The sequence below is a fragment of the Ischnura elegans genome, chromosome 7, assembly GCF_921293095.1.
Source record: "Ischnura elegans chromosome 7, ioIscEleg1.1, whole genome shotgun sequence".
Taxonomy (NCBI): domain Eukaryota; kingdom Metazoa; phylum Arthropoda; class Insecta; order Odonata; family Coenagrionidae; genus Ischnura; species Ischnura elegans.
The window spans coordinates 43,160,931-43,233,019 of NC_060252.1; the positions used below are offsets into that span (position 1 = coordinate 43,160,931).

At 38.2% G+C, this 72,089-nt stretch overlaps 2 protein-coding genes across 4 annotated transcripts; both read right to left on the reverse strand.

The window, feature by feature from the left end:
* Positions 1–874: 874 nt before the first annotated feature.
* On the reverse strand, positions 875–34,761 carry LOC124162887 (putative leucine-rich repeat-containing protein DDB_G0290503). 3 transcript variants are annotated; one of them, XM_046539582.1, is made up of 14 exons: positions 34,316–34,761; positions 34,009–34,238; positions 33,065–33,263; positions 31,583–31,702; positions 29,835–30,052; positions 27,290–27,521; positions 25,455–25,521; positions 19,580–19,708; positions 14,876–18,942; positions 14,268–14,593; positions 10,023–10,264; positions 7,719–7,773; positions 5,508–5,570; positions 875–1,556 (listed from the first exon to the last, which is right to left on the reverse strand). In XM_046539582.1, exons 1-13 carry the CDS (start codon positions 34,319–34,321, stop codon positions 5,546–5,548), a joined length of 5,916 nt encoding a protein of 1,971 aa, XP_046395538.1. In that variant the 5' UTR covers positions 34,322–34,761; the 3' UTR covers positions 875–1,556; positions 5,508–5,545. The 3 variants fall into 3 exon arrangements, with proteins under 3 accessions (XP_046395538.1, XP_046395537.1, XP_046395539.1); XM_046539581.1 differs by having other exon boundaries at positions 25,413–25,521; XM_046539583.1 differs by lacking the exon at positions 7,719–7,773 and having other exon boundaries at positions 25,413–25,521.
* An 8,008-nt stretch (positions 34,762–42,769) lies between these two features.
* Positions 42,770–60,809, reverse strand: LOC124162387. Its single transcript, XM_046538906.1, has 5 exons — positions 60,722–60,809; positions 48,593–48,667; positions 48,187–48,346; positions 47,249–47,356; positions 42,770–43,182 (listed from the first exon to the last, which is right to left on the reverse strand). The coding sequence occupies exons 2-5, from the start codon at positions 48,640–48,642 to the stop codon at positions 43,078–43,080; spliced, it is 423 nt and encodes a 140-aa protein (XP_046394862.1). The 5' UTR covers positions 48,643–48,667; positions 60,722–60,809; the 3' UTR covers positions 42,770–43,077.
* Positions 60,810–72,089: the final 11,280 nt, after the last annotated feature.

Sequence of the window (72,089 nt, forward strand, 5' to 3'; positions counted from 1 at the left end):
ATACTGATGCGTGGAATGACTCAACCAAAAGGTTGGGTTGGACAGATGTTGGTAGAGCTCACCCTGGACTAAGCCATAGGAGTGAGAATTTAGCATTTACAGGGTAGAAGGCCAATTCTTTTCCCAGGGTCACCTAGGACTTAGAATATTTTTATTTTGGCTTTGTACCTAAAGGCTTAATCCCTTATGTGATCCCTAGCACCCTCGATCAACTGCTGAATGCTATGCCTTACAGGCTACCATACTCAGAGTTAAGAAGGATTTTTATTGCTCCTTGCATATGTTGGGGATCTTGGTTCAAGTCCAGAGCAAGGTTGGTAAGCTGAGATCATACAAAGGCAACAGCACTTGTGATCATACAGTTAGTAACATTAAGATGACAATAGGCAGTATGTATGCATTTAACTCCAGAAAGTTGGCATTACAACCTGCTTAACGATAGACACAAATAGGGAAAGTGAGAAAATAAAGTAAGAGGGAGTTTGCAATAATAGGAGGGGAGTCATGTAAAACATAATGGGAGACAAAATGGAGAAACAAGTACGAGAATAAAAGAGTGCAGTCTTGCAACTTCAACCTGAAGATGTCAGCTGCGATGCCTATCCTGCATTAATCCAAGAATAAAAGTGGTTTTTATAGAGGTAAGTATTACTAAGTCATACATTTTATAGCGGCATAAGTTACAGAAATGTAATTAAATCTGTAACACCTGAAAAAGTCAATACATAATAGAACTAAGGTTTTCCTTTCAGCTACAACCTTGTCAATATGGAAAACCTAGTTCAACCAGCGACTCCAAGAACTAGGTCAAAAATATGGGACTATGACAGTAACTTTTAATTACTGAATAATAAAATTTCCTTTGAAGCGACAATTAAATGAAGAGATGGAATTTTATTGTTTTTAAAATTTATACATCATTAACAACAATACTTGTCCGCACCTGAGTTTCTCCCAAGAAATAACATCTTGTCAAAGAGGCGCTTCATCAACAATTAAGGGTCAGCCAAATGGGACCATTCTGCGTGTATTTTCAACAATACAAGTTAGTTTTTTAGCATCAAATGCTTTCTCTGTACAAACCACATCAGGCACTAAAACCAGTTATCACATGCAGCTATGGAAATCCATAACAACTCGATTCACATGGCTCAAGTAGATGCAAAAATGCCAACCACATCACTTCCGTAGGTGAATTATACATGGAGTTCATCTCCGCAAAATATTACACAATAGTCTACATAATAATGTACATAAAAACAACAAAAAAGAGTATGTGGTCATTGTTGTGCACACAGCCAAGTATAAAAATAGACTTTTCTCAAACTACCACCAGGTAATATTAATGGGCCCATAGAAACACCTAAAAGCTCAACTGCTTCACGGATGAGGGGAAAGATGCATGATGACAAGAGATGGTAAAATGAAGACAAAGACTTTCTCCCTTATAGGAAACCAAGAGAAATCCTCTACAAAGAGGACAAGGGTAAACATGACGACAACAGAAAAATGGACTGCACTGAAACTTGAAGGCCATGAAGCCATCATGGATGTACCTGGAAAGAAAGTTAGGAGATAATTAGTTTTCAGGCAAGATATGGGAGAATTTTTTTAATTATAATTTTATTATCCCTTAAAAAATTTTTACTGACCACAACCTTGAGCCTGAGACCATATTCATGTACCAAATTTGGCTGAATGAGAGGAAGGTATTGCTCCCGTGAGCAATTCTTTCCTCTCAATGAGCAGAAATCCCTCTTTGAGTTAATGAACTGGAACTCTCACGATATCATCAACTCATGAAAAGTGGGTGGAAACTTCAACCTTTTTTAATTTGTGAGAAAATGTGAGGATGAGGAAGATATATTTTTTACATTCCAACTTATCTTCCCCTTCCATACACTAAATCCTTTAAGAATTGTGATTTCATTCCTGAGTGAATGACCCCATTCTAATGGCGTGAGTGAGCCAAGATTTGGCAGTGTTCATGCCCACATGCCAGTTTGAACATGAAATCATAGTAAATGATTAAATAATTCCTGGAGTATAGGTCATGTTGAATAATGCAAAAAGTAAATTAATTATGAAATTATAGTTGAGATGTGAAAGGTCTAGCCGGCAGGGTAGATAGGGGCATTAGCGAACGCTCCAACATCGCATAGAAATCGCATAATGAATGCTTCACCCTGGCCTTTAGGACTGCTATAAACATAATTTTTTGGGATAGGCATCTTGCTATGCGAGTTTTCTAAATTTATTGATAAACACGTACAAATATATATTATGCACCAATTTGTGATTGGATGGATCAGGCATAGTCAAAATTCCAACTTCTTCACTTTCATGATATGGATCTGAAATGTACTTGTTTGCAATCCACTTCAATTGATGCAAGTTAGTCCATTTATGCACTTCCATGAGTTGGACTGAGCAGGTGTTGAGACGGACAGGAAATAGAGGCAAGGTAGTTCAAGAAATCTGCATCAAAGTTATCATCAATCTTTCTTGTACAGAATCAGTGGTATAAACAAATCATGGTCATGGGGCCTGTTCAGTCCTCTCAAGGGGACTACCATGAGGACCTACAAATGGAGTTTTGACCTTGGTGCAGAGCTTAATCGAGGCTACAAGAGGTGATCATGCCTGTCACAACACTAGGGGAATATGTATTCGTCAAATTCATTAAAGCAATATTGCTCTTCAGCTTTCCACCTCTCTATCTCTTGTGCGTGATTCAGCTGATAGTGGTTGGCAATAACTTAAGATGATGGATTGATAATAGTAAGCAAGCCAAGATCAATACAATGCTGGGTCAACTCATTTCATACAAGGAAACCCACTGATATTTAAAATTTAAATATTCATAAACAATAATATTGAGTAATACCACAGCATTCTATTGCTATGATGTGCATGATTCATCAAATTAGTTCAGATAACTGGTACTTCACTTTTTCTTTAATTTCCTTGTTTAGGGTGGAGGCACTATGGGCACCCAACTTATAAATGTCCCTTGTCAGAATGGTCATAGTTTTAGGTGAAGGAATATAATTTAGGATGAATATTGACATTAAAACCACAAATTACCAGCTGTCTAACCATAATCTCATTCTTATCTGTAAGTAGATATGCAAAGGGAGTAGTACATCTGTTTAACATTGTAACGTTTCAATTAATTTCACTTCGTTTTCACGTTACTTTCAAACATTTTATTTCACTTTAAAATAATACAAACTCGGGAGCGAGGGAACACCCGTCCGCCATAACTATCACAATCCGAGTCCCCTCTTTTCATCTCCTCCCGCGCCGTCAACAATCCCAACAATTACCTCACTCCACCTCTGCTGCTTATTATTGCTTTTATTTCGTCACACCAACAACCAAAACAAACCACTCAAAATTACGTGTTACATTTGCCCCATTGGAAAAGAAAATGGAATGACATGCAATTTTCTTTTTCAAAGCCTTCAAAAACAAAGTATTATGGGTTACGGGCGTGGCCCCAACGCCTTCAGTTTTGAACTTCCCCCTTTCCATCACACAAACACAGTTCACTCCACTTCACACACCGGCATTTCATTATTCCATCTGTCACACTTCTCTTACTTATCACTCCCCTTCTCCGTTCACTTTACTCATTCATTCATCACTGTCATCATTCATTCCAAGCATATAAATACCAACCATGCACTTAATAAACAATCAACAAACACTCCTGCAATCACCCATATCAAATTATTACACATGTATTTACCCTCACTTTTCTCCTGTCATATCACCCTTCCACCGTCTCTCCAGGGTGTAACCACTCTCGCCACCTATCTAATTGCCCCATTTTAAATTTTACTCTCCTCCTTTTCTCCTTCCTCCTTCTTCTCTTCACCCGACCTTCGTCCCTTCTTACGTTACCTTCACGTATCCTAAATATTCTCGCGATCCTCTCAGAGTCACCTTCTCCTGCCGATCCAAGCTCGGTTATGTGACTGCTTCTTTCCGCCATCATGGAATTGACAAGGTGCTGTCGCTCCGGTTGGCGCTCCTCCGCTACATTGTTTAGTGCAGGCCGCTGATCAGCTGATATCTCGCCCGGCCGGTGAACGTATCCATCGCCGCGAAAGTTTTTGTCTCGTCGTCCCTTTCTCTGCTGGCTCGACGCCTGCCACTCCTGCTGCTGCGACTTCCTCGAGTCCCATCCGTGCTGCTGGTTGTGCTGGAACGCGCCTCCCGACGTCCTCCACGCACTCTCCTCACGGGGTCCTGATGTATGCCTCCCATCGAACGTCGGTACCTTCAACTGTACCGCGGATGTCATTGTGACGCTGGGTCTCGCGTCCCTCTCACGCACGATGTGTTGGACCGCCTCCTCATCCAGCCCAGCTGCCTTTGAGGTGGATTCTTGTCCTATCTCGTCCACCATCTTCCCGGGCACTTCCTCCGCTTGTTTTTCCTTTCTCCCCTCACATTCTCGCCGAAACGCCGCTAGCCCTTCGTTGATGCTTTTCATTGTCTCCTCCAACTTTTTGTCTCTTTCTTCTTGTTTACTATCTCGCCTCTCCCGTTCTGCTTTCCATTTTTTATCTCGACTCTCCCGTTCTTCTTCCCATTTTCTATTTCGACTCTTCTGTTCTTCTAGCATCTGTCTTAGTAGCACCCGTAGGTCACTGTATCCTTGGTCCTGCGTCTCCATTTCAAACTCATGTGTCTCTATATCTACCCCTTCTTTTATTAAAAGTGGCTTTAAACGCTCCAGCAGCTCAAATTTCGCCCCTTGGGTCGTCGATCCCCGATCCCTCAACAAACTTTGTAAATCTACCTTTTTCAGTTCGTAAAATTTTTTCACTCCCGCCATCTTGAATTCCCGCTCTCTACGACGCGACTCGTTCCTCAGGCGTTCCGTGGTCTCGATCCTTTCGAGAAGTCGTGCCCTACACGTTGCGGCGCCAAAATGTAACGTTTCAATTAATTTCACTTCGTTTTCACGTTACTTTCAAACATTTTATTTCACTTTAAAATAATACAAACTCGGGAGCGAGGGAACACCCGTCCGCCATAACTATCACAATCCGAGTCCCCTCTTTTCATCTCCTCCCGCGCCGTCAACAATCCCAACAATTACCTCACTCCACCTCTGCTGCTTATTATTGCTTTTATTTCGTCACACCAACAACCAAAACAAACCACTCAAAATTACGTGTTACAACATGAATTACTGAAAAAGGCCATTTAAACTAGATCAAAAGTCATAATAAAACGTAGTTGCTCAGCCTGCCAAACTAAACCCCAATTTTGACAATAATAACTTTCAAGGATCAATTATAAGCTTTGGAAAAAATAATAAGCTTACACACAGTAACTTGATAAGAATTGGTAATTCCATCTTTTTAAATTGATTTTTAATACCATTCATATACTTCTCCACCTAAACCAACAACGACTCTCACTGAATTTTCCTCAGAGGAACCAAAGCAAAACCCAAAGAAATTATAAAATACCAATGTTTGACATACCTATGGACTCAAACAACCAAATGCCACCGCATTCTCACTCATATGTGCATCACTTTGGGAGTGCTGTAAAAAAAATGAACATTCAATAAGAATACGCCTATCAGAATACATATATAATGAGGTTTACACTATCTTGTTAATTAAAAAATTAGGTAACACCCTATTTCCATTGCTAAAGCAACATTATTATACACCATCCTCTCATTTTCATTACAAGTTACACATATATCCTGGTTAGAGAAAATAATGGAAAGGAAACCAAGACATGACTCAAAGTAATCAATACCTCCAATGGCGAAGGTATTTTGGAATAGCATTACATGAATTCTCAGTATATTACATTACTAATAACAGTTAATAATGATAGGTATATATGAATAAAGAAACACCCACTCTAATTCAAATATGTACTGAATTAAAAAAGGCATTAACTATTCTTTTCTATTTTGAAGTCAACTGGAAATTTTAATCAAATGTGAATCAGTGCCAATGATTTTTGAGACTTCAACCATGCTGTTTGAAGAAAATAACACAATGAATGACATAGATTACATAAAAGATAGAGATAAAGCTGAGGATATATTAAAAATTTATAAAAATATATTTAAAAAATAATATACTTGGGCTGACAGTGATAAAAAATAAACTTTGGCAGACAATATGAAAATTTAATCAGCCACACCATGAGACACAAGTATCTAATTAAAGTTATTATTAAAGGACAGGTGGAAGGAAAGAACAGCCTAGGTGCACCACAAATGATATTCATAAAGCACGTGATGAATGATGAAAAGCAGAAAACTTATGTAGGTTTAAACAGGGCTGGACTTACCCAAAGTTACACTATAGGCACCTCTCCATTGAGTGCCCCTCCTCACTTGAGCCCCCCCCCCCCCTTTTCCCAATTTTTATGGAAAGGCAAAGCCACTCTCAAGAGGTAAGGTTCGGAAAAAAAGGAATAAACAGATACATATATGGCTGACAGCATAAGTTTATGCTTGAATTTTTATGCAGGAAAAACATAGACAATTCAATTTAAAAAAACAGCTTGGAGTAAACTGCATGAAACAATTTAGATTAGCACATTTAAAGCCCTAGTAAAGAGGGCACCTGCAGGCAGATGGAACCCACACAATAAGCCGACAGCGGTGCCCATTGGGGTGCCTCTAGTACAGATCATTGCTAGTTGCCTAACAGAAGGCACCCCTTGACCTGTGATGCCCCTAGGCACATGCCTATTTTGCTTTACGGTAAATCCGGCCCTAGGTGTAAAAATATTACCTGATAGGAGAACTGACTGGAGATCTATGTCAAACCAATCTTAGGATTTAAGACTGTTGATAATGATGATAAAAAAATATCCAAATAGAAAATCATCAAGCAGCCATGCAGCCAGAAATTTGGTAAGCAAGCATGTCTACAGCAAGTTGTAACAACTCAGCATTTTCCTCGGAATGCCAAAAGTGAACAAATCCTATGGGAGCATGGGCGTGACCATTGTTATGATTACAAATATTTTTATCTAAATAGATTTAGTTTTTAGGTAAATGAAATTTGTTAATGAATACACCCAGAATAACTTTTAGAAATAAAGTAGATCATGCTTTATGATATTAATTACATACATCCGGAGGACTATTCATGAAAGTAATTGTATTGTACGTTGAATCGGCATTATTTCCGGACAAGTAATCAGAATAAAGGGCATCAGCGATTGCAGATGTTGCTTCATATGTTAAAAATGTGTTTGTTAACAAATGAGGCATAGAAGTACATCATTGATGACATACTGAGAGAGTGATAAATAGAATCAGAAAAATTTTGAAGTTTAAAAAGTGAGTGCACACCAGATCATTGAAAGCTAAACCTCACTTAAAGCAGGGGTCTATTGCAAACAATAAATTTAAGGAATATGTAGGTATTTTGGGAGTTGCTGATGCCCATTTAGCCATGTACCTGATTACAAATGGGGAAGCTGAATGCTTCAATCCATTATTTGGCTTTCATGTATATTATTCAAGAATAGATATTATTAGTTAGCTATTTGAGTGCCGTTCTAGTTATTCAAACTCCATATTTGTATTTCACAAAAAAGCATTCAAGACAGAATATTATTTTGATAATAAAAATGTGGAGTAAAAAAATAAGGAGATACTAATTTTTTTTGATACCTTATCAAGTGATAATAGGCATTTAACTGATAAGTCTTACCTTCTTCCCCATATCCAGTTCATAAGCACCGAAGATGGACTTTGTGTGTCTCGAGCTAAAACAAATTAAAAAAAAAAATACATCTCAAATGGATAGTACCTCAAGCAGCCTCCAAAATTCCCTTGTCCATAAAACTTACATATACATACATACTTTCAAAGAGTTAATTAGAATTTCAATTTTTTTCATGGAAATACACATCCAAATTCTAATGCCATTTTATAAATACACAACTGAGCACTCTGAATCTGCAATTCCTTAATCCAGGAACATTTAAAATTTGGCAATATTTCCACAGTGAGCTTTGCAAGGAAACAATTATTTGCTGAATAATTGCATTCATCTTCACCAGCTGAGACTGTTCCCCATTCTTTCACAAATATTCAACCTGTTGAAGCTCTCGATAATAGGACACACAGTTGCTCTTTTAATACTTATCGCAAAGTCAGAAATGCTGCATGAGCTGATGACTCGACTGAAATGAAATTAGGTACTCCACTCGCCCAGACTTGGCTCCAACTTAGAGCAGACAGAAGATTGACATGAGTAACAGATGACTTTTTAAATAAGTTCTCCACTTAACATTAGGTAGAAAATGATTGTAGGTAAAAAATGACTTAATTTTTGAGAGGAGAAAAAGTACCCAAGTTTTTAGCTAATCTTATGAAAAAACTAAACTGAGGTTTTAATCCTTCCGTGACTATGCCTAGAAAACTTACACGAACGATTGTGTGGGATATCTCATGTACCCCATTTATAATTCTTAAATTATATCCTGTATTTTAGTCTTTTCTGTAATTCAACACAATTGACTCTTCTTTAAATGGTATAATATATTGTTTTGTATCATTAATAAATACTTTGTAGGCTACAATTATGTTTTTACATTGATTTTGTGCGAAATGGCAGGAATCTTTTGTATTTCGCTATTACTAACTGTCGGTACATTGACTAACATGCTATGAAAAAAACAAGTAAAAAGTTGCCATCACGTGGTTGGCATTATTAAAGTTATAATGTAATAAAATTTATTGCATTCAACTCGTATGCTTGCACTCATTTAACATGCAAGTTTTTTTTCTTGCTGCCAACAGCTGTGCTGGGTAATACTCCACCAATAACAATTAAAGTTTTCAAAAACAATTTAAATGCAAAAAAAATCATTCCTTGCATGAATAATGACAAAGTAGCTGAGCTCAAATACAAAAACTATCAAGGAGACGAAATAAAAAAAAATATCAGGGACCAAAGTGGAATTTATAGGCTAAAGTGAGGGGATTGTATGGCGTCATACATTGTGGACAGACGGGGAGAAGTCTGAAGGTCAGAGCAGAAGAGCATAAGAGGGACTTTGAAAACAGGGAAGGAAAATCCCAGTTTGCGGCTCACCTCCTAGAAGATGGATACCGGGCTGATTTCATCCCAGAAATGCTGCAACGGGTTAATAAAGGGACATTTGGGAACAGTTGTACATCGTTTCTGCCATTAGTAGGAAGGATGTTATTACTAACGTCCATGTTTTTCCCTTCCATTCTCCGATCCTTGACCTCCCTCAGCTAATCGGGGAAAAAACCCTCCGAGCACCTGAAAACAGTCACCATCTCTCCCCTACCTCACCCCAGACCAACGGTCAGTTTAAAATTCCCGACCCTCCTTTCCACCCCACCTTCCACTCCCATTTCTCAAATGTTTGCGAGTGTGCAATTTGTGTATATATATTGGTATGGTTAATTTCTTGGTTTAGTCTTGATAATGCTGCAGTGCAGCGAAACATGTCGACTCTAGTGTAATAAATTTTTATGTGGAAAGTGCAAAGTGTTTCACTTCATATCTCATAATGGATCTCCACAAAGTATCTGCCTCATCCATCCAATTAAAAAAAAATATACAACATTAACGTAATTTGGGCACATAGTCACAGAAGGGTTAGAACCAATTATTTTCTATTTCAAAAGGTTTAATTTAGAAGACGCATATTTTTAATGGGATTTTTAGTCTGATTTAATCCCACGTTTCATAATGTTCTTATAAATTCACTTTGTTGTTTCAGGAACAGTCACTCTCATTAAACAAGGACCCAGTACACAATGTATCAAAATCCAAATATAATTAGAATAACCTTAAGACATGAAGATACGTCTCTTTCGGGTAATACACCGCGTGGGTCCATTGTTCTAGTCCGAGAACAATGGACCCACGCGGTGTATTACCCGAAAGAGACGTATCTTCATACTCATCGACCCGCGGAAGCCTGCATAAGGAACCTTAAGACATATTTATGTGTGTGAAGACCATGCTACTCACAGAGTGTATGTGTAGCATCCACTAATTGTGGCACCATCTCTTCACTCTCGGGCCTTCCTCCATGAGATGCTGATCGCTGACGTTTCTGAAGACCAGCAGCAAGCTGCTTTTTCTGAGCACCAAACTGCTTGTAAGCCTGCCTTCGCATTTCCAAGAGCTGCATTTGCTCCCCTTGGCGTTGCTCTCTATCATTCAGCAACCGCACATCGAGATGATGGCCGACAGAATGTAGCTGAGAGATCCTTAATAATTAAGAGAACTCTTTTAACAAACCCAAAGCCATTAAATGTTTTAGTAACTGCTTTAACTGCATTTCTTTCCCTCACTTACTCACTCAGTGATTCAACCCGAAAGTTGCTTAGGGTAAGTGAGCGTAAAGGTACGTTTACACTGTGCAGCATGTCGTACAAACAAGTTATGTACATGTAACATGTTTTACGAAAAAGTTACAAATCTGTGTAACATGTTACATGTAAATTTGTGATACAAAACAAAAATTTGCGTTATACAACAAGTTAACATAATTATGTTAACTCATGTTACAGAAAAGAGTTGAAGTGCATGGTGGGGATAGCCAGTTGATGGGTGGGCTAGTTGTCGTGTGCCAAGCTGTTTAGTGAGTGCCATATGAAATGAAGACAACAATGGTCGCGTGGCAACAGGCAGAAATGATCGGGCTCATCGAGTCATACAGAGAGCAACGGCTACTGCGGGATCCCTGAGCAGAAGATTACAAGAACAAACATGATGTGAGGGTATAAATGAACGAAACTTTCAGCGTAGCGACTGAATCTGTAACATGTTATTTATACATTTATGGATCTGCTGGACTCTTGTTATAAAACAAATGTTACAAGTACAGTAAAATCTCTTTATATCGTAATGGAGGGGACCAAAATTTGGGCGATTTGATGTATGGGGGTTCACGAAAGAGAGGTTTTAGTGATATGCACCATTTTTTCCAAATCTTTTGGAAATGAAAGGCACTAACTGTCTTTTAAACCGTTATATTTTTGTGTTTAAACAAAAATGCATGCGCTAGTGAACATATATTCATTATCTAATGATAACAGAAAGCGAGTGCTATCACATGATTTTTACTATGATTTGAGAGAAAACGATGTGATCTCTCTTAATTCAACAGTTATTTGAAATGATGAGGATGGTTAGATACCTTTTTTCTCATTTACTGTTTTTTATGCTCTCACATGGAACAAAATGACCACAGCTAATGATTAACGTGAAAATTACAGCACATTAAAGGTGTATAAGAAAAAAAATAAGCGTGAAACATTTATCACTGAAAATGTCATTACATGTACGTAATCGTGTCTTGGTCTCTAGTTGTCTCGGTACGATTTGCTGAGGTAGTTAGGCCGTCTCGGGGGTGTCTCCTTGGTATGATAAGTGGAGGTTTTATGATATAAAGAGGTTCACTACAAAGAGGTTTGCCAATAAATTTACATGTAAATGTGACGGGACCGTAGGGGTGGTACAAGTATGGAGGTTTTCGATGTAAAGAGGTTCACTACATAGAGGTTTTACTGTAACTTGTTACAATTATCATGTTTAGATAACATGTTACACAGAGTAAATTCACCTTATAGCTCGCCCCAGACATGCAAATACAAAACATTCAGGGTAAGGGGGCCAGTTCCTTTCCCTGGGCCACCTCACACTGCGAGTCAGATTGATTGTCGACGAGTTCACTTTGTGGAAATTCACTAATAGTAAAAATACAACAGCTATGGCTATTTTCCACACTTTTTTAATTGCTCAACCACTTTCAATGTTTTCACCACGGGTGGTCTGGCCAGGTCGGCTGGTCGGCGATCGCCGAGGGCCCCGAGCTTAGGGGGCTCCCACAACGCTCGTGTCTATCATGAAGAGAATATAAAAAGGTGCAATAAAAAGACTCAGATTGCTCAAACCAAGGTTATTTTTTTGCAATCATAAAAATCTGATTTTTCTTTCATTTGCTTCATTTGCAAGGTACTTAGAGTAAAAAGGTCATACAGAAAAAAATAAAGGAGTCGGAAAATAAAAGGTACCTGATTCATTTTTGAATGGGCTATTCGAAAAGCTTATTTTACAGGTTTTTTTTTTTATTTGTATGATAAAAATTTACAAGCTGTGAAATTCTCACTTTTTACAGTATTTTTTCTGATGAAATAGCTATTTTTATTCACTTTTATGTAGTTTTTAAGAGCCAGAATAGCGTCAAAATCCATTTCCGGGCATGCAATATGCTAAAATTTTCCGGGGCAGGGGCCCATCAGGAGCCCCAGCCAAGGGCCCCCATCCACCCTAGACCACCCCTGGTTTTCACATAATTATGTGACAGCTTGATAATGATGTGAAAACACTTACAACGGTTGAGCAAATTAAAAAAGATTGGAAAATTACTGCAGCCGTTGTATTATTGCTATAATTCTGTGAGGATTTTATGTATTTAGGGGTGTCCAAAGGCTTCACCCTGGATTTGAACCCAGGACTGTTTGGTAAACAGCCAAGTGTTTCACCCACTAGGCTACCAAACCCATTCTTTCTCTCACATATTTAACATCTCTGGGTAAACTGGGGTAATTATAAAAAAAAGGAAGGCCTTCAAAGATGCTAAGTTTTGAGAGAGTAATATCAATGAAGATCATCTTTCATTAGATTTAATACGTACACATCAACACATATGCATTCATTCCTATGGTTGATTGAACATGAAAGGAAAAGAACTTTTTAGCATTCATAAAACTAATTACCCAAGGACACTGGGGGGAAATGTGGTAAAAAAAAGCCTCAATAAGCAAATCACTACCTCCTAAAAAAAGTGGGAGGATACATTTGGGTGAGAATGAATATTTTTCACTCACAACAAAGTTTACAGAGAGCAGCATCACAGTTGCTATGTAGTCTTGGTTTCTCATTCAAAGTTTTTAAGCGCTCAAACCATAGTGTTAAAATGTGAGAAGTAAACCAGAGTGGGATGGGGCCCCCATTGCCAAGGTCAGTGATGCAGTGAGGGGGGTTTTGGGGGGTAAAACCCCCACCAGAGCTCAGAGAAATTTTTAAGTTCAATCCATTTTACTTAATTGGATTGATATTACAAATAGAATAGTTTAAGGATTAATAAAATATCCCCCAGAAAGCCGCAAAACTCACCATTTTGAACCATTTATCTTAAAATTCCGCAATTTATCAGTCTCGCACCTACCGCTTATCCTGGTGGGTATTCCATACCCCCACATTACCCCGGTATTACTTGCACCTAAACCTCCCCCAGCCTAAATTCCTAGCTGTGCCCCTGGCCAAGATATCTTGATAATTACACTGTTAGAGTGTTGACAAGGGCAAGAGGGAAGATTGACAGGTAGCCACAGCAGGGGTCTAGCATTATACTAGCTCTTTAATTATACAGTTCACACAGTTGCCAGGCCCAATGACAATGGAAGATGCTAAAAGAGCCTAAGGCCTCCTGAGGACGTCCAGACTAGGGGCCCTAGCAGAGATTACCTCCCATCTGCTCCGGTTGCCATTTTTATCAACTGGGAAAATTATTTACAAACTGTATTGCTGATTCTAATGCTCTTACATCGGCACCATTGTTATACAACACCTTGATTAATAAACAATGTACTCAACCAGACTGGAAAATCATGATTTTATATATAAACAGAAAATTTCTAAGTTTAAGGATCGTGAATCATAGGTCTTCTATAGTCCAGATTTCAATACATACTCAACAACTTACTTCTCAGCATCATACCTACAGTCATATGTAAATTAAAATTTACAATTTTACCATTTCTATTCAATGTGAGAAAAAACCAAAAACCAATTCTTCTATTTATACCCACTACATACCATTCCTTGTAGCACAAGCGCGAGTTCGCCAGTGTCCGTAGCTTGTTTCCAAAATTCAATTATTTTAGCATAATTTATAATAACATTACTATGCAATCATTACGATTCTCTTCCATTCTTATTTTTTCAAAAGTAATTTGATAGCTCATGGAGACGAAGGGACATTGCCCATATTAAAAGAAATACAGTAAATACTATAACAACAAACCAAAATTATGGTATAGGGTAAGTTACATGAAAAAACACAAAACTTCACTCATAATTCCCATAAAGCAATAGGGCATATGCATACAATTAGACACATATGTACTTAAGTTTCCAATTGTAATACATCTTTTGTCTTCTAATTATGTATTTCAATCTACATATTTATTGAATGAAACTTACTTGGCACTCAGTGCAGAGATGTCTTCTGGAGGAGGAATGCTGGAAACAAGAGCTCGGGATGTGGGAGAAGACCTTTGTGAGCCATGTTTCGTAGGGGAAGACTCGGAGGATTCAGTCTTAAGTCTTTGGTTAGGAGAATTGGCAGTGGTAAGAGTGCTGGCAAGATTGGGGGACAACAACATGGGGGAAGATGCAGAGGAAGTAATTGCATCGACTGATGCATTTTGCGATGGTCCTTCTGGATTCATTGCCCTTTGACGAATTTCTTCATTCAAACGTAGAGCATTGGACAAACGCAGCTGTAAGACATCCCTCTCCTCCATCAACTAGAGATAGGGGATATTACAAACAAATAAATTATGCAGTAAAAACAAACATAATGCTATTGGCCTTAGCTGTATTACATATTTGTTTTTGAAACTCAATCGCCTAAGGAATAAAATGTAAGTAAAACAACTGCTAAATGCTTTCTCACTTAGTTCTTAGCCACACGAGTGTTATAATATTTTTGAATTTTATTTAAAATGAGTGTAAACTGAATTTCTTCTTCAAACACTACATCAACTCTAGAGAGAAAAAGAGGAGAGAAAAATTACGGATTTGCTCACCTGTTTCACCTCTAATGTCAGTTCATCGCACTGGACATCCCTCTGGTGTAGTGTGTACAGAGCTATATCCAGCTCCTCCTGTAGGGCACTCTCCTCTTCCTCTTCCCCTCCTCCCACATTCTCCACCCTCTCTTCCTCCTCCTCCCCAACAGACGTCCGCCTTCTACGATACTCCTCCTCCAACTGCCTCACAACCATCCTCAGCCTTGCCATCTCGTTGTCCTGCTCCTCTTTCATCTCCACTAACCTTGAGTTTGCTGCCTCGAGGACGTCTGCTCTCTCCCGGATCACCTCCCCTTCCCTCAGCCTCTCCTCGAGCTCAGCGACCCGCGCCTCCAGCTCCTTGACCCCTGACCTTGCAGCATTCTCGTCCTCCTCCTCGCTCCACTCCCACTCGTCTCGAGCCGTCTTACCGTCAACGCCCACGTGTTTCACGTTCGCCCTCGCCTCGTCTCGTTCTGCCTCGGCCACCCTCACTGCCTCTGCCATCCGGTCACCCTCCAGCTCCATCTGCTCCAGGTTCGACGAAAGTCTCTCGCATTCCTCCTCCGCATACTTGAGCCTCGACAGAACCCTGTTCAGCTCCTCCCCTAGTCCCTCGGCTTTCTCCGACAGGGTCTCATTCTCCCTCTTCAACTCCTCCATCTTCGAGTTCGTTTCAATGTGCTTTCGGTGCACGTCGTTCGCTGCTTGGTTCTTTCGTTCCACCTCCTCCCCGTGTCTCGCTTTCAGTTCTTCCAATTCCCTCTGGTGGCCATCTCGATCCCTCATCAGCTCCTCGTCAAGCTGCTGAAGTTTCTCCTGGAGGCTTGATATGGCCGCATCCTTCTGGGTCAGCATGGAATCCAAAATGAGAAGTTTTTCCTGAGACTGCTTAAGGGCCTCGACATGTTGGCTACTTGAGTCTTCCTGTTTGCTTAAAAGCTGCATGAGTTGGGCTTCCTTATCACTTAACTTCTCCCGGAGCTCCTCAATTTGGATGTTGTACTGCTGCTCGCCGGACCACAGCTTTTCTTCCATGCTTGCCACATGCAATTCAAAGTTTTTCAAGGCCTCGTCCTTCTGGGTGATTGCAGAGTTCATTTCTGCCAGTCTCCACTCCAATGACTGCTCTCCTTCTGCAGCTTTACTTTCAGCCCTTGTAAGCTCCTCTCTCAAAACTGTAAGCTCACTGTTCTTTTCGTCCAAGACTTTCTCAAGCTCATGCAATCTTTCCTGCAGACTCATGATGGCCTCACCTGAGTTGGCTTCTGAAGAGCTCAAATTTTCGTACAACTTGGACATCTGATTCTCTTTATCTTGAAGAGCCATGGACATATCCTTCAGCCTATTTTCATAAGTTTTAATGGTGTTTTTCCAGCTGAGCTCATAATTTGATGCTTGCTTCTGCATGTCCCACAATTCAGATTCTTTGTCGGAAAGAGAAGATTCCAATGCACTCCTTGCCTGCCTTGCTTGTTCTTCAGTGCTGGCAAGTTTTTCCAGTAGTGATTCCTTCTCACGTTTGGCATTTGACATTGCTTCTTCAAGCTCCCTGATCTTCTCACTATGTTCCTGACTAAGCTGCAATGCCTTGGCTTCTGCATTCGACAACTCTGCCCTGGCCAGGGAGAGCTCATTCACTCTCTCGTTCAATATCACATCATATTCATTCAATTTTGCATTGTGAGCCTCAGTGACGTTTCCTAGTAACGTCTCTTTTTCGTTTGAGAATTCATTGAGCTGCCGATCCTTGTCCTCAATGACTTGCTCAAGGTCCTTCAATCTCCTTTCAAAAGTTACACTTGATTCCATCAACTTTTCTTGCAGAGCTGTCACTTCATTTTGCATAGAAGCAACAGTCTCATCTTTAGTAGCAGCTAATTTTTCAAGCTCCGTCACCTTTCCCTCAAAATATTTCCTGCAATCTTGCATTTTAACTTCAACGTCCAAAATCCCTTGCTTTGCCAAAACCAATTCATTTGTCTTGCTAGCAATCTGTTCCTCCATTTGCTTCACACCTTCCTCATATGATACTAACTTATCCTTCAAATTCTTCTTCTCATTTGATTCCTGTTCAAAATATGATTGCAAATAAGTATCCTTTTCGCCAATAGCTGATTGCAACTGCCTAATTTGTTCCTCATAATAATGACACCTTTCATTCAGTTGAGCATTTAAGTTATACAGCTCCTGATCTTTCATACCAATGATGCCTTCTAACTCCTTCAACTTGGTCTCAAATGAGCTGCTTAAGCCCTGCAATTTGCTATCAGAGTCATAAATGTTTCTCTGAAGGTTTGATATTTCCTCTTCTTTCAAAGACAAACCACTTTCAAGTTCCTTGATTCTAATCTCACATTTATTCAATTCCGTCTGATACGTACTGCTGGAGGTCTCTGCAACTTCTTGGGCCGATTTTAACTGAGCCCTGGTACTATCTAACATGTCCTCCATCTCTTTCAGTCTTCTCTCACTAAGTTCTTCAGAATTTTTCAAACTCTCCAAGGCATGGCTTAGTTCTCCTCGCATCGAGAAGAGTTCTCCTTCTTTAATGCTCAACTGCTCTTCCATGGCTGTTATCTTTGCCTGTTTCTCCTGCTCCATTGCACTTATCTTGTCTGTAAGAGCAATCAACTCTCCCCTCAATGCCTCAACTTCGAGAGACCTTGAAGAGAGCTCTTGAGCCATTTCATTAATCTTCTGCTCTTGCACATCAAACTGCATCTTCCACTGCTCTTCCCGACCTGAAAGTTCCTGCTGCAGAGAGGCCACCACCTTCGCCTCCTCAACCAACTTATCCTCAGCCTGTTTCAACTTCTCCTCATGCTCCTGTTGAGCACCAGCCAACTTTGATTCCAATCCTGTCACTTCGTCCGTCACTGAGAGAACCCTAAGCTCAGCCTCTTCGAGTGCCTTTTCCAATTCCTTGACTTTAATTTCTTGGAACTGAAGCTCACCGGCTGCCTTCTCATTCACAGCCACCATTTCAGCTTGCAAGGATACCACTTTGTTGGTCTCTGAGGTCAATCTAGCCTCCAACTCCTTAACCTGTTCCTTGTGATGTGCCACAGTCTTGTCGACTTCAACCTGAACATTAGACACCTCCTCTTTGAGCAAGTCCACAAGACTTTCCCGATCTGCCACCATATCCATCAGCTCCTTCAACTGTGACTCATAGTCACTCTTCATTGCATCTTGCTTAGTCTCAGCTTCTTTCAGCTTTTCCCTGAAATCGAGGACCATTTTCTTCATCTCCTCTGCCTTCTCCTCCACCAGTCCCTTCTCAACCTCAACAGCCTTCTCAAGGGAGGCCACCGTAGCCTCAAGCTTCCTCTTGGCCGAACCCAATTCCTCCTTATCCTTAGTTAGGTTCTTAATTGTGGATTCCATACTGGCATTGTTACCCTGAATCTCCTCCAAAAGGTTGGTGAGTCTATCGCACTCTTCTTTGGATTCCTTCATCTGCTCTTCCAGGACCGAGCAACTCATCATCCACTCCTCGATAGCCTCAGCATGGTCTGTCAAACGTTCCTCCAGCTTTGCCCTCTCTTCTTCAAATTCCTCCCTCATCAGTTCAATTTCACCAACCTTCTCCTGCAACATTTCCTCCCTCTGCTTCAACATCAACTCCAGCTTCGAATGGTTCTTTATCCTACTGTCAAGCTCCTCATTTGTTGTCTCCAGCTCCTGAGTGGCGGCCTTGAGTCTTTCCTCAGAGGCCGCCAATTTTGCCTCAACATCTTTCACCTTTGTTTCCCTCTGCAATTCAATCACCCTCTCCTGCAGGGCGTTTAGTTCTTTTGTTGAGGCCTCGAGTTCAGCCAGTGAGCACTCCAGTTTTGTTCTGAGTTCCCGAATGGTTTTTTCTTGCTCTTCAATTTCTGTGTTCATTCCCTCCATGGCACTTGACTCATCTTTGTCCCTCATTGATTCAAGCTCATCCTTCATTTCTAACCTCTCTCTTGTTGCTTGCTCCAACTCTTCTTCCATTTCCACAGTTCTTATCTCTGCAGAAACTTTGAAAGTCTTCAGCTCCGAAATGGTGGATTCCATTTCTTGAAGTGTTTCATCCTTTGCATCATTTTCTGAAAAAATTTCCACAGAAAATTTCAAGAGTTTGAAATGAAACCACTCAGAAAGGCCTCACTTATTTTTATGAAATATCAAGTAAAATTATCAGGAAAAAATAATGTGAAAATTATAATAAAAACATCATTTCAATTCAACGTTGACTCAATGGCTAAGATAAATTTTAGCTAGAATTTGCAAAAAAAATACCTATTTATACAGTTTGATAAATAAATATCAACATTGTTATCTGATTCTGCCCATTATTTACTAAATACTGCATTTACATGGAGAGGTAAAAAAGATATAATAATGACTGCTTCCTGCTAAATCAATCTTTTGAACAAAAGTTTGATGCATGAGTAATGTATAACCATAAGTTATTATGGATTAGAACAAAATTCAACCACCTATTTCCAAACAATTTTACGTACTGATTGCAAACTATACTTTACTTTTATAAGACAAAAGACTATAAAATATGGCTTGAAAACTGAGTGTGCACAAATTTAATTATCAAAAAATTAAAACAAATGACCTACAACGACAGACATCATTTCAATAACAAAGGCCATCTAATATAACTAAATATGAGATGATAAATTAAACATCACATAACAATAGAAGAACTACTCATTAATTCCAAGAGCTTACTTTTCTTAAGATCCATATTTTCTTTTTCCAGCAAAGAAACAGTTTCTTTCAGGTTTTCCAACTTAGATTCATGCTCTTTCAGCAATTCCTCAAGTTCTGATACTTTTGACTTGGACTGAGAATCTGAAACTGATATGATTGCATGCTATTAGCATGTGTAATATTTAAATCGCAGAAAAGGATTTCAACTCAAAAGAGCAAGGAGCAAAAACACTCATGACACTAAAATAACACTGTGCAATGGACATATAAGATTAATGCAAATCCAAAAGACATTATTAGTGTATCAAAACTCTTTTGATTGAAATATTTACACCGAGAGTCTTTTTTTAAATAAGACACCACAGTAAAGAGTGATGAAAACTAGTTTCCTATCATGAGATCTGGGAGAGGTGAATCCTTGCAACTTGCAACCTTGTGGCTAATGTAAAAATTAGGTAAATGACTTCACACAATACTACCAATTTCAATTAGAATTAGGATCGAATCCAAAATGTATTGGGAGTAAGAAAAATGATTCATTTCAATGCAACAACTGAATTCATTAGGCAATAGGCATCAGCAATTATGAAACACGTCCACCTATCCAACATCTATTAATACAGTCATATTTGGAGCACAAGAAAAATGGGTTTTTAGGATAGAAGAAAGATAAGAATGAAACTCAATTAAATTACGCATTGATATTTTTTGCATTGTGCCTCCTAAAATGGTACTGATTTCACTCTCATGTTCAAAAAAACATATCAAAATATTTAGAAGAAATGGACCAGATAAGAACCAAATTCAATCACCAATTCTCAAACATTATATGTTCTAATCAAAAACTACACTTTATTTTTACAACAGAAAAGAGTACAAAATTTGGCTTGAAAGCTATATGTACAAAAATGGTATACAGTGGAACCCCGATCTATCGTTCCCGCATTGATCGTTCGCCGTTCCTGGTCCCAAATAAAGTTCCATAAAGGCAATGTGATTTTTTCCCACATCCATCGTTCCCCGAAGAATCGTTTTCCTGCATTGATTGTTTGAAGATCGCGGTCCCATCATAAAATTTTCCCGCATCTGTCGTTTGACGAAAATGAGATGAAGTGTTTACAACGTGTTCTCTGTGGCTAATAACGACAGACACCACCAGGAGATTGAATTACTATAGGGTAAAACCTGAGTACCGTGGGATAGTTACATTAGCGCATTTCCCATGATCCACTATCCCTCTCCATTCAGCACTAACCTTTCTCACCCACTGACCTTTTTTAGCCTACCTGCTTCAAAGTTACCAGTTTCTGGAGGTCAACTGCTGCATGAGTCACCTATTAGCCCAAAAGGTGTCTAACAATGAATTTCGGCAATTGGCATTATACTTTTATTAGATTGAAATACTTGTAAAAAGCATGTAATTCAAAAAAGAATGAGACCTAACACGACATATTTCTAACGTTATTTAAGCATTTAAAGCAAGGAAATAGTTGGAAAAATACAATGATGATTTCTGGCGAAACTCGATATCCTCGTAGCTGAGCTTCTCGGCAGTTAATGTGGCATTTTTCCGAAAACAGGATATCAGGTTATAATCAGTTATCAATTTACGAGTAATACTATAAGTCTCACTTGTAAGAGTTACTGAGGAAGGGATATCTTCTTTGAATATTTTGTTCCTCCATACTAACAATCCGAATTCATCTACTCATCTGGCGCTACGCTAATTAGAAAAGAATGTGTAAGTTGCCTTCTCTTTAGGACAAAAAATTTCATGGCGCAATCAAATGTTTATGCTTCACCCTCTGCAGTATGTTCTGCGTAAGACGTACGCTAACATCAGTTCCGAACTTCACCTCGCACGAGTGGTTCCGTCCTTTCCAGGGTGGGTTGACTTCAAACTAGCAAATTTTTTCCGTTTGGGTTTAATAAAGTAATGTTTCATTTTTATAAGTTTTATTTTTATCCGTCTTCGGACCATCGCCCTTCCAAAGAAACAAGTAGGTACTTTAAAAGATGGACTGAAAATAATTGAATATGAAGAAAAGCATCCGGGATAGAAGCACGTGAATATTGGAGAACGCCTCGGGCTGTCCGCTAGCACATGACGGTAGGGGTGGGGTAGAGCGAGCTACCTGGTGAAAACAAGAAGTAGATTGAAGCCGAGGCTCAGGCGGGCGTGCCGCTGACGATTAACGCAACATTGTTCACACTTTACACATTGCCTAAATTACATGAAAAATATATTTATTAGACAGGAACATTACAAATAATGGACTATTTTTGGCCTATAAAATCCATCTCACAACCAATCACTGCCCCGGCGAAAGCGGTTGTTTTAGGCATAACATGCACATTGCTCTCGTGAATACGTGTACTGGAAATGGAGTTTCATGGATTTTTACATCAGAGAGAAATCCATAATAGCAGAGCAAACGCTGAGTGGACAGCGAACATTTTTTAGCGAGGTGGCGTGTTCCTTTAGGATATTTGAAAGAGATATTATTCGAATCAACAATATGACCTAAGTGTCTCGATAAAGTAATAGTACTCCTGTAATTGGCTAAAACCTTGTTTTCATCATAATTATGCGCCAAAATCCTGCGTTTCCTGGGACATACGCAACCTAGCCAAACATTCCCGCATCGATCGTTTTCCCGCATTCATCGTTTTTTTTTTGTCCATCCCCCTGAAAAACGATAGATCGAGGTTCCACTGTAATTAATAATCGAAAATATATGAGAAATGCTGCATTTCTGGAATTAAAGTTCCACGTATTGAAATGAAAGGTAGTTGCACTTTTCCACAATAATTTAATGCGTACAACGCATTTCGGTTCCCAGGCTCCCATCATCTGGTATAAGAGCAGTCTTATACCAGATGATGCCTCCATGAGCCAAAATGCTTCTTATGCATTAAAATATTTAGCGAGGCGAGGCAATTACCTTTCATTTCACGTGCATTTTTCCTTACATTTTTTATTTTAAGTCTCTTTACAGAAATAAACAGTAATTATGTAAATGCACCGGATGGATATGCTGTTGTTTCCAGTGTTCACATTAAAACCCCACGAGAACGTAATGCATTTCCCTGGGCATGCATTCCACAAATAATGATATTTCCTGAGTAACAACGAGAACTTCATAATAAGGTTGCTTGTATTAACAAGAGCCTACTGTATCAAACTTAATTGCCTCTAAAACAAACCCGCACAAAACCTTTTGAATTCCTAACAGTTACTTTTAAGTACAGTGTGCTACTCTTGATCATGTAACTATTTTTAAAATTAACATCATATCTGTAACCTTCAAAATTATCATTTTCTAAGGATGGAAAACCATTATGGAGCAAAATAACATATCATGTACTGCTAGTAATTATCGACTCAAATAATTTTAAGATACGGTAAATTTAAGACTTGAGATGCTATAGATAGAAATATCTTTCCAATTCAAAAAGCAGAATTCAATAACTTAAAGATACAAAAGTTTGTTCCAGATGGTTTAATGGTTAATTATAACCTTTCCTTCTAGTTGATCCACTTTTTTTGACATAAATTATTTCTAAATCCCAAAACTTTAATTTATCTTTAATAAAAGTAAAAACATAACTTTGCCTTTAAAGGCATTGCATACCGTCTAATCAAATACTTTCTATACTCTGCAAGACTCAAAGTGCTTGTCTGAGTCAAAGTCTTTTTCACAATAGATCATGCACAAACAGTTCAAAACACCAGACAATGCTATCACGATTGCAGGTTAAATTTTTCCATTTGAAGCAAGCATTTTCTAGAAAGAGACATATTTTACGCACTAGAATATAGCTTCAGCAATCTATGATTGAATTAAATAGCCAAACAGAACGATATACTCAGTGACCAGTCAGTTTTAAATAATTTCACTGGACAAGACTATACATGGATTAAGTAACACCAACACTGCTTAAGGCCGGCTCATAGAAAAATTAGCAATAAATTAATCATAAGGAGCACACTTAGCGAGAGCACCACCCATAGATCATTAGCAGGGCTTACAGAAAAAATAAGTACAGAACCTGGGTAAATTACATTTAAAAAATTAACCTGGAAAAATCAGCTGAAGATAATCAATTTTGAATTGGCATGAAATTTTTGGAATGCTTAATATAGTAGTCATTAACATATGCTGTTATTCCATGTTTTGCTAACTCACAAGGTGAACCATGGATGATTAATCTGGTCTACGGCTCCACCTTCTTCATTAAAGCTCCTAGAATGCCCATTGAATTTTTTCCTTTCTATTGTCCGCTACCGCCACTTGCCTTTTCGTAACTTCTCCCTCAATAAGATTAGATCCTCTCTTGGCATTGCTACTTTAGCTGATCGCCGTATCCTCAATGACCGGAGACTCTTCTTAAATATCATTAATGGCAAATACAGATCCTCTGACCTTCTTTCTTTTTTTCCGCTTCGTGTTCCTTCGCGCACGACGAGGTCGAGTGATCTATTTCATTGTTTCACCCCCCGCCTTTCTGTTTCTAAACGTTCTTTTCTATTCAGACTTCCTTCTTCCATTAACTCCTATGCCAATTGTGTTCCAAATTTTGATCCTTTTTTTCATCCCTCATCCAACTTGCACCTTCACTATTGTAATTTTCCCCCTATTCCTCGCACCACTCGATGACTATTCTTTGTTATTTATTTGTAAACACTGTTAAATATTTTTTGTTATTGTTGGTTACATAGCTTAATATTATGAAATTGTTTCTCAGGTCCTCTGTAATTGGCCTCGTGCTGTTTTTGGATTAACTAAATAAATAAATAAAATACATAAATTATGTTGAGATATCTATGAAATGTATAATTTCGTATATTCGCGGACAATGCCGTTTTTTTTTTATAAACAGAAAAAAGTATCTACGTACTTTTTTGTAGTCAAGGGTTTGTTGTTTTACTTTGTTGTGTGTCTATTAAAAATGGTTGAGAATAAAAACTCGAAGTAGATAGTGGATCCTGATTTTTCCGGACTAACTGCCAAAGCTTGCACAAAGACTTCGCCCACGGGTTACCGAAATAAAATTTTTTATCAGATTACACTTCAGGATGAGAAAAACATGGACATAATATGCAATGGAGAAGCAAAATCTGGTAAAGATATTGAGGCAGCTAAGATACAACATGACTTGCTTTCAAAACAGCGTGTGGTATTTTGCTCATGGTTCTTCAGATAAATGAGATGGCATCCAATACGGGTTAATTTGTTTTATAAAATTCACAGATCCATGAAGCTAATTTTTCGTCGAGCTCTTTAATTTTTTGCTATTTTTTTTACAAATAGGCCTTTACTACTTTCCAATATACATAGTTATTAGTGCACACGAGGAATTTGATATATTATTACATGCTATAATTAGTGGTTATATTTACACATCTGATTTTCTTTCCTTCAAACAAATCATGATTATATTTACAATCGTGATTAATGAAGCCATGCATTTAGAGCAACACATCAGAAACAGACCAGATAATTGGAAAGTAAGTCATCTCCCTAGCATATATAGAGCAAACTTAAACCCAATCCTCTCAGCCCGCACCACTTCCACAATGTTTTGGCAAACTGGGAACTAGGAAGATCATGGGAAATATCCCAAAAATGTTCTCACAATCATATTTTCCAATTATCAGGCAGTGAACAAAGTGTCAACACTCTCAGCAAAGTCCCAAAGCCTTTTTGCTGCCCATGATGCAATCCCCATTCCCACCTTCCCACCTCATTTCGAACCAGGGCGAACCGAAGTGGCAATTTGTTAACGGCACAACTGCCTCCCCACTCCAATCGACCCAGAACCAGACAAGAGGCATAAGGGACCATACCTTTCAGTTCATCAAAGTCTACCAGATGCAACTGTAGGTTACCTTTCTCCTCTTCCAGCTCGGCTATTCTGTTGTTCAGCGTTATGACCTCTGCATGAGCATCAGAAATCTGAAATGTTCATAAAAATATATGAATTCATCGATATTCTAATTTATAGCGAGGCAATTCAGGGTTCAATGGGTATAAATTTTTCATGATAAAGGCAATTACTATAAAAGATTTCTGAATTCCCGGATGCCGCCACCGATGCTGGCTGGGTTAGATGTCGCCTAAGGTTTGAGAACTGTCTAAGTATACAGGGCAAGGGTGGTTTTAAATATTTTTTGTCTACATTATAAAAATTTAAATAAATGGGGTGACCAGTTAGCATTAGGGAAATAACAATTATCAATTGTATTATTACTCTCCATCATTTCTACCGACTCTCTCGCATTACATTGCATAACATTTTTACTCCGCTTATCCCACCAGTGCAAACTTCACTGTTGTTCTACTTTCCCCACAAAAAAAGGTATACATTGCAGTCCTCAAGCAATATTTTATACTAATAAAACAGATGCAAATTTCCACACAAGGCTCACCACCACATCCAACCAGAAATAACTACATAGTTTTAAAGCTGTTCATATTGATGAAAGTTTACTGTAATTATGTATAAATTTTAAATGATCTAATTTCTATAATAGTGGGTATGATTTATAAATGTAATAATCAGAGAGAGAGATGTGGGTAGGGAAACCAGTCACTGAAAATTTGGTACAGATATTCTTTAATGGCATGATAACATTGAGCCTTAATTTTTAATATGTAATCTTATGTCTCGAGGAAAATAGAAAAATATGCAATACATTTTCCCTTCATTACTTTAACTTTCCAAAAGTGAAGAAAATCAATCGAATATTACATGGTGCAAAACTGTGATGAATTGAAAGCTTTAATTGGAGAGAAAATACACGTGATAATAATTACTTTTCACTTGAGCAAGGTGCTTTTAGAGACCGTTCAATTGGCCCTTATGAGTTGCCTTCATAACAAAATACTATTTGGTGAAATTGAACCTCCCACCTTTGTCACACGTATAAAACATTTTAAAAATAAGATTACAACAGGCTTTTCAAATTACATTAGTAGAAAATGAGGGTTAACAGTAAATTTTACGTAGATTTGAAATGGTCTGATTTTCTGATGATGAGGGTAAGTTTATTCGTTCATATAATCAAATGCTTGTTTGGGTACATGGAAAAGGAAGCCATTCAATGAAATTTTGGGCTCACCATTCATTAATGACAAGATGACACTCAAACTCATTGTGCTATTAACTTATTTCTTGAAAAACAGAAATTCTGTTATTCTCCCTTCACAAGGTCGTAACAAGATTACAGAATTGAAATTCCCACAAAAAAATATTATTTTCGTCTGATATTTAGACACTCTCCTTTTCATCACCACAAAATTTTTGAGGAGTAAGAGCCAATAAATTACAAATTTTTAAAAATACATTGAAATTCCTTTCCCTGCATGTTTCTTTAAAACAAAAACATCGGAAATCAGTAACTCGTACACTAAATTTTAGTCAGATAGCAGTCACAAAATCCACACCATTACCCATTAGTCATCCAACAGGTCAGTGATTCTAATGATTTTCATATCATAATGTAGGTAAATTTTCCCTGATGATAAAGAGGAAATTCCCATTTCACATTCCCCAACTATTCCGATTTTCTTGACCTGCATCAACCCTGCTTTATCTCTAACCATTTTCCAAAAGCAAAAACTAATCAATTTATAGTTAAATGAATGATTGAAAAATATACATAAAAATTAATAAGGTAAGATGGGAAATAAGAGTTTAAACTGTAGAGAACATGTCGCTCACTTTTTTCACTCGAGCAAGTTGCTTTTCAAGAGCTTTCAATTGACCCTTATGAGTGGCCTTCACTCGCACCAATTCCTGTTTGGCTGCCTCAAGAGCATTCTTGGCCTCATCCAGCTCCTCATTGTTTTCCTGGTTACTCTTCACCACTTTGGATTCCATTTCAGCATTTTCAGCTTTCAATTGTTCATTCATTTCCTTGCACTCTACACTCAATTTTTCCAGCTCCTCAAGCCTGAGAAAAAGACAAGAGCAGATAATTTATCAATAGGGTGGTTTCCTATTATTTTTTTATTGCCTAAATCGAAAGATTATTACTCCTGGAGTACGTATTTCACGCTTTTAGATTTTTAAATGACGATATCTATTTTTCGCGATTAAATGAAAAGTGAAAATTTTCAAGCGCCCGAAAACGCGACGCGTAAGTATGAATGCCGGGAAATCTCTCCGTGTGACGTATTTCTGGTTCCCACTGCTGCCCTGTGAATTGACCTTGAGGCGAGGGTTAGCGCTGATACGACGCAGGCTGCTAGCGGGTAGCTGAGTACCCTGCTGGCTGGTAGCGCTTGGCTTAAATAAGGATTATTAATACCTTATCAAATGAAGAAAATTTTCCGACCTAAGCCAGTTTTAATATGTGATTATTAAGACATGTTTCCCTGAGCTCTGTGCCTCATGCATGCATTGGTAACCTCAGACAATGTATAACTCCTATCTACTCATATAGAAACTAGGTCCCTGTGACGTCACGTGGAGTGGTATTGCATGGGTGCCAATCTGGCCCTTTTCAAATGAGGATAAAAATGGACCATTGCCATTCGTCTAAACCGGTATTTCTAAAATGAAATAATTTGTACATTATAAATACAGTAATGGTGGGTAACGAATCGCAATCAATGCCTTTCGTTTTCTTTGATAAAGGAAACTACCCTATTGACTCATTCAAAAACAGCCAAAATGGCCTTTACATTGAATAGACAACTTAAAATCTGAAGCTTTAACAAATATAAACTATAAAAAGGATATTAAAGAAAGAAAAAAAGGTTCAGAAGATGGCTTTTGGAAGCTGCCCCTTGAATGATCTGATGGGCATTGAAAGATCCAGGGAAGGGTGAGTAGTCGAAATGGTATTGAAAGAGGTATGGAGTCTGTAAAAAAGTGATCTCTCAGAGAGAGAAAGACTGAATTTAGGTTGGTGTAGTAGGTGGTTATTACGGAATATTAAATTTACTCCACCCATAGTTATAAGAAGAATTTTTCCAATTTTTTGAAACAATGGCCAAAAATATTTGAGGCATAATAACTCCTAATTGAAATGTTTACCCCTACAGATTTTGCTATAATTCAGCAGTATTGATTCAGAAGTTATGTTTTAGAGCTGAAATGAACAGCCCTGACAAGTGGCATATCGAACAGTCCCCCATTGGCGGCACTCACACCTAGCTAGATCAAGCTTTGTTTACGCTCGATTTGTAATTTGTTCATTGGCCAGAAAATATAAGTTTGAATTCATTTTATTACATTTTATATGGAAAACCCTGATAGCCTAAGATACTAAACCAAGATGAGTAAATAGGGCTAGAGGAAAATCTGATTTGTACTAATGCACAAAAGTAAAATGAAAATAAATAAAGTAGCTAATACATTTTGTCTTCAAAACTTTGTTATTTTTGCTAGCAAGCATAAATATAATCCATGCAAACAGCGCCCGCAACATCATAGCACATTTTTCCTCCTACAGCATGGATGCAAATAAATTCAACTTTATTGGCAAACATTATTTACAACATGCAACAAAATAAGTTTCAAGCTGGCATTCAATTTCTTTAGCTATGAAGTCAAGTCGATATATCACTCATCGCCCAACTCTGGCCCTAGGAAATTCTACAACATATGATGACTTTGGGACCTGCCTTACAAAAAACATAGAGGACGGAGGACGAGAGGAGGAGGAGAGATGTGAGGACGGAGAAAGACATTAGGTTAGAACAGAGGCGTAGATAATGAGGGGATAACCATCTGAACCTGACCACACCAAAAAATATTTATAAATATGTAGAAATATGGAACTATGTATGTAAATGGTTAATTAGAATGTGAATCGTACACATTTAATTACAATCTCTGCCATGTAGCATTCCATGGCCAGTTGCAAAAAAGATGTATACCATGGAAAAACGTTAATTGCATGAGTGTAACGGTGATGTTCATTGTGTTTAATTTTTGTATAGTGGATGATGGTATTCCTTAAGAAATCAACTAAAAAATCTACTTGTTAGGGGTTTTTGGTACTATATTATTTTTATAAGTAGTACTGTATTTTCAAAAATGGTCTTGGGAAAAAAGAAGTAGGGGAAGAGAACCAACAACAGAAAATTTGGCCCAAATCCATGCAGGAGAGTTATATTCGATGATAATTTGGCATGGAATGATCCATAATGAATCAAGAAAGGAGTAAGTGCCAAGCATATTCGACAGACTGCCCATCTCACATTCGATCAAAATACCTTTTATAATTTGAGGGCAAAGTAAGAGACTAGCAGCTCACCTCTGGAGAGCTGATGTCAGCTGTTCCCTCAATGACTCAGCCTGAGCTTTGGCACCTTCCTCCCTGATGGCAAACTCCTCTTGCATCCCTCTCATCTGCTTCCGAGTCTCGTCCAGTGCCTCCTGAGCACTCCTCCCACGTCGCCCCGCATCCTCAGAGGCAAGGACGACAGCTTGAGTCCTCGCTTCAATCACCTCATCCTTTTCCTTCAGGTTTTCCTGTAATATTTCGAAAGACACTTAATCAGGGTTCCCACTCTAACTACATTATAAAATTCACGGTTTTTTCCAGGTTTTCACGGTTTAAATATCATCAAATTCACGGTTTGTAGATTGGGCATTTTAGGCAGAAATATTGATCACGTAACAATCATCGGCCGCACGTTAACTAAAAATGTAACAAACGCAACAGATGCCTTGAATGCAAACGCAGCAATGACAGTGCTATCTCTCATGACGTCACCTATCGTAAGCAAAATTCAGGTCCGGCGAAAGGGTGCGAGTGGGAAAGTGGAGAGAGAAGGGTGGCAGGGAAGTGAAGAAGTGCCTGATTTTTTGCCAGGGTTAACGTCTTCCAATCGCAGGTTTAAGGTCAATGTGCTGTCATGGCACATACGGACCAATAGGGTGGTTTCCTATTATTTTTTTATTGCCTTAATCGAAAGATTATTACTCCTGGAGTACGTATTTCACGCTTTTAGATTTTTAAATGATAATATCTATTTTTCGCGATTAAATGAAAAGTGAAAATTTTCAAGCGCGCGAAAACGCGACGCGTTAGTAGGAATGATGGGAAATCTCTCCGTACGTCGTATTTCTGGTTCCCCCTCCGCCCGGTGAGGTGACCTTGAGGCGAGGCTTAGCGCTGATACGTCGCAGGCTGCCAGCGGGTAGCCTAGTGCCCTGCCGCCTGGTAGCGCTTGGCTTAAATAAGGATTATTAATACCTTATCAAACGAGGAAAACTTTCCGACCTTAGCCAGTTTTAATAAGTGATTATTAAGACACGTTTCCCTGAGCTCTGCGCCTCATGCATGCATTGGTAACCTCAGACGACGTATAACTCCTATCTTCTCCTATAGAAACTAGGTCCCCGTGACGTCACGTGGAGTGGCATCGCATGGGCGCCAATCTGGCCCTTTTCAAATGAGGATAAAAATGGACCATTGCCATTCGTCTACACCGGCATTTATAAAACGAAATAATTTGTATATTATGAATACACTAATGGTGGGTAACGAATCGCAATTATTGCCTTTTGTTTTCTTTGATGAAGGAAACTACCCTATTAATAGTTGCGCTTTCGAATACATGTGGGCAGCTAAATGTGTGGACAGTATCTGCACGTGACTCGACCTTGAAACATGATTGAAATATCATTTTTTTTTTCTTTTAACCCGTCTATCGTTGTTCTGCAATCAAGTTTGATAGATTTTTAAGGTTCTATGACGAAATTCACGGCTATTTCCAGGTTTTTTCACGGTAGACGCAATTCACGGCTTATTCACGGTTTTAAGGTTTTCACGGTTGAGTGGGAACCCTGTTAATATAATATAATAAAATACACATAATAAAATTTCATAAAATAAAAATACACATAGGGTAATCCAATGTCAGTTCATCAAGCCGTTTTGGTAATATAGTGAAACTTACTCGGCAACTAAAATGGTTGAATCATTGTAAAAAAAAAGCAGACAGAATGAGTGATTTCATAAAATATTCAATGAAATACAATAAATAGTGAACTAACCTTCAAGTCAATGATAGCAGCTTCCAACTGAGTCACTTTGTTATTCAGCTCCACAATCTTATTGTCTTTATAAACAATCTGAGCATACATTTCCCGAGATTCAGCTCCAAGATTTTCAGCCTATGAATAGAGATACCATATTGTAACATTTATGTAATGATTCAAGAGAATTATAAAACACCAATATACAGGATACAATGAAGATAGCATGGTACAGTAAAGAAAAAATTAATTTTAAAGGGAGTAATTAAAAAATCCGATTCTGTGAATCTAAAATTCAGCAGCCCTACTACGAATAAGACTGCAACCCAATTAGGCCTCTATCTTCCTTTAAAAAGTAGATTTTTTAATAATGCTTTATAACAAATGAATTCTGGTACACATATGTTTTTCAATCTGATATATTCAGTACCTAAAATTAAATTACAGATTTTCCATCACTAGCATGTATCTGTGCAGGGGCGGATCCAGGATTTTTTTCAGGGAGGGGCACAAGCAAGGCCGTATCCAGGATTTTGTTCTGGGTGGGGCACAAGGATACCTCGTAATACAAAATGAATGCAATGATAATGGGACCGTATTAAATATCATGCATATTTTTGAGGGTCTGGGGGGGGGCACGTGCCCCCATGCCCCCCCCCCTGGATCCGCCTATGTATCTGTGCAGAACCGGCATGAATTGTATCTTTATTCTAAGTACAAGTACACATTCATTCAAACTTAAAATCCATTGCTTCCATTTAACCCAATCTTACACCACTTCATCTCTACTATTGAAGCTAGGATATAGGAACTCAACTGTTTCCATCTGCAATATTTGTTTTTTTCCTCATGGCTAACATCTTCCATCGTTAATGTCTACTTGGCAAATCTCCATATCATGCAAAATATGTGATGTAAAGTCTCTATTGCAAGACCTGATATAGGAACTCAACTGTTTCCATGTGAAATTTTTTTTCTCATTGTTAACATCTTCCATTCTTATGTCATACCGCATCCAGCTTCAGGGGTGCAGCTAGGAATTTAGGCTGGAGGGGGGGGGTTTAGGTGCAACTGATACCGGGGTAAGTGGGGGTATGGTATACCCACCAGGATAAGCGGTAGGTGCGAGATTAATAAATTGCATAATTTTAAGATAAATGGTTCAAATTGGTGAGTTTTATGGCTTTCTGAGGTATATTTTATTAATCCTTACACTTTTCTATTAGTAATATCAATCCAATTAAGTAAATGGATCAAACTTAAACATTTCTCTGAGCTCGGGGGGGGGGGGGGTTTATCCCCCAAAACCCCCCACTTGCTGCGCCACTGTCCGGCTTATACCTTGAATCCCATTGTAGACTAGGGATTAAATGAGTTCATACAGTATGTATGCATCATTTTCCAAGCAAAAAGAATAAGAAATACAAAGCCGTGCCAAATGAGCCCATATAAGATCACAGTTTCAAAGAATTAGAATTGAATTTTTGAGAGATAGTTCACCTCTTTCTCCTTGCCCTTCTGCTGATCAGGTGCAATCTCAGAATTCATGACTGGGGGAGGGGCTTTCTCCACAACTGGGGCATGGAGGGCATCAATCATGTGGTTCTGTTGGTTGAGCTGAGTACGGAGGTGCTCCACCATCACCTCCAACTCCTTTCTGTTTTCCATAGCATGCCTCTCCCGTTCCTCGAACTTAAGTCTACATAAATTTAAAAAAAAACATTGTCAGAACACTTGATAAGAGAAAAACAGGCCACTTAACAAATAAAATATGCTAAATTTTCACAAATCTAAAATGCTACCCTCTCCTGAAAACCAGCAAAAATAAACTTTCCTTAAAGAAGTAACAACAGATATGCAAATGTGGAAAAGGCATTTTAATCCCTCCATTTACTGCCACTGAAAACAAGAGAACATTTGAAGACGGAAGTGAATTAAAGATATGCAAACGCTTTAAATAGTAAGTCAAAGAGGTATTCTAAATTTCATGCCAATCTCTTTACTGAAAACTACTAACAATCCCATACAAGCTTACTTCCAAACACCAACCAGCAACACCTATATTTTTCAACAAAACCTATTTATCATAAATTTGTAAGAAAAAACATTAAATTTATAATGATGTATTCATATTTCTTACACAAAAAATGCATGAGCTTTAATAAATTAATTGGTCAAACATCTACATTCATTCATTTTCTTCAAGGATTCAGTATGTCTTTTTCATTACTAAGATATATATATACACACTCTGCACTTCAACAGATGGCACGCACGCGAGGATGCTAAAATAGCATGAGAATAGCAGACACAAAGGAAGGAATTGCTTCAACAAAATACACCACCGTAAAAAGAAGCCAATCAACAAAGGGGGTCGGTGTACACAATGGTGGGATTGCATAACTTGAGAAAACTTTACGAATTAACCGCTTCACATGGCTTACCTATTCTCTTCTAGTTTCTTACGAAGTAAGAGCATTTTCCCCTTGCTGGAAGACTTTTCTACAGGCATTTCTTTCTTGGGATCTTTATTTATATCAGCATCCACTGGCCTTTTAATAGCACCATCTGCGACATCAACAAGACTTTGCTTGTCTGCTTCAACGGGCAGTGGACTGTTGAGGGATAGCCTTTTATGCCGAGATTTCATCTCGGAAAATTTTGGGGCGTACTCCTAAAAGAAGTGTCAAGTTGAAGTAAGGATCAACGATAAAATGCACTCGTAAAACCAACGGAAGGACATATACGTACCTCCATTATTACGAATTGGTTGAGTCTTCAGAAAATTTATAGGCCTTCTATTTCATAGCACCAAGGCAAGAATTTAGAAATCGAAGTCATGAGGGCAGCAATGCTTGTGGAATTGGACTTATCCTGTTCTCAATTACCAACCTATTTTCATTTTAATGTGCCCTCCTAAATGTAATAAACCTACGTATGCACCCGCAGTTGGGACACACAGGGTAAAAAATGTCAATAATGATGCTTACACCTACTGACCTTGTTACACATCGCGAGATAACAGCAGTTCGAAGTAAACGGTAATAAAATACGCTGATCACCGAAAAAAGTCATTACACGCATGTGATTATACCATTCTACAACAAATATAGATATTTACTTAAGTTAAGGGTTCGAAAAATATTGTCTTTCATTTCCTTTAATATTTGGGGAGGACGTGTCGTGAGGAACGGAAGTTGGAGTCTACAGCTGACGGAAATCAATAAACTGAGCATCTTTTCCTATGATTTCCTAAGTAATTAAAGGAAATAGAGCACTAAAAACTTATAAATATATATTTTTATTTTATTGTTTTAATTTAAGTTTTATGTACTTTTTTGGAAATATTAAATTTAATGTTTAATTTGACTTCATTTCCTCTTTGGTGTGCAAGATTCAAAAGGGTGACTTTGAGGCTGTAAACTGTAATTAGAAAATTTTATGGACTAAACCGATTATGTTAGTAAAAATTTCTATTCATATATTTTATTATAATTTTTACCTGTTGTAAAAGAGGACAAGGCCAAAAATACTTGAAAAAGTATTATGTTCCTTAGAGACATTGGCGATTTTTGCTTCTAGGGGGTTGGAGGGGGGGGGGGGGCAGCTGCCCCCTCCTGGGTACACCCATGATTATGTATGTAACTTATTAATATGTTCACATCAATTATTTTTATGTTAAAAAAAATAGAAAAAAAATCCTGGATCTGCCCATGATAAAAGCAATGAGGTTTGAAAGAAGTCAGGCAGTTGAGCATAGGGCATCATCTTTGAAAAAATTTGATTATAATTTAGTAAATTTTATTCAGTTCTACATCTGTATTTTTGGTTCTTCTCTGAGAAGTTTTGCAATTGAATTTTACATAGGTAAGTACATATATACATACATGCATTTTCAATCAATTTGGAATTTTGAAGACATACTCATCGATGAGGATAAATGTAATAATTTAAATTATTAACCCTTTCGAGACGGCGGAGTTTTCGTCTTAGCATGACTGCTGTACTGAGCCCCAAGAGATTCTTCTTTCTCGTGGTACGGAGCATTTTTATTTTTTGGAGGACATTCGTTAAGAAGGGTCTCGCAGAATTCCTTTTTCGACCCCTCCCCGCTGGGACTCCACATTATCTCCGACTCCGAGAGTAGTTGTCCTCCCTCCTTTCCGGGTTTACGACCATACCTGCGGCATTGGTTCGCGGTCAACTTATGTAATGCTTATATATATGTATTTAGCACATGGATAATTGTTGCTTGCACGTAAATTGCAGACTTTGAATTGAATTCCTCATTTTTTTTTTTAGCATTGTCAAATTTTAAACAAAGCTCTAAGGTCAATATTAACGCATTGAATGCAGCAACAATTTCCATTTTGATGTTCATACAGAACTCGAGATATAAGTCAATATATATTGTAGAATTTCATTTAAACATTGTTAACGCAGCTCAAAAGACAAAGAATTAAATTTTTAGTCTATATTTCTTGAGAAAAGAACAAATATTTATTTTGAAAACTGACTGGATAAACATTAGCATGACTGCGGTCCCTTACCGCTAAGAGGGGTTATAAAAGATGAGGGGTAAGAGCTAGAAAATGTATATAAATAAGACTTTTGTTCTCCAGACCAGGAAAATCTCACATGTAAATATAGGACATGTAAAATTACGGCTGGAAACGTCCACACGCATATATAGGGAAAAGGTTAATCAAGAGATTTTTGGATTAGGTAGCGATAAGCACTTCCCTAAGCTCAGTGGTTTGCAGTGACCACTGTTGCCAAAGGACGTTTGCTGCGCGTCCCGCGCATCCTCTCACTGTCTGTGGATTTTCAGGACAGCGAGAGGACGACCGGCTACTGTCCTAGCTATCCGTCCGCACACTGTCCAATCTCGGACATCCAATCAGTGTCCCTATCTGTACGAAAGTTTTGACCACACTTGTGAATTCTTATAGGACCAAAATTAATGTGGACAGTTTCTTCAAAATAATTTCTTAAGGTTACCCAGTTAAGCGAAAAAGAATGGAAATTGAGTCATCCAAAAACAATTGCTAATTTACCCTTTTTTACGCAAAGAATTTACATAGTGCTTGTGGTATGATCATCAAATAAGGTATAATTTTGTGAAGAGAGATATTTAATACAAATATTCTGGACGTTCTGATAATTCATGCTGAAAGTCGTAAAAAGTCATTGCATGAAAGTGTCCGCAAGTGAACCACATTTTTTCAAGGAGACAAAATTTCCTGTTTTGTCAAGACTCAAAATATAAAAAGCAACCATCATACCGCAAAGCCCAGCACCTGCTGTTCTTAGAAGGTGAGTATAATTTTGAAAAAAGATTTGATGCTTTCCAGGTGAATGATTTGCGTTAACTTCTCTACCCAGTGAGAAATGGGTGGTGGAATCCACGTGGAACCCACGTGGAATCCACGTTGAGTAGTGGATATTTGGTGGTGGTGGATATTGAGTGGTTGGACCCACGTGGAATCCACGTTGATTTCAAGTGGATTTGTGGTGATTAGCATAAAATGTTAAACAGAATTTCTAATTTGTGGAACTTAACTCTCTGGTGACATTGCGTCATTTATCATCCTGAAACCACGCTAGTTATGTGAAAATGTATCGCACATTCTATTTTTATATAATTCGTGGAAAGGCAGCCATGAGAGCACATGAAAAATCGTAGACACATATATAGAAGGTTTAGATATACTAGAGTGGTTGAGGTTTTAATGGTTTTAGGACAGCACCAACTGCTGTTTTAATTTTTCCACCAAATTTCCACGTGGGTTCCACGTTGATTCCACGACCAAAAACACGTGGTATCCACGTTAATTCTCCACGTGGGTTCCACGTGGATTCCACCACCCATTTCTCACTGGGCTAGGGATTCCCACAAGGTTAGAAGTTACACCATGGAAGAAGGTTACATTTCCCCTGACACGTCGGCATCGTGACGTTCCGTGCCCTCAGTCGGAGCTTTTAATGTCGGCAGAAATGGAGTTTCTAATTTGGTGGGAATCTGGAGAGAATTTAATTCACAATAAAATTTTAACTTATTAAATTTTCCACAGAGGCTGTGTGAAGGACCTTGGAGGAGCAATTAAAAAATAAACTTTTTGCTCATAAGATGGTAGGTCATGTAATTCCAAAATATTTGACATTCATATTTCAATTTATCATATGTTATGTTGACTATATAAACAATGTTATAAGCTACCACTCATCTTACAATGTTAGCCAGGTACTTGAGGACAATAGGAAGAAATACTGCATCAGATGCCACCTGGTGTATTATGAGAAGGGTGATCATAATAATGCTATGGCCACAGAATTTAGCTTAGCTGATGCTGGCAGTAAGCAATCCTTCACAGGCCTTAGAATGGCTATGATTGTAATCCTTAAGTATGATCCTATTGGCTTTTTAATTTAGCTGTCTAGCTTCTTCATGGAAAAAATATCTTCTCATACATGATTTATAAATGTTTATTTCATAACATGGTCAATGAGGCAATTAGGGCAATTTATGTAAAACCCCCAAATATATTCACAAGCCCTATCAAAAATTCAATGGTCACTGTGAGCTAATGACCTCCCAACCCCTCTCTCCTACACAGTGCACACCCCTAATTTATAACTTAGGTTACTCATGTCTAATGCAAGAAATGCTTTCTGGGTTAAGGTTGATGTTTTTGGGTGTGGGAGAGAGTTGAAGGAAGAGGGAAAGCAGTTTATTACTATCCAGTTGCAGATCCAGGATAGGGAAAAGGGGGGAGCTAAGTGGGGGCAACCTCCTAGCAGTAGCGGGGGTCCAAAAAAATTACCATTCTATCTAGTGTAAATTGGATACTCATGGGGGGTCTATAGCCCTCTATAAATCATCTCTGATTCTGTCACTGGATTGTAACCTACCAAAAGTGTGTAAATAAAATAGGCCCTAAGTTTAGAGCTAATTTGTATTTTAATTCATTAAAGTAAGAAAATATGACTAAATAACTTTGTACTAAGTGGCAACCTCCAAAAATTTCTATTTTATCTAGTGTGTGTTTTGACACAATGAGGGGGGGGGGGGGGTACTTAGCCCTCCCTCAGACCCGCCACTGCTACTATCCACAGTCAGGGGCGGATTCAGCATTAATTTCTCAAATAGAGGGAGGTCATGACCTGGGTCAGGGGAGTATGAAATCTCCCTCTAGGAGGGAGGGGCATTCTCCCGCTTTAATTTTTTAAATTTATCAATTTTTTATGCATTTGACACCCCAAAATTTCATCATTATTATTCCAAAAGAATTGAATCAAATAAAAAATATTAAATTAAACTAATATAAATTAAACATTTTTGATAAAATTTGATGTGGGGTGTGGCGGGTTTGCACGGAGGCCCCATTAACTACAACATCGGAAAGGCAGCGGGCGCCAAGGACGCGGAGCTGCGGGGGCGACATGTATAAAAGGCCGTGTCTGGCGGCATATTGGGGTTATTGCTGTAAAACTATCCAGCTGTAAATTCGCTTGTGGGCTATAGAATAAAGAGGGCAAACCCGGAACGGAGCATTTAGTTATTTTACGGCAACAACACAGGGGGTCATGACTCCTGGGACCCTCCCCTCTAAATCCATCCCTGTCCACGGTACCCAGGTGTTATGCAATGCCACTCAGTGATAAGGCATCCACTAACATTGAAGTGACTTTTAGATATTCTCTAATACACACATTTAAACATTGCCAGTTGAGCTGGTGAAATAATACGTAAGCATTAGAGACACCACTTTAATGCTTAGTTACCATTTTTTCTGGAATTATGTTGGGGGTCACCTCCTTCCCTCCTTACCGCTTAATCTGCCCCTGTGGAAAAGTCAAATGCATGGAGCAGGTGATGAAGGGCCAAAATCAGAAGAAATGTGGTAAGTGCAATAAGTCAAGTCGGTGAGGGAATGGAGTGGATGGCTGTGGCAAAGCAACCTTCGGATTGTTGACTGCTGATGATGACCGAAGAGAAATTCCGCACCAAAATTATTTGCTTAGCTCCGCCTCCTATTTTTTTTGCTATCATGAGGTCATATTGGAAATCCTTTGAGAGAGTCATAAATTATTACAGTTTTTCTGGATAATAAAACCAGCATGAACTTGAGGCAGACGTCAGCAAAATTACTACCTGAATATCATCTTATGCAAAAAGTAAAAATAAACTCGTAACAAATGCCTCTGACACTCAAAAGTCCTTGACTACGATGTTGTTTTCAGAGGGTCGAACAATGCCTTGTGTTGGTCTTACAGGTATTACTAGGGATTGTTGAGGAATAGCTGGGAAGAGGGAATTTACAGGTGGGTTAAGGAAATGTTAAGATAGAAGTGAAAGGATGATACCAGTAGAGAAGAGATGTCAACTTCCAATGCAATTGCATCCATTGGAGTGTTAATGATTGGGGGTTCCAGAAGTGCTTACGAGCACCCCCTGCAAATTAAGTCTCTTAGATGGGCGATTATGAAGCAAGTTCCTAAATGAATACATATTTAATAAAATCTTTTAAAATAATATTCTTCCGCTATTTTTCAACGACTCGACTATTACAATAAGGAATCAATAAAATGAATAACAATTTAAACATTGCAAGTTATACTTCTTAATATTCAGGAAATGTAAGATTTTTTATTATGAACTATAATTATTTATCAAGAGAACGATTTTGAAGATTTTAAATATTCCTTTTTCAAGGGGTTTTCTGGGCTACGTTATTGCCCCTTATACAGGTAAATCGTGCGTGGGTGACGTGACACCCTTTGTAGACATACCTATTGTTGGTTCTTCAGTGCCCGCTACAGAACCTAAATGTAAGAAGAAGAACTTTGCTTCATAAAAGCAAAGGAGAAATAGGTAATGCCCTGGTTGTCAAATCTCAACGGCGCAGAGGGCAATTTGAATAACCTCATTCCTGAGCGTAAAATTGGAGCACCGCTGAAAAACACGAGTTCCTTGGCCATCATGTGGTTTCCGATTTTGCCAAATGCCTTGCCTTTCCTCATTTCATTCATTTTACATTTAAAAATCATTTCACAGTTTAATATCGCTTTATGCGCACCAAAAAGAATTAATTTATACGACCCATTGCATACTTCTCTGACCGATTGACTATATTTATAACTTGCAGTTAACTTGGTGGACATCATTATAAAATTCGACTTTGATGTAAGAGATACCGCTTACCGCATGATCATGATTGTTTATCGTCTTTAACTGCATAAAAGAGTGAAACTTATTCAACATTCGAGAGTGAGACTAATTCATGCTTCTAATTTAAGATTTCATTCCCAATGTTTATGAAGCCCATTCGATGGGAATGAACATCAGGTGGCCTATTAAACTGCTCAGGGGACATCCAAAGAAGTGGTTTGAGAAACTTCAGAAATTGACCAAAATCAATCATCCCTCGCGTTATCACCGAGGGTGTCCTTGGGGGCAAGTAAAGATATAATTAGCCTATTTGGTGGTCCAGCGAATAAACGTTGACTTATCAAGTTATCTTCAACAAGTATTCCATCACTCTCGCTTTCATCTGGAAAGAAAATAACGGACTGAATGCAAGCTCTTTGCGAATTAAGGGGGCTCACTAACTATGGGAAAAACGCAACTTTCAAAAAGTAATAAAAGCCACTGGTTCTCCATTTTCATTTGAAATCAAAGTGAAATACTGCATTTATGAATGTAAAATATAAAAACCTGTATTATGACTTTTGTCGAGGACGCCGCGCCAACATCAGTATAAAATCTAGAAATGTCCGTAAATATTTGAAAGTAATGTAGTATTTTAATCAAAATAAGTGTCATGCTGTTTATATTCAACGATAAAGGATCAATATTTGCAGATACCCTAAGTTTTGGTGTCGAAACCGTGTTTGTGCAGTGGAGGTATCGATACTTAAAAAACACTTTAATCAATTTTGGTGCCTAAAATTTCTAATGTATACATTAATAACCAAAATAATTTTTTTTAAATAAAATGTAAATAATAACTAGTAATTAAAAAAACACACTCACACAAACACACACTTCTAAAAAAGTTAAGGAAAGTGCGTTCCAGCACTGCTTACTTTTTCATGACGTCACTGGTTTTAAGTCCAGTTTCATCAACTTTAACAATGCTCTGAAGAATATCTGGTAATAATTGCAAATAATCATCTACACCTTAAAATATACAGACAATAAATTGAGTGCACCACGGCCAAAATTCTAAAATTAAGTAGCTAAATGGTAAATCGTGATGGTCTGGAGTTAACGCTCATTCAAATAAAATCCACTCATCTAGTAGCCCTAGTAGTACTAGATGAGCAGATTTATTTCGGAGGGGGATATTGTTGGGTGTTTGTGCAGTGGAAATATCGGATTGAAACGCATCAAAAATCATACTTTACATCAAATCAGCCAAATAATCCGTATACATAATGCTGAAAATTGAATTTATCGCTGATTAATGGTAAACACTATGAAATATATCAACATTTAAAAAAATGAAGAGTCAGAGGGCATAGATGCAAATAGGATCTCCAAAGCAGATCATACTGTATGTAGTCGTCACAAGGGAAAATTTTCTGGGGGGCTAAAACTCACAAAGCCCACCCACCCTACTGGCGACGTGCCCATCTACATACGCGCTTATTGTAATGAATCATTTTGTAAAATGCTGCCATCACATACGATAAGTCCTCCGATCACGATTAGGTGTTCCAATGCGGGAGGATGTTTTCTCCATGAGTACATTTCATAAGTCGGCAATTGAAATCTAATTCTACCCTAAATCAATGCATCCACTCTCTGCGAATAAATGTGACAAGTAGTAAAACTCTTCACCTCCTTATGTAGGTACAGTGTGCATTTGTCTTTCTCTGGAGTTTTGGTCCAATATTGAAAGCGGGTTCATTCCAATACCGATTTTCGGCAAATTTATGGATTTTAAACCAAAATATTAGAATGCATAAAAACAGAATTAGGTAGTTCCTGTAAAAATGCAAGTAAAAAGTAAAGGATTTCATTAAAAATGCTTAAGGTTTTGCCCTGTTTGATAAATTAGATAAAATTTGAAGCCCAAGAAGAAAGCATTTAATAAATATGCCGATATACCGTGAGCGGAAGTAATACTTTTCATTCTGGACCACGACTCAAGAGAAAGAAAAATGAATTTATGCAATCTTAAGAGTATTTTCGACGTATTCCATTGTTTCAAAACTTTATTACTTATGCCACAGTTGGATGACAAGTTATTACACAGTGCATTCAAGAACCAACAAGAACAATAGCAACACATAGTATGTCGATTGATTGGTATGGGATGTACAGACATGAATCCACAAGTATTGTTGATGTTGAACGGCAAAAAATCGAAAGCAAACTACTCCAGGCATGATTTTCTAAAGAAGCAGTCCAGGATGCTGAAGGCAATACTGCGGCAAAGCGGATTCACCAAAATCCAGAGCGTCTCCTCTTTCATGTATCAGTTTTAAATCAGTGGATAGTCCAGTTACGTGCAGGAAGAGTAATGTCCATCGTTGCAGCAGATGTACTGAGGGGTACTGGCCTTGCCGAACTCCCAGTTTCCGTCACAGAGCTTGGAGAAGGCGGCGACCTGAGGAGTTTGAAGGTTGCAATCAGTTGATAAATAAAAGATACAGTTTCTGGCGTAATTCGGTGGAAATATTTATTTTTTAAAATATAACTAGCTATCCCATGCGAAAATTTCGTGCTTTCACGCCATCGGGAAATAAGTATTATATTATATTATTATATTCTCAAACCACCGGATACAACTCTGATTGGCCATTTTACACCGGCGTGTTCAACAAATTCAACAAGTAAACGTACACAAACGACCATGCCCTGGACCGGGGAAACCTACCCAGGCGGGACTCGAACCCGCGACCTCTTGCTTGGCAGGCGAGAACGTTACCCCGCCGCCACGGAGGCCGGCAAATGGAATATGTTAAGAACGGAATATGTTAAGGAAACCGTGTAATTGGGGTTTGAATAGAGAAGAAGGTGTATCATAAAGTACTTTCTTCTTGCTTGTTTCCTTGCAAAAATATACAAAACATATGAATACAAAAAGGCAAGAGAGTCTGGTACCAGTAGGGACAATCAACATGTCATTGAATTATTGAATACTTTCAACACAATATTTTTATTTACCCGTGATACACGTTATCTTTAAGTTCATTACACACAACGTCTCTTTCAGAGTACGTTTAACATTGAAGAAAGATTTGATGCTTTCCTGGCGAATGATGTGAGTAAACTTCTCTCGGGCCAAATGACCATTATGAAGCCTTTAACCCGGTGGGAAACCCGAGAGAAGTTTACGTTTAACATTCTTCATACTTCTTCGATTTTATTTTTAATATTTTTGCCTGCTTGTGTTTTGTTTCTTTGGTTTAGTTATGGATTTAACGGGTTATTAAACTTTTTTTTTTGAAGTTAAAAATAAAGAAATGTGTGGAGTCGATATACCTCGAGCGAGTAATCGACATGGAAAAATCGAAGCATTTTAGTTAAATTAATGGGTAAATAGTGAAATTTGAGACTGAGATTGTATTTTTAGCCAGAAGCCAGGGATTCAAAGTTTAAAATGATACCTCATTAGTCACTATATGTGTAGTATTAACGGAACATATACGGAATGAAAGAAAAAGACCTTTATGCAATAATATAAAGGTTATTGAAAAGGACTTTTCTATATCCATACTTATTTATTCCAACCCACCCAGGTTTCGGCGCATAATGCCATAAATAGATATAAGTGTGGAAACAGACAAGTCCTTTTCATTATGTTAAAAAACAGTTGATTAATGAAACTATAATAATTTAAGGAGCGAGTCAATCATTGAAACTAACAGACCAAGATTAAATTTATGTAAACGTTGCTTTCTCTGTATGGGGCCAAAGATATTTAATCTACTGCCCACTGAAATAAAAAAATTAATTCTTAATTAATAAAATGTTAAAACTTGCCAAAGACAGGTTTTTCTCCAGAAAAATTGAACATTTATTTTTATGTAATTTCATTGGAACACTAATAATGTAATAGTTACTGTGTTTATTTTGTGGCATAATTTTTGTTATTTTATGGTGGCTCAATTCTGGTATTTTGACATTGGAGACCACCTTAGTTCCCTCTCCTTTTTTATTAAAAATTGTACAATAAAAGATAATGGGAGTAAGTAAATTATTATATTATTATAAAAAGTTTGGAGATAAAAAATCACTTTTCCCGGTGGATAATACGTGAAAAATATTTCAAGTTGGCAACATTGACTTTATCTTAAACGTTTCGGCAGCTCGCTCTGCTTTTAACTTCAGGGAAGACATGTATCGAGTTCTGTGGAGTAGCCGCAATACATATCGTTGGGTGTCACTGTTGAGCGTGGGAAAATTGAGTTACTTTCAAAAGTATGTATTGGGGCCACTTCCCATACGTCGACACTCTTCACCCCTCAAAACAGTAGCGAAAAGAGCTGTCGAAATGTTGGAGATGGAGCCATTCACACGGCTGTCAACCTAAGAAGAATTTATGCTAATCAAGGTATTCCAGGTGAGCTGTGGGGGAGGCGGTCCATCCTCAGGACTCCACCCTCGCTTCCCAACAACCCTTTCCAATTATCCCTAAATTCTAAATCACACGATCATTTTATCCGTCCGTTTGAGGGATAGCTCCAGCGATAGCTTTTCAGGGACCAAAGAAATGATCGCTCCATCCATCATTTTAAGAATCACACGTCCATTCCCACCGTCCTTTTTCCATCGCTTTTTCCTGTCATTTTCTGTATTTATAAGTGTCTTTAAACTAAAAGCCGAACGTGTCGTTGCTATCGCTGTTAAAAGCTGTGCCAAGTGAACTGCATAGAGGAGGCCCAATTCTATCCGGCAGAAGGTAGATTTCTGTTGCCTCCTCGGTCGCATTTTAATCGGTTTAAAAAAATGTCCGCGGCGCGGTGATGAGTGCGATTAGATCCACTTTTTTCCCAAATTATGCAGTGTAATGCTTGCTATTGCGAGGAATAGCATTGAAAAGTTATGCGTTTGATAGATCACGTCATTATCTATATTAATATCGGTTAAAACCGCTATTTATACCACATTTCCCCGTGAATCTCGGATCATTTTGTCCGTCAGCGACACGAGTGGCGACCCATTTTGTAAACCCATTTGAATATGCGGTGGTTAACAACACGTTTAAAGGCCAACTTGAGGATCCTCTTTTGTAACACTCATAGGCTGTGCGTCCTGATTGACTGAAGGACGGTGCAAGCTGTGGTTTCAGCGATGTCTCGAGTGATGGAAAAAGGGATGGAAATCCCATCCCTCGAGCTATCGCGGAAAATGATCGCGAGAAACTGTCATTTTTCCCGCCATCGCTGGAGCGGTCGCTTAAGGTGTCCCTACAAAGGAATGGAAAAAATACGGCGTTGTTCAGTTTTAACCCTCACCTACTGCATCGAAAGACCGAAGGAATCTTCTACAAGCATGCATCGTGTTCCCATGTAGTCATCGTTTTGGCTCAAAGAAAAGCTAAGTGCAACGCTTCGGCGCAATCACTAAAGTGCACCGTAATTTCAGGTCTGAAGGACGACCGTGTTCCTTGCCTTTAAGCAAATCCGGATGACTTACGCCTCCGAAATTCCGTCATCGTCATAATGACGAAGCACAGAGTAAAGTTTGATCAGAATCACAACCTTGGAATTACCAAAATGCAAAAATGAACAAAGAAAGTCCCGCAATGACCAACTTTTACTCGGCAATGAATATTTTAACCTTTATCGTCGATGAGTGTCCGAGGTCAAAACCTTTTCAAGGGTAAAGGAGGTACTTAAATGTAAAGAGGCTTACTCGCTAGATATCTCACTAACAGGACACCTCTGTATTTTAGATTTTTTCTTTAAAATTGCCAAAAATTTATTTGAATTTTTTGCCTCACGTACGTCCTTCATTGCTCAAGTGATCTTATCGAAAATATCATATCTCTTCATCCTTATATCTCTTGTTCCTATGAGGAATATTATTACCCTGGAGGTCTCTCTAGTCGGCCACAGTTACCCACCGCGCATTTTAACAAAAGCCAATAGTCCCGTCGCTGATGGAAGAGCGTTCTGAATTTCACGGGAAAATAATCATTTATTGAGCTGTGAATGGAGATTTATCTTATTGATAATATGATATATCAAATCCATAAATTTTCACTGATATTCGTCCTTATTTCAAAACTTATTTGCATTGGCGTCGATTGGTGTACGGGCTTCCGGGAGGTCGGAGGGGCATCGAATACCTTGAATGAGGGAGTTCAAGGGCCCTCCCCCGGAAAAAAATTAATCATGGAAATTGTGATTTTAAAGCAATTTTTACCCCATTTATATCCAATTTTATACCCCATCAGGAGATTTTTCGCCTTATTCATAATAACCTCATTAAATTTTCTGGGCGACATATCCCGACGCATCAAATATAAGGGGGATGAGCTCCCCACAGGATAGACGTCAATGATTCATTGCAAATATTGAGAATAAATGGACCACTCTGTGCCCATCGCCGCACTGTGGACATTTTTGAAAACTGATTAACACGCTCTAAAGGGGCAACATGAATTAACTTCTGAGGGACGGACTGGAGCCTCGTCTTTGAAGTACACTTGACTTTGCCCTTACCTCTCCCATGTTAACATCCTTGTCGAGTAGACTGCAGGCCAATTCACCCACTGTCTTGCCGTCGGGTCTGACGTAGTCCAGGTTTCCGCCATCGGTCATCCGGCCAATCTGGAACAGCGGGAATGTATGATTCATTTTACGCTGAAATTCCTCTAAACTTTCAACACCCTAAAGCCCGAGCAAAATGACTAAATGTGACATAAATTGATTAATTAAGAACTAGAGCACTTGATACAATACTCCTTCATTCACAGCCCAAACCATTCATCAACCATGAAATCGATTTCACTCGACTTACGATAGCTTTTAGCTCTCACCATAGAATTATTAACTTCCTTGCTACAAGCAAATACTAAGAAACATTTTAGCATTTTTCAGCTAATGGCAAACCTAACCCGAGTTGCGCCATTAAAAACTGTGAACCAATACAAGCTCTTTTTTTTATTTCAACCCAATATTTTTGCCAAGTAAAGTCATGTTAAGTTTTTGTGAACAAGGATTAAGGCTAAAGTTCCCTCGAATGAACTCAAACACATTTTGGATAGTGGCACAGAGTCGCGAAAGGATTGACGAGTTTGCTATAATTTCATGGAAAAGTTAATTAAGTTATAGAATTCTCTGCGAGTTATTTTACGACTTTAAACCATTATGCCATCAATATTGCTCAGCAAAAATAAACGGCTAGACAAGCAAGGCATCGCATATTTAGGAACCTCTTAACTTATCATAGTTATTTTACATTTGCTAAGTCAAAAACTTACCCTTATACAGGCAAAATTTCGAAAGATTAGATTAAATCATTTATTCTCATTACTCATATTTATGTAAGACGAATCTTATATCCTTATAAGTCATTGGCTACATGATCTTTTGAAAATAAATGTATTGTAATTAATGCTAGAATAGAAATCGCACAATTAACCAAAGAATTCACTTACGCTCTGGACGCACATATCGGAGCAAGCCTTGTGCATATCATCTCCTTCGCAGCTGTCCACATGCTCATCCTCCTGGAGGTACATTCTTGAGGTCAGATCAGGCTGGCTGGGATCTTCGGATGACCTCAAAAAGGCCGCACACTGACACTGGCCTTCGGCGCTATTTTAAAGGAGATAATTAAGAATGTAGTTAATTATTTTTGCAGCAATCATTCGAAATTATCCAGCAAGCATTTTACTATGCTTATATCACACGATTTAGTGCCACCAAGGGTAATTTTGCTTTCCGTCTCTGTGTTCAGAAGAAGATTAATTGATCTATGCAAAAATTGATCTCGTCACCGATTTGTAGTTTGTTTTGGCCAAATCGTCGCTATATCAAACAAACAAATGCAGCGCTACTTACTTGGCATAGTGGAGAACTGCCACAAGGAGAACGGCAAGGAATCCCTTCATACTGGAGGTTTATTTCAAACTGATTCTGGAACAAAGAATAACAGTTATCCACCCAAAATTACAAGTAACAAAAAATGATAAAAAATCCCGAAGGAAATCGAATATTACAGCTCATAAAGATTAAGAAACACATATGCAATAGGACATGAAAATTCATTTCATAAATTCCACACTAATGCTTTTTTTCACGACAGTGGTTCTAGCAATACTATGCCATTATTCAGGTCTCAATAATAAACACCTTGATGATGAAATAATATTGTCGAAAAAATGATCGGGAAGAATAGTTCCAGGTATTTTCGAAGTGAAAAGTGTTTTAAATAAAACGTTTAACAACAATTTAAAAATTCCGGGGTTTTAACGCTTTCTTATATTTATTACACTAAACTTTCATCAGTCAATCACCTATCAAATGAAAGAGCAACTCAAACAGTTTTACATAAACACCGACAAAAGTTCAATGTGAGCACTATTTGTCACACCTCACCGCCCTAAAAATATATTTGCATAAATACCTTCTACCTCTTGCATTTTGGAGAATGAAAGCTGAAGTGAAATATCAACACCCGGGCAAAAATTTGGCAGGGCTCACGGTGAGCAAAAATCATCTAAAGCCGGTGAAAATCCAAAAAGATTTTGAGTTTGGAAACTGAGGCTTCAGATAAAGATGCACAATAAATCTGCAAGCTTACGGTGTGGTACCCGAATTTTATGTTGTGAGCGCACATTCACAATATTTATGACGTCCAATGAGCACCGATTCTACTTAGAGGTCTTCTAAATTTTTCCGCAAAATTTATTTTACAGAATTTAAGAGATTTGAAGATACAAAAGTTATACAAAAAACCACTCATATATGGGTAAAGTACATGTTGCTCTAATTAGTTTGAATTTTCCTCGAGAGAGGGGAGAAGGGTAACTAATCCTCTCTGATCTCCTCCCATGAATTTGTCCCGTTAAGTTACGTAGGATAGACTCTATAATATTTTATGAATCTAACACCAGTTGGAAGACCAAATGGATGGTTAAGGCAGAAACGCGGTGCTAAAGAATAACAGAAAGAAAGGAACTGTGGAGAAACATACGCTAGAGTAGGAACCGGTGGATAAGTCATGTCATTTATGACAAAGCAATCACGTGAAAAATATAATGGAGTGATAAAGCGAAGAAAAAGTCCTCCGAGGAAGACCTAGAGACAGATATCATGGGAAAGATGCAAAAGGACACAAGTACGAAGTACATCAGGGACCTGAAGGAACTAGCAGAGAAGGGGAGATATTGAAGGCTACATTATACCAATCCCTGTGAATGAACCAGGTTTTGAATCCAGACTCTCACAAAGCAATCCAGTGCCCTGACCAGGAGCGGATTCAGGATCAAATATTGGCGGGGGTTCAAGGTCTGAGTCTGGGGAGTATGGCGTACCCCAAGGTCCTTAAAATATAAATTTCCATAAACCGAAAATATTTTCTGGCTACGGCCTTGGATGAGAGTAGTTTAACCAGCCAACACCGCATAAAAATTCTTGAGATAGTTGAAAGGGAGGGGTAACTAACTTGTTTATGCCATATGAGGAAATGGAATGCAAAGAAACATTACGATCGGCTTAAGTTTATCAAGAGCATTTTTTTGAGAATCACGTCAGCATAGGAGGCTTACACGAATAAGAATGAATAGATATGAGAGAATATTTATGTAAAAGTTTAGACAAAGCTGGTTAAGAGACTGATCAGGAGTTATGGCCTTTACGTCGCAGAAATGTGGACGCTGATGAAAGAATACGAGATAACAACGGAGGAATTAGAGATATGGGATTGGAGGAGAATTGATAATGCGAAGTGGAAAGTTTAATGGGAAGTGGTAGTGAAGGAAAAACGTCGGTTAAAACCGATTTTTCGAGCGATCGAGATTTAATCAAAATGAAAAGCTCGACTTTCCAACATCATCGTCATCATTAGTCAACGAGCCTAAAGGCCGTTTTACACGGTACACGGAATTGCGCAGTCTGACGTACGTGTGAAGGCGCAATCAAAATTGCGTCGTGTAAAGCGGCGAATTGCTAGAACACATGCGAGAATGCGTGGATGCGAGACGGCAAAATAGCCCCTGTTCTAATTTCGTTCATGCATTCGCGCAATTCCACGCCATTTTAGAAATTAATGCAGCTCTAACCTGCGCAATTCCGTGTACCGTGTAAAACGGCCTTAAGAATGGTTAGACGAAGCTCGCCATTCCACTCTCCTATACCCAAACTTTTTCGTAGCGACATATTTCCTCTCATTAACATCCTTAATAACCTGTCCAATGTAACTCATTCGGGGCCGTCCCTTGTCCTCCTTCCCCTCCACCTGTCCTTCAAAGATTGTCTTCATCAGGCCATTATACCTCAAAATTTGGCCAACTAAGTTTTCCCCGGCCCTAAGGCGTTAAGGTCTTCTGCTTAAGGTTTTTAGGATAATTCTCTTTTCTCCCACTCTCCTTCGCACTTCCTCGTTACTTACACGGTCGATCCATCTCACCTTCATCATTCTTCGGTAGCACCACATTTCGAATGCTTCCACTCCTGACCTCTCTGCTGCTGTCACTGTCCAAGCCTCGCTTCCATAGAGAAACATTCTCCATATATGGCATCTGATGAATTGTTTTCATACTTCTATGCTTGTATTCTCAGCAAAAAAATCGAAATTTGAGCCGAAAGATCAATTAATCGAAAAAAATAGACGGTTCTTTAAAAAACTGCTTTTACAAATAAATGGTTATTTCTTAATCGAAAAAACACTAAAAATACACATTCGAGTAGTAAAAAAAATCTCCTTAGAATAAATGCTTACATTATTGGTAGATACATTTACAAATGCTCCCACATCAAAGTTTGGGGAACACCGCCTATAACCATTCGACTTGACTTAAAGTTTTGAGAAAGATCAACTGATTGAGGTGCTTTATTGGTGTAGAGGGCGTGATTTCCAATCGGGTCTTTCACATGGGACGGATGACGTTATCATAGGCCGGTAGTGGTGCTGCTGAGATCAAACGAAATGGTCAAGATCGAACTCGAAAAATCGAGTTTGAATCGATAATCGAAGATCAAGGCTTTCTCTATCTCGATTTCCTCGATCTTTGGCATTTAAAACTCGACTTTCGATTTTTATCGAGATCCATTGTTCCATCGCTCGAAAACAAGGAAGACAGGCAACGAAGTTCTCGACGTGGTGGGTGATTAGAGGTATATTGTTGAGGAAATAGTCAATAATATACAAAATATAGAGGGCTAGTTCGGGGGTTTGGATGGAGCTAAGTAGGGAGGAGATTTTAAACGCCATTTTGGAGGGACTAATGTTAGGCAAGCAGGGAAGGGAGGAAGAGAATAGTATTAATATATGAAATGTAATTGATAAGGGTTTAAAGGGAATCGAAGAAAGAAGTTCAATTTGGGGACTCATCACTACTTCCAACATAATGCCTTCGTCATCGGCCGAAAAAATCATTTATCGGGTGATAAGCGGCAGATACAGAGAAAAACGTTGCACTTGTGGTAAGGGTTGCCTACGACGTACAAAGACGACCTCGCTGGTCATCTGCGTACTTTTGAAGGCCATCTTAGCTTCATCCTCCAATGATTCCTCCGATGCATCGTGACACGCGATCGAAATTATGGGCCTCATCTCGCAGGCGGATTATTTTTCAAAACCTTTCAGGTAATACGCTATTAAAATGTCATTTATTAATTGCTTGGATGATTTTTCCCGGGGAAAAAATTCCTAAAACTGAATTTACACTCCACTGCACGAAAAAAGTTGCTTGAAAAAGTGTTTTTATGACAAAAACCATACATATATAATCCAAAAATATTGAAATCTATTAAATAGCATGTTTCATGCTGATCAAGTATAATGATATTTATGCTATAAAAATCCATTCAAAAAACTAATCGCTGCTAAAATTTAAATATTTTTAAGTAGAAGGAACTGGACAGGGAAATATTCCACCCCTTGGTAGTTTAAAATTACAATCTAGCGTGGGATGATATTGAAGATTCGGCCCCTAAATTTTCAACATCCTCCATTTCAGAGGCCATCATAGAAGTTATTACTGTAACGCTAAATAGTATTCCCATTTATTTGAAATACCTCCGCCATATCATGCGCTTATCATTTCATTGTGCATAGCCCATGTCACGATGTCTCCATTCCCCACATAATATCAACGTCACTGCTCAGTTACACAAAGCCATTTCTAGCAGAGATCACAGTGGAGACTCAGCATTATTGCTCAAGCCTAATAATGTCCTATTAAGTTGTGTGATTACTGTAAGACCAACCAGTTAGTTTTTACCACAACCCCACGAAAGCTTTAGAGTCATTCTTTTTTTCCAACGCAATTCTCCTCTCTTACCCTCGGGGATGGCTAAGCTTTTATTATTTCCTGCTCGAAGGTCACCTCAGCAATAAAAAACAACTCGATCCTCTCCCCCAGAAACACCTTGCGCTTCTTGGAATAACGTGTAGCCATGAGATAGTCTCGATTCACTCGACAGTGGACTGTTCGAGGCGGGAAGGTTAAAAGGATAACATTTCAATTCATCAAGATCTTTGGCGAGGATTTGATGGGCGGAGGTGATTCTCTCGAAGAAAAGAAAAATTAGTCAAGGGACAGCGACTGAGAAGCAGACGGGCAAGGATATATAGGAATGGGAAATGGAAAACGTAAGAGAGTTTCAATGACTTCACCACGGTGGTTGAGTGCGCAATTTCCGACAAAAGAGCCATTGTATATTGTTGCGCTAATGATGAGACTGAGAGAGAGGGAGAGAGAGGGGAGGAATTTGCTTATGCCTGAGGAGTTAGCGTGCGAAATGACAAAAACACCGCGTGACAACTTTGGGAGAACAGTCACAGGCACCCAGGCAGAAACAAAAAAGTCATGAATAATTAATACATAGATTTACCGGCGCAAATTTTTAAGAATACTTTAATTTATTATTGATTACGGAACTCAAATGCAATTGAACAGCAAAGGTATGAACAAAAATTGCGCTAGGAACAAATGGCGGGTAGTCTTTCACATCGAAAATTTATCTTTAATGAATGTGTTTTCTTTAATGTAGGTATACGAATGATTGTTCTCTTGTACAATTTTGCCGGGGCTAGAAAAAATGTTAACTTAGTATCTAATTATGCACTTCATACTTCCTGAATTTCATTTAATTATCTCCACCTACAAAATGATGCCTGGAATCCACTATAAACCACTTGAAGCAGCACAGCTTCAATATCCTCGCTTTCGTATTCAATTTACCTAAACAATTCGAATAACATACGCACGATATACACGATAAGATTAACCTACCTTAAACTGATAGCGTAGTCACGATCTTGAAACAAATCCCGATTTTTTTAACGAAATCAGGATTCCTCATTAAAAGTACAGTAAGAAAACAAGAGTAGAAAAATTATTTACGACATAAACTTTGAGAAAATAATATTGAAAATGATCCTCTCAGAGGCTTGCAAATGACGAAATACTGACATAAAGCGATTTACAATACCCTGGGTATTAAGGTAGGTACCGCGGTAGATGCAAAAAATCACGAATACTGGGTATAGAGGGTGTTTCAGGGGGAATATGCGATATTTCAGGAGATGGTAGGGGAGACAATTATAAGCTTTTTTTGTCCACAAACATGGGGTCGCAACTCCTTAGTTACTGAGCTATGGCAATGAAAACATTTCTTGGATGCACACTACAGTTGTCATGAAAAGTCTAAATTTTTTCCATTCCATTTATAAATGTTAAATTACGTAATGAACATGACAAGAATACACATTTTTTAGGGAAGCAATAATAAGAAAAATGTATATTGGATCCAAACCTCTCTTCAATGCACATTCCTCAACGAAGGAAAGAATTATTGAAGTGAATAATTGTTCTACTTTCCAGTCGTTTTCACATTTGAATTGGCCTTAAACTGTGTGAGCATTAATAATAATTGCACTGTAATTAAACCAACCACTCCCCTGGAAATTAAAAGGTGCATGGTACCGTTACGCTCGAAAAGACATTAAATCCAGTGCAAAGATTATTTTAGGAACATCTATTGGGAGCAAATGCACAAAAATACATGATGATAGTAAATATAAGCTGATATTATTACATGAATATCAACATCAATTACACCTTATTCAGCTCCTCTAAGGGACTGACCCCGAGACTACTTCCCACCCCGTTTGAACTACCTGTATAGTTAAATATATTTTATTAATTGAAATATTCGGTATTGAAGGCGAACTGTTCACTGTGTTACAGTTCTCTATTACCTGTTCACACTGTCCTGTAGGGTTAAACAAGTCGCTCGCAAACGCTGAAGCCTTTTCTTCACTATTTTTAAAGTTTTAACAGAAAATTTATTTACAATTGTTTGAAAAATAATGATTTATCCACTTATTACAGTTCTCTTAGTAACGTTGTAGGAATGGGAAAAAATAAAGTGAAAATTCTTTAGCAACTGTGGTCAATAGGGTGGTTTCCTATTATTTTTTTATTGCCAATATCGGAAGATTATTACTCCTGGAGTACGTATTTCACGCTTTTAGATTTTTAAATGACGATATCTATTTTTCGCGATTAAATGAAAAGAGAAAATTTTCAAGCGCGCGAAAACGCGACGGGTAAGGAAATCTCTCCGTGTGACGTATTTCTGGTTCCCCCTCCCGCCTTGTGAGGTGACCTTGATCGAGGCTCTGAGCGCTGATAGGACGCAGGATGCTAGCGGGTAGCTGAGTATCTTGCTGGATGGTAGCGCTTGGCTGAAAAAAGGTTTATTAATACCTTATCAAACGAAGGAAACTTTCCGACCTTAGCCAGTTTTAATAGGTGATTATTAAGACATATTTCCCTGAGCTCTGCGCCTCATGCATGCATTGGTAATCTCAGACGATGTATAACTCCTATCTTCTCCTATTGAAACTAGGTCCCTGTGGCGTCACGTGGAGTGGCATCGCATGGGCGCCAATCTGGCCCTTTTCAAATGAGGATAAAAATTGACCATTGCCATTCGTCTAAACCGGTATTTCTAAAACGAAATAATTTGTATATTATGAATACAGTAAAGGTGGGTAACAAATCGCAATCAATGCCTTTCGGTTTCTTTGATGAAGGAAACTACCCTATCACATGATCCTCTATCAATTTAGACTCAATGAAAACACAAGCGGCAGTCGATTTTGTATAAAAAATAAAATTATGCTTAAATAGGAATGGAAAAAATTAACCGGATGGCAATATGGTCATACGAGCAATGAGGTGGTGCTCTGCTATTTAGACAGATTTATGCGAAAACGGCGTCTAGGCTTCCGTGTAATAACTATATTGGAACCATATTTTCATATACATCTACATAATACCCCGCAAGCCGCCTAAAAGGCGTGTGGCAGGGGGTGTTAGGACACCAGCCGTTTACAGCTATTAAAAAAAAGGGAAGTGCTCTAACGAGGTTGGGACAAGCGTTTATTAAAGTCCTTTATTGTTCGGGGGAAAAACGAATTCCCATATCTATCCGTTCGGCAAAAAATCTCTCTTAATTTATCGCTTCTGTCGGACCTGGAGATATAGTGTGGCTCTAAGATTATGTTCTCTGTGTCGCTCTTAAAGATATCCATTCTTAATTGTTCAAGCAATCTAAGCCTAGCGCGCAGCCTCCGAGTCTCCAACGGCTCCCAGCCTAATTCGCTTAATATCTGGGTAACACTGTCTGTACGCCCGTAGCGGTTTTTGACGAAACGCGCAGCCTTCCTTTGTATCTTATTCAGTTCGCGGATTAAGTCTTTCTGCACTGGATCCCATACACTCGCTGCATATTCAAGGTGCGGTCGGACGAGAGCGAAATAGCACCTTTATTTTACTTTCTCATCCGAAAATCTTCCCACAATACGCTTGACGAATCCTAATTTCTTCAGGGCTATGCCGTAAATATTCTTTATATGTGTTCCCCACGTGAGGTTCGAGGTTATCGTAACTCCCAGGTACTTCACTTCGTCTGTTGCCTTTATGTTAATGCCATGTACTGCATAAACATTAGTGGACTTTTAGTCTAGAAGACATTTAGGCTTACGCTGACGTCGGATTGTATCGATGAAGATGATTTAGTGTCATGCTTAGCAAAAGCCATGTCCAATAATCTGCACTTATACAATTGTTTATGTAAATATTTAAAGATTTTTCAACAAAAATTATTTTTAAGACGAATTTTATTATCAAAATGTCAAGATTTAAAATTTAGGGGAAAATATTATTCATAAAAATATACTTCGAATCAACAGCATAGCAAACAACATCCTTACTGGATTAAAAAGTGTAATACACAGGCGTTTTGGTGGGATATTCTTTGTTCGCAACTATATATGTCAACTAAAATGACCATTAGTGATCTAAAATGACTCAATTGAAAATCTTCAATATTAAGCGAAAATATTTACACCCCATTACTCAGATAATGTATTACGGCTCTAATAAACCCCATTTCCTTTTACTGCGACGATATATCCGATGACGAGGTGGATTTCTTTTGAAGATAATGTACTAATGATACAAGTAATTAACCTTCTATGTATATGGGGAAAAAAGTATCCAAACAAAGTTTGTGCCGCCACTATCGCTCCGCGGAATAGTGGGTTTCCTTTCCAGTGGGTTGTTATTCTTTGGTCAGTGAGGGAAATTCAAACAATGCAAACCGTTTCCTATCTCCGTCGTCCAAATACGCGACCGACTACTGAGTCTCCCGCAACCCAGAGCATGATTCGCGATGAACTCTGTAGAATAGAGGCGCATTCGACGGCATCATGCGCGCACAATGGGAACGCTCCTCTGAATTTTCCTTCGCCTATCTCAACGATACGGCAAAAATCACTACCCACGTATTTGAATGCAGTTGATTTTGAAGGAGTTTTAGCTTTTCCGGAAGGACTGACGAGCACATTGCCAGAACGCGTTTTTCTTACGATCGAGAGGGATATGTTCCTATCTTGATTTAAGATGCCTTTGTCAGCAGGCGAAAGGGGGAAAAGTGGTCAGCTTGTTGGAGGTTGGATGATTGAGAAAATTTTCAGTCGCAATTGACGCACTAAAACCTTTTAAAGTGATAATTGTTTAGGTATCAGTGGTCACCATAGATTTAGTTCTGTGTACCGTGTAGCATATTGAGCCCTGAAGGTCTTTTTTTAGAGTAGAGAGTAGGGAAGGGTGTAGATATAATGGTGGGTTGATAAATAAAAGGGTAAATTTAGATGTTCTCACAGGTAAAAGTTATTCAAGAAATGAGAATAGAGTGAAAGAAAGAAAAATCAGCCTGCCATAATCAGCATTACCAATTTACAATAATAAAGGTTAAAACTTTAAGCATGAGAAACGTCAGCTGAATCATAATTTCAAAGGCAGTCAAGGTTAAAGTATGGTGAAACAATAAAATCTGCAGAACCATGAAGTAGGGATATAGAGCCTAAAAATAGTCTAATAAACAGGAGCGAATCAAAAACAGTCCCGAATCGCAATGATACTAGTTTCAAAGTAATAACCTTGGCATTAATTAATGGTCGTAGTTTAAGGAATTAAATTCCCGAATTCTACCATTTAATTCATAGGACGAAGTAAAATGTTATTATGGGAACAAATAGTTGACTAACAGATGAAGATTTAGACGGTAAATTCTTCCCAAAATCGTTCATTGTTCATCGAAAAGATAGAATTAATCGAACTGGAGGCGGAGTATTTATAGCTGTAAATAATTCAATCGTCAGATAAGCGGAAACCATAACTGATACCAGCGTTTAATCTGTGTGGTGTTCAATTAAATATCTTAAATCTAAAAATATATTAGTAGCTGGTACTAAAGAGCACCAAACACAGATTTAACATCAAAGTTAGATTTTGAAACCCAAATAGACAGCATAGCATTCAAGTATCCTGAAAGAAACTTGATTTTGGTGAAGATTTCAACGCACACTCTAAGGATTAGGAGACGTATAGCTTCATTCCTGGGGGGGGGGGGGGATTAATTGATTTGCGAGGCATTACACATTTTTACATAAAATTCATTGTTTCAAATAGCATCCGCACCCAACAAAGGAGACAGTATTCTTGATTTATTAGCGACAAGTATACCGCATCAGGTAATAAACGTGAAAACCGCCGAAGGAATAAGTGACCATAGGGTAGTAACTGCAAAGGTTTCTCTAAATTCCACTGAAATGTTCAAGAAAGAACGTAAAGTTTTCCTTTTTAAGAGCTGATTCTGATGGGTTTAAGAGTCATTTGAAAAATGCTTTCCCCGCGTTATAAGTAATTACTTGAACCTAAGATTATTGCAATTATAAAATTTTACGATTTCATTGGTAGCTTTCTTTACAAAATAGCGTTAAAATATTATGTGAAAATAAATGAAGGTATTAGAGAACCTGATGATTTTGTGAAAAGGTTAATCGTAAGGTTATTTTTGAGCCTTTTTTTAAATTTCAGTGCAGCGTCAAGGAAAGCATTTTCTAGACATATGAGAGAACTTTACCACACTTTAAAATTTACAAGCTTTACACCTGAAATTATCACTTTTCACAGTATTTTTTAATGCGAAAATCTAATTTTCATTAATTTTTATCTTGTTTTTAAAAGAGAGAATCGAGAAAAAAATCTTTTTCGTGCATGCAGTTTCCTAAAATTTTCCGAAGAGGACTACCGAATTCCTCGGCAAGGAGTAAGGAGTGCCCCACCATAAGCCCTTCTCAAGGGCTCCCAATCTACCCAGACCGCCCCTGGATTCGTCAAGCTTTCTTGGAAAAATTTGTGATTGACATAGCAAGAGAGAGGTACTACTCCGCATACGAAATGCCATACCGTTAATATGTAACGAGTATATAAGATTCAGCGCAGAAATACCGTGTACGTTAAATAAATAGAATACAAAGAAAATCCGCGCAGTTAAAAAAAAAGTGCTAAATCCGTAGAGAAAGCGATACACAAATTATCAGAAATAAATTAGAATTGAAGCCGTTAGCCGAAGGATACGCTAATGGTTTATATTGCTTGAGCAATTAAAAATAAATATCATTCAGTGTAACATAAAGAGCATAAAAAGAGAATCTCTTTACCATTTCATGACCAATAGAAATCATTAACGAAGAAAGATGTTTTGCCTAACGGAAAGGTGTAGTAATTAGTTTTTTCCCTAGTTAAAAAGGACTAAAATAGGTGATAGGTGGTACTTTGTACACGCATTTGGGGTTATCTATTAATTACGGGTGGCATTTAGGGGGGCCGTGGGTCAAGGCGATTCTCACCCCATCTCATGTCGGGTACAGGATCGTACTGGCAAATATCACAATATTTTTCCGCGAGAAACAGTGCAAAATTGCGATCTAAGTAATCGAAAATAACAGTGTATAACTAATATTAAATAAAAATAATTAAATAAAATTGTGTTTTATGACCTTAGTACTGTAGATCTTTCTCTCAGTACTGGCCGTTTCCAATAATTTTGTGTTATTTATTAAGAACTAACCGTTGATGCGAGAAATAGGTGTTTGGTATCCCTTTAATGAATGAATTTTCCTTTTTTCATTTAGAGGCTAGTACCATTTTGTTAAAAAATAGCAAACTACGATTTTTTAAAAGATGGATGAAGTATAATGACGCCTGTAGCAAAATTCTTAAAGATTTCACAAAAAAATTAAATTTTCTATCGTTTTTTTCATTTGTTTATTTAGAGGTTAGCACCACTAAGTTGAAAAATGGCAGGCTACGATTTTTTAAGAGACGGATTGCGTAAAATTACGTAGGTACCAAAAATCGAAGGATTTTACGTGGCGTAATATTACGCCCTTAGCACCCAAAGTGTTAGTAAATCCAGCGCAATGAAGCATAATGTAACGTATTGCTATGAAAATTTCCAGATGCCACCAATGTGAAGCAAACATTTAGGCCGTTTATTCATTATTTCGTATTTAAATATTTACAGTAACATTTTTATGAGTCTATCAGGTGAAAGATACTTCAAGCATTGGCGTATTCATTGAGTTTAAATACTAAAACTTACCGAATAAATCGTATGGGATGATTCTGGATCAGATGCGTCTGGTCTTCTCAATCCCGCTGTCCTGGTGCAAGTGACTTGGGAATGCTGTGGGCCTCTGCTTATATAGCATTGTGAGCTACCGTGGACCCACCAAGGAGGGGAAATCGGAAGACATCATTCCTCACGGATGTTAGTATCACCCATGTCTCACCCAGGTATCACCCATGTCTCACCCAGGTATCACCCATGTCTCACCCAGGTATCACCCATGTGTCACGTGTCCCATGATGATTTGCGCCAATAAATATTTATAAAATGACCTCTAGAACGAGCATAATATTTATTATTAATAATTATTATTTCGTATCACTCCGAAAAAGACCGGACGAATAAAAGATATCCGATTCTCAATACTGCGAAAACATTTCCTTCTATTAAAATCAACGGTGAAATCGTACTCCAATACAAGTTATTGATTGACGTAATAGATCTTTTTCAAGAAAAAAAATCTTATTTTCAACAGGAAGTTAAGTTGTTTGCATACTTTTATATATCTCCCATTGCAGTATTTACGGTCTTTTGAGAAAAAACGTCGTATCATCGCTAAGATTGACGTAGGTGTTTGTTGACAATCGCGCGGTACTACATCCGCTGTGACTACAATTCGCTATTGACGCTTTTTTGTGCCCGTGAAAATTCTTTATTTGCGCAAATCCACTGCCGACGCATGTATGGTTGGACAAACATACAGAGGCTAAGACTTCCGGTCTCTGGTCGTCGGCGTTTCCTAATGCGTGCTCCCCTGTTAAACACCCTAGACGTGGCTCGCAGGTTATTATGTAGATGCAGCTGTAGCTGTAATGCCATCGGCGCGGCGCCCGTGAGCCTCTCTCTGGCGCAGACTGTAGTCCAGCAGGACTGAACTTACGCGGCACATCCTACCCCCTATATTTTTTGGGGAATCGTGAGTTTCTCTTGATTAAAAATTCAGTGCTTAAGTACCCACAATGGCGCATTAAAATTTAGCTTGCATGGAATAATCTTGCATCTTACTTATGAATTCAAAATATAAAAGAGTGCTGCACATTGGAATCAAATTGGTTTCAACCGAGTTGTTTCAGAATAGTTTGAGAAATTTGTTGATCGCAGGAAATTACAGCTTATTATGATGTAATCGCTGAGAAGTGGCTTAGCTTTATTCAAGCCTAGATAGTGCGTGAACCATCCAGATGAGTTTTGTTATGTATACGTTGAAATTACTTTGAAGGCTCAAAGGTGGAGAATTACTCCCTTTTTCAGACATAAGCTTTTTTTTTACTGCCTGTTAGGTGGCCAAGATAAAGGATGGGCTCCCCATGTGTTGTGAGGCACCAGTGCAGGGCTTCTTACTGTTGGACTAAGGGAAAACGTCATAAGGAATTTGCCATTCCCATGATTTGGCGGATCCTTCTTCAGACTGTTATTTTTGTTGAAAAAATGAAACGAATTACACTGAAGTCAAAACACTCAGTAAAATATCCAGACAACTTTGAATCAGCGATACTAATGTTCCCTCACTCTGAAAATGTAAAAGAGCCGGAACCAATGGAGTATGTTAGTCTTAGCGAAGATTCAGAAAGTAATCAAGAACGTGATAAGGAAGGATTCGGAAACTCGGAGGACCCAAATTTTGGAGCGAGTACATCTGATGGACCTCATTTTATAGCGCAAGAGAATTTAAATGATCAAGTGCACGGTTTAAATTTTATCAAAAAAGTAGGGTGAAATATTAGGACCACGATTGGTCCTAAGATTGGTTGGAAATTGCTGGATCCACATACGAAACTTTTAATGTCTCCATCTCGCCATGACAAATTAGAATTGACTTTTTCTCTAGAAAACCATTTGATTTTTGCAATGATGTTCTCTCCGATATGGATACTCTTAATTTTGAATTCAACACAGATGATTACGTTTGTTCATTTACTCCTCCTAGGTTATATTAAAGACTAATCTCTACCATAATGGCAAAGAGCTCCCATTAATGCTGTTAACTCATTAAACTGAAATGAAAGAATTTTACGAGAATATGCAGTTACTTTTAGAAAAAAAATCACTACCAAAAATATAAATGGAAAATTTGAGGCCACTAAAAAGTAATTGCAATTTGACTAGGCTTACAGCTTGGTTATACGAAATGTTGTTGCTTCATCTGCGAGGGGGATATAAGAGACAGAAAAGAATTATTACTTGAAAGAAAAATTGTCCGGAACATAAAGAACTCGTTCCTGGATCCAAGAATGTCCTATATCAGCCTTTGGTCGATCCAATAAATATTCTTTTTCCACCTCTGCATATGAAATATATAAGGGCTTTTTCAATTTTGTGAAAGCAATGGTCAAAAATAGTGCTGATTTTTCTTATTTGAAACAAAAAGTCCTTCAATTAAGTGAGGCAAAGATCAAAGAAGGAATTTGTATTGGGCCACAGATTAAGGAAGCGCTGAAGGATTCGGAATTTCAACAGCAATTGAGGTCAACGGAAAAAAGCGCGTGGAACGCATTCAGAAATGTATCTGGACATTCTTTAGGAAATATCATGGCTGAAAATTATTATGATCTGGTGGCTAATATAATTAATTGTACCAAAAAATGAGCTGCAATATGATTTTAAAAAATATTTTCTCGACTCACACCTTGCCTTTTTCCACCAAAACTCAGCGCTGTTAGAGATGAACACAGTGAGCGTTTCAACCAAGATGTTTTACATTTGGAAAAATATTACTTACCTAGGAAATTTTAGCAACATCTTACATCTACATCTACATCTACAAATTACCCTGCGAGCCACCTCTAGGGTGTTTGGCAGGGGGTGATCAATCACCAGCATGCAGCATGCATTTGGACTCCCACATGCACACCACACCGTCCAAAAAACGTCCCGTATAATAACAAACTATACTACCATATGCTGTTAGAAATAGAATATAGAATAGAAATTCAGAAACATGCTTCAAGTCTTACATAGGTTAGTAGGCTACACTACAAGTCATGCAATCTATTTACGAGGTCTATTGCTGCCGTTATAATCTCTTATTGATCGAGGAAAAAATGACATTCGAAATCTGTCTGTTCTGCAATCTATCTCTCTTATTTTATTTATATGATCTGATCTTCCGTAGTACGTTGGCGTCCGCAAGAAATGGTTAACTTCGTCAGAAAAGACACTGCTCTTGAATTTATCTAAAAGGTTTAGTCTATTTTTCAATCTACGGTCCGACAGAGATTCCCATCCGAGTTTATGTAAGAGGTCAGTTACACTAACAAGACTATCGTAACGACCTTTCACATACCTGGCAGCTCTTCTTTGCACGCGTTCTAACTCTGTTATTAAGCCTTTTTCATGAGGGTCCCAAACACTGGCAGCGTATTCCAAATGTGGTCTAACGAGGGAAAAGTAGCTAATTTCTCTCACTTTGTCGTCGCACTTTCCTAGTATTCTTTTAACAAAACCCATTTTACGATTAGCTTGACCGATTATTTCTCGAATATGTTTATTCCACGATAGATCATTATTGAGTCTAACCCCTAGATATTTCACGGATTCAACTGCTTTTAACTGGGTGCCCCGAATGATATAGTTACGCTGTTAGTAGTTAGGATGTCGTTGAGTAAGGGACATTTTCCCACATTCTTCCTTATTTCAAGCTCTTCTTTCTTGTCCATATTTTTTCCTTTGTTCTCGAAGTGAAGAATCTCCGGTATGAAGTCGCTTACATGTTCTTCTTCCCAAAGATGTTTTGCGAAGTGGGATTGTGAAATATTGCAGTACCGGTAACCGATTAAACCAAAGAAATGGTGAAACTCTGTCACATTATATTGAAATAAAATTTTATTGTAACCAGAAGTGAATATCTTGTGTTTTTTAATTCTCCATTGCTTTTCATAGATAACAGCCAAAAAGTTATTTTTCATTATTTTTAAAAGTGCCTTTCTTGTTCTCTGAATTTGCATTAGGTTTCCAAACCCCGTTACTAACACGAAAGGAATGCAGAGCAACAGATATTTTGTCATTTCACAGATGTTGAGTGTCATATTGTCTGTGATTAAGGGTCTCCAGCAAAGTATTCGTGGTGGATTTTCATATATTTTTTAAGAATGGACATTTCGGTCAAAGCTCTAATGGAATTGGTGGTTCACCTTGCCCGTTGGCCCTAAAAGTGTTTCTATCGTAATTTTTCGATGGTCTGCAATGCAATTTGTCACGACCTGCGTCTGCTCATACGTGATTTTTTGATGATATCTTCCGCAAGTCACTGCTAATTATTGTTTTATTCAACTTTTATCCTATAAGTAAGAATTGAGGAGCAAAATTCGTTCATTTGTCAAACTTTTAAGGTGAATTAACGAAGGACACATCCGTATTAATCCATAAATACCACTAATTGTCTTTATCGACTGCCAACAACTCTTGCCGAAATATTCGTCTGCTAGGAACAGTTGCCGCGGAATTGGAACACCGCACGCCCTTGCCATTGGCTACACCATTTTCGGGCTGGAGGAACTCAGAATTTTTCATACAAACGTCACTTCCGCCGCATCGCTCCTTACCGACCCCCTGACATGTACTCTCCGCCCGGCGGTGACTTTCCGACCGTCCCACTCGTAATCGCAAGGGGCGGTATGATACCGTATACCGAACGAAAACTCCGCCCGGCGGTAGCGTACCGCCCGCTCGTTCGTAATAGGCCCCTAGGTACAGCATTACTACCACACATTATATAAGCATTGTCAACAACTTATCCAATATCGTTTATCTAAATCTAGCAATAAGTCGTAATTTCCGCAAATAAAAAGATTGAGAATGACGACAACAAACTGTGCCAATGGCTGCTATTCTGGATAAGCGTTGCAAAAAATAGCATATGCTATTCTGCGGGTCATTATTGCAACGACCCCGTATTCAGAATGAAGCGTAGTAATAATTTTGTGCGGAATAGCAGCATGCTATTTCTTGCGCGAGCTATTTGGAAGCTCCGCCCCTTCCCGTATGAAAAACTTTCTGAACAGTTTGCGCAACCAATGAGGGAGAAGATATTTTATATATTTTTCTGTATTTTATGGAATATTGACTTGCAATTACAAATAATTGCTTCATTTGCATTTAAAAATTATATTAAACCGTGGATTTATATAATACGCTTTGAAAATCTCGTTTAGGAAATCAGCTGATTGTTGTTGTTTTGATAATATCACAATGGCTTCAGACAGGTGGGTTAGGTCATAATTTTACTGTTATAATGATGATTTATCGGGCATAAATATTGAATCATTTACCTATATCCGATCGGTCCTTTATCGTGAGATATATGTTATGCGAAATAATCATTGAAACCTAAATATGCTTGATTTTCTTCGTAATTACAAGCCTAAGACAATTAATTGTCTTAGGCTTCGAAGTCTGTCTGTTCGTTGCATGTCAAAATAAATATGTACCAACTTTTATTGCGTTGATCGTGACGATATAGCTTTACTGTATGAACTAGAAGCTTTCGTTTCTAATACTAGCTTTATATTATATGACTCCCTAATTTCAATTCATTCTCTGTTTAGGAAATGAAGTAGGTGGCAACGTCACCGCTGTGCTTTCATGTAATATGATGGAATAGTATCAATATTTCAGCTGCAGATTTGGAAAAAGCAGAGGGATGTGATGGTGAATTTGAGGATGGATGGAACAACTGTGAAAAAGTGAATCGTGTGGAAAGTGCTGTTGTGTCACTTATTATTGTTTTCGTATCAGCTGATTTTAATATTCTCACTGAAATTTTTGATAGACCCTGAACTGTGCCGATATACTGAAACTTAATTGTGTGAATAACTTACTTGCCTATAGAGGAAACAATTTGTATTGAATTCCACATGATATATATAGCATTAATGATGTACATGGATATTCCATTAAACGTTTGTGGCGAATCATATTTGTTCGGAAACTTTATTGGTGTTCGGAGAAATCCTTTGTTTTCAAGCAAGTAATTCAAGTCGACTGCCCGTGTTATAAGTTTGTAAATTTTAAGTTTTAATTGTAGAAGGTAGCGAATAGTGGGGAAAATAATTTCGACTCGTTGCATGTTTTTGTATATACTGTCCAATTGAGGAAATGAGCGGCTGATCAAAGTATATGGTATTATTATGGTAATATATGGTTTTCATTGAAAGCTATAACTGTTATTACATTTGGCGAGTTAGTGTGTTCACACAAGCTTGAAAATTTTCAAGAATCGACCTGATAGCCTACATTGAGGATATTTTTAGTAGCAAGTCAAGTGATGAAATAAAATTATGAGTTGTAAATATGAATAAAACACGGAAAATTTGGGCTAATCGTAGTAATTCTTTGCATTAATGTTATTGTTTTCGTACTGTCGATGAAGCAAGCTTGAGCTTCATATATTAAGCTCGAATGTTAATTTCTAACCAATTCACTTAAGTAGTGAAATATTCATCACTTATGCTACTATTATTTAATTAAAATAAAGCAGATAACATTTTATTTTTTGCTATTATTCCATTTTTCAATGCTTGATTAGGTTACTTTAACCTCAGAAAAACAATTCGACATCGCAATGCGCACGTTTTCAGGGTTGCAATACCGAATAGCTCGGCCTCGAAGACTGCGTAATATTATAGCAAGCCTACCGGTTGCAATTCGCCGTTCAGAATAGTGAATTGCTACGGGCCTATGCTATTCTGAGAATTACGTCTTCCGGTGTAGTAAAAACACGAATTGCAACCGTTCTGAATACCAAATAGCATAGGCGTTGCAATACGCTATATTATAGCAACATCGGTTGCAATATCGGAGAATAGCATAATGCTATTCCATCCAGAATAGCAGCCAATGAGTCTTCACTTGTTTTTACCCTTCTCTCATTGGTGGAGACACGTGAAACTTCGGATATATTCGGATTTTCCCTGTTTGGGAAGGAAGGGGAACCGTACCGACTGGTTTGAAACCGACGACCTTACAGAATCGCTGAAAGTGTCGTCGTCGGTGCGGAATCCGTTGTCGGTACGGTTTGATGTCCAGTCGGTGGGCTTGAAAGGGAAACCGACCGGTGCGGCACCGACGAAATACAGAATACGGCCCCAGAGTAGAATCGCTCGAAGCCATACGTATGTCTCGAGGCCGTAGATATGGTCGATTTCGACTTATGGCCGGGCCATACGATTAGTGGAATAACCCTGTAGAGGAATTACTAACCATTAGCAATTTTTTTATGAATAAGCATGCACATTTTTCTAGTTTGCGTAATATTTCTTTGACTGTGTGGTGTGCATGTGGCGGTCCTCTTGCATGCTGCATGTTGGTGATTGGTCACCCCCAGCCAAACACCCTATAGGTGGCTCGCAGGGTGTTATGTATGTAGATGAAGTTTAAATGCTTCATTCTCCGCTCCGTCCTAACCCGGCCGCCGCCATTTAAGTCGCTCCTTCATAAACCGGCCGAATCCGCCCGGCTTGTTTGGGGCAGCCTTTTCAGCCCCAGCAAGGAAAAACGGATTTCCATCAGATTTGACACTGATTTCCAACAGGTTTGACGCACTGATTTTCTTCTCCTTTGAATCTGTTTGGAAAATTGAAACAGCTGGAAATCAGTAGGAAGACAGTGGGAAATCAGTTGTGAAGGTCCAACATGGCGGCTGTTTTCCCACTCATTTCCATGAATGTGGTTCGACTCTGGTTTCCACTGTTCAACAGATTTGAATCCGGTTTCCCCGTTTAAGCTATTTCGAATCTGTTTTCCACCTTCATACCTATCTGAATCTTGTTTGCGACTCGATTCTCACCTCCTATGACCTGCTGATGCATAAGTTAACTTCAGATACAAGAGTTAACTGCTGATACCCTAGGCGGAAATAATTATTTCCGCCAATTCCAAGTTTCGCAGAGCTGCACTCAACCAACGTTTCTAACTTCACATGCTACATCTCTATCATCAATCTGGATGTATATTCAGCTGAAAAAAGTTTACAAAATACAGCCTAACAAAATGAACTTCATGTAAGTCTCCCACCACAACAAAATAACACAGGCTCTATTAACGTATTTATTAAGAATGCACAAACCCTGTTGTAAGTACATATTCAATTGAAAATACATAGTCTGGTAAACTACAACAAAAAAATACATAAATTTGGTAAACTTCTGAGGCAGAATACACTTAAAATCTCAATTTCATGCGTTAGAAATAATTTAGGGAAACACAGAATAGGGTTGTTCAAGCCTATCAGAACGGTCTAAAAAAACGAATGTATATCACTTCTGATGTAATTTCATTTTGATTGGGATGAATGATAGATGCGTTGAAAAAGTAATGATGGAGTTATTAGCAATCAAAATTCGAACAATTTTAAACGCCGCCAAAAACGGTCGGCCATCTTGAAATAGAGGTGATGACGAAACAAGCCTGTACGGCTGGCCTGTACCCTCGATCGCTCGATGCCAAGCTGAGCACTCTGCATGCCGACTGGACATTTGCCAAGGTCATTCCTTATTTTGAAATGGCCTATGTTGTGCATGAAGCTTCCGGATGGATCAAGGCGACATAAAATCCATTCTTCAAGTTAGGCAGGCAACGTATGTAGTGTAATTGTTGACAGGAATTGAAAGTTTTGTATAGCTGCATTTGCAAGGAAACTACCTACGTGCAGTGAACTTTCATTTTGCCGCTAGTGCAAGTGAACAAAATTTGTGCCCTTAATGTACCCCTGAGTGAATTGATTGCATATAGACGATGAAGTAAAGAGTGAAGCGACAAGTGAAGTGAGTTGTGAATGTAACATCTTCGACGAAATTATTTATTTCTTCCATGCTGGTTCAATCAACCCTATACATTTCGATCTAAGGTATCTAACTATTGCGAAGGATATGTTTCATATTTGAGCTAGTTGTACTTAGAGGATACATCGAACGTATATTAATTTTCATTCGTTTGTTCGCCTCTAAGTTCTGTTTGATTTTATTACCTATTGCCAATTCATTTGGAGCATTCGTCAGTGTTTACATTTCACGAATTTCGTTGCGCTGTTGTTTGTTTTGGTCATATTTTGGTTACGGTAATAGTGAAAGTGAAATTGGAAGTTTTTTGATGTTACAATAACTGGTTTAGCTAGTTTAATAATTTGTTTCAGCCTATTCATTTCATTGTCTTCGTAATGTCAATGTAAAATAACGTAAACTGATTCTAAGTCGTTAGTGATGAGTGGTAAGTGAGGTGTGGAGAATCCTTACGAACTTCAAGGAGTGCAAATTCTTTTGTGTGTGCAGAGTGATTGGAAAACCGATTGTCATGTTTTATTAGTGTTACATAATAGTGTTTTATATTTATTGTGAGCCAAGTTTTTTATTGAATCAGTTGATTTGGAATATACTTATTATACGTATCAAAAAGACAGCTCGTGAAATGTGTGCGTTGTAGTGCTATTTGTGATATGATGAGCAATAAATATGTACAAGTAAGGGTAATTTTGCTTATTATTACTCTTATTAAAGGATAAATTTGGATTTTCTTTAAACACTGATCTGGCGGCAGACGCTGGAGATCTTTAAAAAAAAGTGGAATAACCCTGCTGAGCCACTTCAAACACTGCAGTAGGGCATCTACAGGCTTGTGACGTCACACACCAATTCAAGATGGAAGTAGGGCTTTTTGGCGTCACGTAAAATTTGTCACTGTTTAAAGCCTTCTCTAAACATGTACAATGAAGAAAATAGCATAATATTATTGTCATTGCTCCTTCTGAAGCACGATCTTTCGATTTCTTAAATAAAAAAATATGGTGAACAACCCTATTTACAGATGAAATCTCATTAGAAGGAGAGTTAGACAAACTAGTTGTGCTTTTTGTAATTGTTTATCAGTTCTTGAAAAGTCATCGAAAAGCAAACGTTTTGCCAAGAGTAACAGAACAGTCACTGCACCAGAACAACAACAACTTACATCAGATTCCACAATCTTGAATTATCGAAGAGCACAAATTTTTCCGTGATTAACAGAAAAATCACAACACTAGAAAATATTTCAGATGCCTTTATGAAAGAAAGACTTCTTTACGTGACTTATGAAAATAATTCTGGTTCAGAATTAAGCCAACGATATCTGTATGTTACACTACAGAAACTTGCCATTAATGTTTAAATACATGAACACGGTCGTTTCACTTAGCACAAACAAACCAGCAAGATACACAATACTCTGAAAATCCTGGTAGGTTCTCTTCGGCGACGTAACGCAAGTACATATTATTCATATTGCATACAAAAATATCAGTAATCGCTCAAAATCTGTTGACACAAGATAAATTATTCAATGAAAACACAAAAGATCGAAATCACATCAGGCTTCCACTGTCGCTTGAAGACTTAAGAGATGCACGAATGGCTTCATTCAACGCTGCGGGAATTTAGCACTGGTTAAATAATACGGATATGATTATTTTTTCTCCACGCCCTATTACTTTAGCACAAAACAGACCACAAGCACGTAAACATTCAGCACGGAATCGGCGCCTATCGGCGTTGCTACTTTGGTTTGCTATCTTTTGTAGTTAGGTGGCAGTTAGGGATGGGCGGTTATGAGAAAAAAACCGGTGTTAGGTTAACCGGTTATTTTGAGTGATAAGAATACCTTAGTATAATAACCGGACGAAAAAAACCGGTTATATTCAGGTTATATAACCTAAAGCATTGCGTGTTGCATATCTTCTATTCTTAAAAAAACCTATCGCATTTTTGAACTTCGTCTTCCTTCTTCGTGGTGTAGTTTATCGTAGAGTCTTACTTGTTTTTTATTAGATAAGAAAATTAAAAACCGGTTGTTTTTCGATGCCATTTACCTGAGAATTAAATTATTTTTGCCATAACCGAAAAATAGCCCGAGAAAAATAATCTGACTCTTTTGATTCCCGCACTCTCTCGCGAACCGTTGGAACTACCAGCACTTTTGCCGCTGCCACTGGATGAGGTTTTCCTGCGCCTCTACCGGCCACAGAGAACATTAAAACCGGTGTATTTTGATGCAATAGAAAAACCTAGTGGCCGGTTAAAACCTAGGCCACGAGTACTCGTTGGCATAACTGATGGCAGGCGGAAGAGAAAAAACCGGATGAGGGAGTACTCGTTGGGGAAACCTATCGCTGTGGGAAGGTTTTTATCAATGGAAAAACCTAGTGGCCGGTTAAAACCTAAGCGACGAGTACTCGTTGGCATAACCGATGGCAGGCGGTTATGGCAGGTTACAGGTATAGGTTTTTTCAATGCATATCAACTAGTAAAAACTGTAACGAGTACTTGGTTATTCTCAGGTTATTGCAAAATAACCTGAGGAAAATAACCAAGGCGTTGGA

Bases quoted from the DNA above. Each gene is read 5' to 3' on its own strand.
- LOC124162887 (XM_046539581.1), bottom strand. The intron at 19,709-25,412 runs GTATGGTCCCTT...CAATCATATCAG, and splicing joins AGACTTTGATGAACTGAAAG to TTTCAGATTCTCAGTCCAAG. The intron at 14,594-14,875 runs GTGAGCAAATCC...CCCTATCTCTAG, and splicing joins TGACATTAGAGGTGAAACAG to TTGATGGAGGAGAGGGATGT.
- LOC124162387 (XM_046538906.1), bottom strand. From the start codon at position 48,642: ATGAAGGGATTCCTTGCCGTTCTCCTTGTGGCAGTTCTCCACTATGCC. The intron at 48,347-48,592 runs GTAAGTAGCGCT...CCTTTAAAATAG, and splicing joins GCAGTTCTCCACTATGCCAA to CGCCGAAGGCCAGTGTCAGT. The intron at 43,183-47,248 runs GTAAGGGCAAAG...CAAACTCCTCAG, and splicing joins AGGATGTTAACATGGGAGAG to GTCGCCGCCTTCTCCAAGCT.